The sequence below is a fragment of the Raphanus sativus genome, chromosome 6 (genome assembly GCF_000801105.2).
Source record: "Raphanus sativus cultivar WK10039 chromosome 6, ASM80110v3, whole genome shotgun sequence".
NCBI classification, from domain to species: domain Eukaryota; kingdom Viridiplantae; phylum Streptophyta; class Magnoliopsida; order Brassicales; family Brassicaceae; genus Raphanus; species Raphanus sativus.
Genome location: NC_079516.1, coordinates 3,887,171 through 3,957,320, shown reverse-complemented (window position 1 = coordinate 3,957,320; position 70,150 = coordinate 3,887,171). Strand labels below are relative to the sequence as shown.

General features: G+C 34.5%; 10 protein-coding genes, 1 long non-coding RNA gene and 1 other non-coding gene across 15 annotated transcripts; 7 read left to right on the top strand and 5 right to left on the bottom strand.

The window, feature by feature from the left end:
- The first annotated feature begins 2,050 nt into the window (after positions 1-2,050).
- LOC130496447 (uncharacterized) lies at positions 2,051-2,693 on the top strand. Its single transcript, XR_008935592.1, has 2 exons — positions 2,051-2,214; positions 2,448-2,693. It is a non-coding gene; the product is annotated as an uncharacterized LOC130496447 (long non-coding RNA).
- A 93-nt stretch (positions 2,694-2,786) lies between these two features.
- On the bottom strand, positions 2,787-3,147 carry LOC108811282 (SEED MATURATION PROTEIN 1-like). The gene has a single exon (XM_018583328.2). It carries the CDS (start codon positions 3,121-3,123, stop codon positions 2,854-2,856), a length of 270 nt encoding a protein of 89 aa, XP_018438830.1. The 5' UTR covers positions 3,124-3,147; the 3' UTR covers positions 2,787-2,853.
- Positions 3,148-3,163: 16 nt separating this feature from the next.
- Positions 3,164-4,115, top strand: LOC108811281 (auxin-responsive protein SAUR78-like). The gene has a single exon (XM_056988511.1). The coding sequence runs from the start codon at positions 3,486-3,488 to the stop codon at positions 3,906-3,908; it is 423 nt and encodes a 140-aa protein (XP_056844491.1). The 5' UTR covers positions 3,164-3,485; the 3' UTR covers positions 3,909-4,115.
- Positions 4,116-4,648: 533 nt separating this feature from the next.
- On the top strand, positions 4,649-7,500 carry LOC108811280 (protein NARROW LEAF 1-like). The gene is made up of 6 exons (XM_018583326.2): positions 4,649-4,829; positions 4,973-5,431; positions 5,522-5,671; positions 5,751-5,991; positions 6,071-6,574; positions 6,868-7,500. The coding sequence occupies exons 2-6, from the start codon at positions 5,033-5,035 to the stop codon at positions 7,266-7,268; spliced, it is 1,695 nt and encodes a 564-aa protein (XP_018438828.1). The 5' UTR covers positions 4,649-4,829; positions 4,973-5,032; the 3' UTR covers positions 7,269-7,500.
- Positions 7,501-19,402: 11,902 nt separating this feature from the next.
- On the top strand, positions 19,403-19,509 carry LOC130497194 (small nucleolar RNA R71). Its single transcript, XR_008936205.1, has one exon. It is a non-coding gene; the product is annotated as a small nucleolar RNA R71 (small nucleolar RNA).
- Positions 19,510-23,923: 4,414 nt separating this feature from the next.
- LOC108806135 (probable BOI-related E3 ubiquitin-protein ligase 3) lies at positions 23,924-25,373 on the top strand. Its single transcript, XM_018578167.2, has 3 exons — positions 23,924-24,129; positions 24,228-24,645; positions 24,737-25,373. Exons 1-3 carry the CDS (start codon positions 24,083-24,085, stop codon positions 25,253-25,255), a joined length of 984 nt encoding a protein of 327 aa, XP_018433669.1. The 5' UTR covers positions 23,924-24,082; the 3' UTR covers positions 25,256-25,373.
- Positions 25,374-31,418: 6,045 nt separating this feature from the next.
- Positions 31,419-33,046, bottom strand: LOC108810345 (transcription factor JUNGBRUNNEN 1-like). Its single transcript, XM_018582463.2, has 3 exons — positions 32,780-33,046; positions 32,300-32,613; positions 31,419-31,998 (listed from the first exon to the last, which is right to left on the bottom strand). Exons 1-3 carry the CDS (start codon positions 32,994-32,996, stop codon positions 31,600-31,602), a joined length of 930 nt encoding a protein of 309 aa, XP_018437965.1. The 5' UTR covers positions 32,997-33,046; the 3' UTR covers positions 31,419-31,599.
- A 6,423-nt stretch (positions 33,047-39,469) lies between these two features.
- Positions 39,470-43,141, bottom strand: LOC108810911 (scopoletin 8-hydroxylase). The gene is made up of 4 exons (XM_018582981.2): positions 42,700-43,141; positions 42,098-42,339; positions 39,930-40,254; positions 39,470-39,821 (listed from the first exon to the last, which is right to left on the bottom strand). Exons 1-4 carry the CDS (start codon positions 42,958-42,960, stop codon positions 39,576-39,578), a joined length of 1,074 nt encoding a protein of 357 aa, XP_018438483.1. The 5' UTR covers positions 42,961-43,141; the 3' UTR covers positions 39,470-39,575.
- A 6,069-nt stretch (positions 43,142-49,210) lies between these two features.
- Positions 49,211-50,603, bottom strand: LOC108810405 (two-component response regulator-like APRR1). 4 transcript variants are annotated; one of them, XM_018582518.2, is made up of 4 exons: positions 50,238-50,603; positions 50,003-50,137; positions 49,730-49,894; positions 49,211-49,617 (listed from the first exon to the last, which is right to left on the bottom strand). In XM_018582518.2, the coding sequence occupies exons 1-4, from the start codon at positions 50,577-50,579 to the stop codon at positions 49,507-49,509; spliced, it is 753 nt and encodes a 250-aa protein (XP_018438020.1). In that variant the 5' UTR covers positions 50,580-50,603; the 3' UTR covers positions 49,211-49,506. The 4 variants fall into 4 exon arrangements, with proteins under 4 accessions (XP_018438020.1, XP_018438018.1, XP_018438021.1 ...); XM_018582516.2 differs by having other exon boundaries at positions 49,212-49,620; XM_018582519.2 differs by having other exon boundaries at positions 49,212-49,617; positions 50,003-50,134.
- A 4,386-nt stretch (positions 50,604-54,989) lies between these two features.
- LOC108809345 (uncharacterized) lies at positions 54,990-55,861 on the top strand. The gene has a single exon (XM_018581492.2). It carries the CDS (start codon positions 55,079-55,081, stop codon positions 55,718-55,720), a length of 642 nt encoding a protein of 213 aa, XP_018436994.1. The 5' UTR covers positions 54,990-55,078; the 3' UTR covers positions 55,721-55,861.
- Positions 55,862-60,702: 4,841 nt separating this feature from the next.
- On the bottom strand, positions 60,703-63,312 carry LOC108807590 (uncharacterized). The gene is made up of 4 exons (XM_018579859.1): positions 63,305-63,312; positions 61,124-63,197; positions 60,941-61,057; positions 60,703-60,879 (listed from the first exon to the last, which is right to left on the bottom strand). Exons 1-4 carry the CDS (start codon positions 63,310-63,312, stop codon positions 60,703-60,705), a joined length of 2,376 nt encoding a protein of 791 aa, XP_018435361.1.
- Positions 63,313-68,180: 4,868 nt separating this feature from the next.
- On the top strand, positions 68,181-69,107 carry LOC108810113 (auxin-responsive protein SAUR72). The gene has a single exon (XM_018582245.2). The coding sequence runs from the start codon at positions 68,477-68,479 to the stop codon at positions 68,876-68,878; it is 402 nt and encodes a 133-aa protein (XP_018437747.2). The 5' UTR covers positions 68,181-68,476; the 3' UTR covers positions 68,879-69,107.
- The last annotated feature ends 1,043 nt before the right edge of the window (positions 69,108-70,150 follow it).

Genomic DNA, 70,150 nt, shown 5'->3' with positions numbered 1-70,150 from the left:
TGGATTGGAATAATACCAGATCCAGGACAAGTGCGTTCAGCTAGTTTCATGTCTAAGACAAGAAGCACAATTAAGGATTACAAACAGAAGACAACAATAGTAGATTAGAAGATTGTTATGGCACATAAGGTTGTGACTAAATTTTCAGAATTGCTTGATGTAGATGAAGACAGAATTATATATGCTTGCGTTTTGTAGCTTTCTTTGTTTGTTTTAAAACTTTTTGTAAGTATTATGTTAAACTATTTCAGTGTTAATGATTTAGATTTCAACTTTAAACGATATTTGATTTAGTCATTTGTATTTTAAATACATATTATTGATTAATAAATTTAATTGAAAAAATTAGATAAAATTATTAATAAATAGTTAGAATTAACATAAATTGGTCAGGAAATGGTCAGGAACATTGTGACCACTTTTTGACAACATTTCCGACGAATCTCCTGACCATTTATATGGTCAAGAATTAATGACCACTTTCTGACCAAAAGTCATTTCTGACGGAGTTTTTTTGACGACTATAAATGGTTAAAAATTGGACAAAACAGAGTGTTTCTGACCACTTCCAAACGAATATAGTGGTCAAAATTTGAAGTTTTTCTTGTAGTGATTGCATTATATGAAACAAATTATCAGAAATGCATTTAGTGTTTTCTATCTTTAAAAAGATATAATGCCCTAGGCCAATACTTCTTGTTTTCTCAAGTAAACACGGCACTGACTGAAAGGAGAGAACGTGATGGTTCTGATCAGCCTTGCGCCCTCTGATAGATTATCATGATGCTTGTATACAAATGTCTCTTTGCTCTTTTCAATACATCTCTGCACCTTATTATCTATTGACATTTCTGCATTATTTTGGGAGACAGTCACGAGTCCACGACAAATGGCCTAAAGTAGAGAAAGCTGACAAGAAAACTAGAATTAGTTAGGAATGTATAGATACCTAGTCTAGTATATCAAATGAAAATTAAGATGTTAGTATTGTTTTCACATTCCACTCAAAAACATAAAACAAACACCAAAACCCAAAACTAGTCCAGTAATTATAAGGACTCTATAAACCTACTTCTTGTTGCTTCGACGAGAGACTTATTATATGCGACTGGAGATAAACGTTATGAAATGATAATATGGTGGGATACACTATACATATATGACTAGGACAATGCACGTCCTTATCCTTTTTTTTTGATGATTACAATGTCCTTATCCTAATATGGCAACAATTCTCAAACTGTGCTAGTGTCACAATCATTCTATATATGTACAATCAAATGCAAAAGATATCAATATTTTAATTGCATTAAATCAGGCTGGTGGGAGCCCCTCTTGCATTTGCACGATGTTATAAATATGATTACTTTTTTTTGTTTGTTTTTTTTTTGTTTGTTATATGGAAAACCTAAATCTATACTCTCTCTGTTTTTTAAAGATCTATGTTCTAGGAAAAAAAATGTTTTAAAAAGATACATTTTTTACTTTTTCAATGTATTATTTAATGAAAATTTGTTAACTTCAAGAAAATTAATTGTGTTTATTAGATTTTTATTGGTTAAAGATTATGGAAAATTGTTATTCACAAAAATCAATGCATTTTTAATGTGAATTCTTAATATATGTGAAAAGTCTAGAATATGTATCTTTAAAAAACAGAGGGAGTATATAATAGTACATTGGCCTTTAGAACTTTAGTGAATGTGAATGGAACAAAAGAGGGGACATATATATTGGCTGCAGAGAAAAAGAGGGCAGCTTGAGCTGGTTTCTTAGCTGTTCGCTACAGTGAACCATACCAAATGCCACATTCAATAGTAAAAATACAAAAAAAAAGGAAGTGAGAAAAACGTACATGTTATTGCAACGGGAATGAAGATGTAATTAAGTTATTGCTGTTAACGTCGAGGTTGGAAGTATGTGTTCAGGATGAATAGTAGCAACACTTTGTTGTCTTTCCAGCAAAAAAAAAAAAGAGAAAAAAACACTATTGTCCTCTCATATCTCTCGACTCTCGCTGTACATGCAACATGAACTTTTTTGGTCTGCTTGTAAATCATTACATGGGCCTTAAAAATTTCCAGCCCGTTTAAAATATATCAAGGCCTTATCCAATTGAAGTAAGGAAAAGAGGAAACCCTAGCTATATATACAAGAGAGATCAGCTAACAGAGCCGCGTATCAGAGTTCGGCGAATTCACCATGAGAGCCAAGGTATGAAAACTTTACTCTGTAATCTATAGATTTTGTTATATTGTTCCACTTTGATCACACATACTGCGATCTAGCTCTCATTTCTATGGTTTCTTGCTAATCATAAAAGTCTGTTAGGAAGCTTAGAATCACAAACTCAAGTTGTTGATGCTGTCATTTCATGTCTTGTTCGAACGAAAACAAAACTAGTTGGATTGATATCATTGTTGTGATTTGATTAATTTCTCTCGCAGTGGAAGAAGAAGCGTATGAGGAGGTTGAAGAGGAAGCGCAGAAAGATGAGACAGAGATCTAAGTAGAGTCTGTTGTCATCGTATTGCCTTATCTATAAATCTCTGTGTTTCCCTTTCTTGTTTCTTGAACCAGTTATGTTTTTAATTTTTTACGTTTAAGTTGCAAACAATCTTCTGTAGAACATGTCTTGCTCACTCGTTTTAATATCTACTACAAGCAGAGATTTATCTTAATAATTTTCTGGATATGTTAATGTTTATTACTAGTTTACTGATTAGAATAACGGTGTTATGTTTACTACAAGTTTATTGATTGAAATAGTGGTTTAAGAGTATTGATGAATGAACAAAGCGTACTTTATTTTAGAAAAGTAACATACAAAGTATGCATATATAGAGCTGAAGCTTAACGAAGACTATCATCTGTTCTTGTTCCGGGAACGTCTTTCGCTTTGTCACGGTGCATCTGTGTCTGATCTCCAGTGATTTCAGACGCTGCCTGATCCTTTCCCTTTTCGACACCTTGAGCGCTTGCAAACAGCTCTACAGGCTCAGACTCTGCGATCTTCCCTCCTTCCAAAGGTGTCCCATGTTTGTATCTCACTCGTATCGCCTCGTCTTCAGATTGCTTAGTTTGAGCGGTTGCATACTTTATGTCGTCCTTGTTCTTTGCCATCTCTCTAGGGTTTAATGTACCACGACTCTACATGGGACGTATATAAACAGAGTGAAGTTTAACGTGTCACTCTCTAGACTCTTCTGTGGTGCTTAGTTCTCATTCTTGGGGGTTCTCTTTTGTTGACACGTTCACACTAGTTGCAATGTCGTCAAATAGACACGCATATGTCTTTGTATCTAAGTTTTGTGTTGTGAGAAAAATCTACATATTATGGATTAGATTAGTTGCAAAAAAGCCTTATTATATAACTTGAACTGCTAAGTAATGAGACGTATCACCTAATACCTTCTAGCTCCTCTTTTAATACCCTTTTCAAGTATCTTCTTCAAACTGCAAGAGAGAGAGTAGAATTTGACTCAATGATGAAGAAGATGAGACTGATGATGCTGTTAAGGAGATGCAAGAGCGTGTCCACGCAACTAGGTCGTTCATATTCCTACACAAGCCTCAGATCCCAATCAGCAAGAAGAGATCCACACGACCAACTCCATGACGTCGACCAAAGCAGCCCTACACCGTCTTTGTACCAGACAGTGTTTGTCGGACGTACCAAGAAACCTTACTTGATCAGTAAGCAACACCTGAAGCACCCTCTACTCAACGCTCTTGTGGAAAAGCAACAGAGGTACGAAGAAGATGAAAATGAAGATGGAAGCTGTGTGATTACGGTGAAATGTGAAGTCGTTTTGTTCGACCATCTTCTGTGGATGCTAGAAAACGGAGACCAGGGGCACATACTGGAGTCTTTAGATGACTTTGCTCATCTCTATCTCTCTCCTTGATTAGGTTTCACTTGTTTTTTTTCCTTCCGTTACAAGTTACAATTGTTTATGCCTTTTAAACTCTAGAGCCTTATGTTACTTTACTTGGAAGTGCATGGTTTGTCAATATGTTATTGAGTGCTGATGGTTAACAAGACATCCTACCAAAGTTCTGCTTTTTTTATTTAGAAATTAAAACAATCGATAATAATTGTTCCATTTCTCCTTGTTTAAGAGATTGGTGTTTTTGTATTTTAAATATTGAAGTTTTGAATTTTAATGTATTTTTGAAAAAAAAAAAAAAATTAAAATCTAAAAATATGAATGAAAAATTATGAAAACCAGATCAAACTAAAACAACAAAACTAAAAAGTTTTAGATGAAAATATGTTTAAATTTTATTAACAAGTGTGCAATTCTTTAAACATCAATTTTTCAAAACTGAAAGCAAAACTAAAAAATTGTAGATAAATTATGTATTTAATTTTTGCTAATAAGTGTACAATTTCTTAAACATCATTAGGAGAAAGTACAAGGCAAATTAATGGGCCTAAGTGAAGCCTATATACCGGAGAATACTGTATTTGATCAAACAAAAAAAGTTTGGCAAATCAGAATCAGACAAGATAATGTTTCTGACATGAACCCACTAAGACACACTAACACATCATTAATTAACCGACCAAAAGCACTTTGTTACTACAAAAAGCTGTAAACTTTATGATACTTTAGTACTTTACCCACTAATCTCTTTTTGAGATTAAACTGAAGTTTTGAATCATTTTCTAATCTAGAAAAAAAAAAGATAAAGGTTGCAACTTTACTCTCTTTCCTTCCATTGGCTAAAGTATTGAACTAAACCAAACAAGTTTCAACAAACTGGTGTTGATTCAGTGGACTTATGGCCACAGCTCGTTGACTAAAAGGTTTATGAATCATCAGGTAATCTAATCCAAACTCTTTGATCTGATCAGCATCTGACACTCTTAGTGAGTTCTCTGCATCAATAGCCTTCAAAGTTCAAAACTTTATGTTTCTCTGTTCTTCTCTCTACATCCTTTAGCTTTGTCTTATAACTTGTGTAGATGTGATTATCAATCAAAACAATAAGAAAAGGGAGAGACTTTGTGATTTCTTGAGCAACAATGCGTCAGGCAGGATCAGCAGGTCATCAACACTGTGATTTCACGGCGGCGTCTTACTTCTCATGGCCGACATCAAGCAGGCTGAGCAACGCTGCGGAGGAGAGGGCTAACTACTTCTCGAACCTGCAGAAGGAGGAGGATGATGAGGAACAAGAGGAGGTTTCTCCTGAACCAGCATCTGCAGAGCCTAAAGGGCAACGAGCAACCACTTTGCTTGAGCTCATGACCATAAGAGCCTTCCACAGCAAGATCTTGCGCTGTTACAGCCTTGGAACCGCTATTGGTTTCCGGATCCGGAGAGGGGTTCTCACGGATATACCTGCTATCATTGTGTTTGTGTCTAGGAAAGTTCATAAACAGTGGCTTAGCCCTCTTCAGTGTCTTCCTACTGCTCTTGAGGTAACGTTTGAACTCTGAAGTTTGTTTGTCATTAGAAGGGAAGCTGTGATTGTGAATGATTGGTTTGGTTTGGTCTGGGGGTTGAATTAGGGAGCTGGAGGGATATGGTGTGATGTGGATGTGGTGGAGTTTTCTTATTTTGGAGAGCCTGATCATCAGCCTACACCTAAACAAACATTCACCACTGATATTGTTGATCATCTCCAAGGATCTGATCCCTTCATTGGATCAGGCTCTCAGGTTATAATAATCCTTCATTGTAATCTGGTGTTATGGAAATGATCACAAACCCTGATAGCTTTGTTAATCTCTTAATCAGGTGGCAAGCCAGGAGACTTGTGGGACTCTGGGGGCAATAGTGAGGAGTCAGACAGGAGGTAGACAAGTTGGGTTTGTGACTAACCGTCATGTTGCTGTTAACTTGGACTACCCAAGCCAGAAGATGTTTCATCCTCTCCCTCCTGCACTTGGCCCTGGGGTCTACCTTGGAGCCGTTGAGAGAGCCACTTCCTTCATCACTGATGATCTCTGGTTTGGCATTTTCGCTGGCACCAATCCAGGTTTTAAAAAAAAACATCAAGTCTATGAGGTTAAAACATCAACAACTGTTGGCAATAACTTTTAAATGTATTTTTGCAGAGACGTTTGTGAGAGCAGATGGAGCATTCATCCCTTTTGCAGACGACTACGACCTGTCACGTGTCACAACGTCTGTCAAAGGTGGAGTAGGAGAGATTGGAGAGGTCAAAGCAATTGAGCTGCAGTCTCCGGTTGGGAGTTTAGTAGGGAAACAGGTGGTGAAAGTTGGGAGAAGCTCTGGTTTGACTACAGGAACTGTTCTGGCTTATGCTTTGGAGTATAATGACGAGAGAGGAGTCTGCTTCCTCACTGACTTCCTTGTTGTTGGTGAGAACCATCGCAGTCCTTTTGATCTTGAAGGAGATAGCGGAAGCTTGATAGTGATGAAAGGAGAGGAGGAGAATGCAAGGCCTATTGGGATCATATGGGGAGGTACTGGTAGCAGAGGGAGGCTGAAACTTAAAGTGGGTGAGTCTCCAGAGAGCTGGACTACTGGTGTTGATCTAGGAAGACTTCTTACTCATCTCCAGCTTGATCTAATCACTACTGATGAAGGGTTGAAAGGTAATATTCCTCAAATAAAAACCGTTTTAGAATTTCAGTGCAAAACTTATTAATTTTTATTCGATAATATTTCATATTTTCCAATTTAATTTTATATTGGTTGAAATATGGTTTGATATAGGTAATAATGTTTTTATTTAGAAAATATAATGGTTTTTTAATATGTATGCACAAATCTAAAACAACAATTAAAAATGAAACGAAAAGAGTAGTAATTAGTGTTTTTGTTATCTTACTTCTTCAGCATATAGAAGTAACATGACTTGTGTTTGTGTTTGTGTTGTTGTATTCAGCGGCGGTGAAAGAACAACGAGCGGCCTCAACAACGGGAATGAGCTCAATGGTTGCAGACTCATCACCTCCATACGTGAATCTCAAGAAAGAGAAGAGAAGCCCTGAAGAGAAGTTAGAGGCGTCGTTAGGGCCTCTCCAGGTGCAACACATTGATCTTGAAGAGAGGATAGAAACAAAAGGAGGTCCTCCGAGTGTGGAGCACCAGTTCATGCCGAGCTTCAGCGGTCAGTGTTCAGTGTCTTCTTGGCCCGAGACTGCTAGAGAGGATATTGTTGCCGGTCTTGCAAATGGTGGATGCGATGGGGATTTATGTGTAGGACTGCGTTTAGGGGAAGGGGACAATGGAGGTAAACGCAGACGCACTGAGATGACCAAGGATAGAATGAGACCCGCTGAATAGAGACAAAAGGTCAATAACTTTTGTCGCCTTGATGATTGATTTGTCTTCCTATTTGCCCACACTTTCATTGGAAATGTCATTCGGACTAGAACATAGCCAACTTTAGCTTCAGTTTGATTGTCTTTTTTTTCCTTCTGTTTGTCTATTATCCCATTTGTCAGTGTTCATCATTGTATCATTGATGTCATAATTAACTTTTGAAGTTGAAAATGAACATTGGGCCATTATGTAAGAGAGTGTTTTTGAAGTTGGAAATGAGTCCAGTAGACGAGAGGCTTCACGAAGAGGACCTTAGTGTCTCCAGCTTTCACCTCGCTCGCAACTCTAGCCATTTCAACAGCAACTGCAAAAGAGTGGATTGATTCTCCATTGCTTTATTAAGCCAGTTGAGTTTTAAAAAAAGCATATTGTAAGTAAAAGGCTTTTGGCTTTGTTACATACTAAACTCTCTGCGTCATCATCAACCTCAGCTGTTGGAGACTTGAGGTCGTCGCTCTTGTAAACAACCTTCCCATATTTGTTGAACATCTCGTAACTATCTTCACTTACATTCTACAAAATGAAGTGGTATTAGTTTTATTGTCACTCCTCTCCCAAAGTGTTAACAGATTCAAACAAACTCAACACAAACTACTTCCTACAACAAACACAAGTACATATGAACGGGCTAATCTCAAAACTCTTATTGGACTATATTTTTGGATCACTGATTTAGTTTGATTTAATCTATTATTAGGTGTTGCTTTTATTCAATATTTAATATTAATTTTTGGATTTTCAATATTTAAATTTTAAATTATACTGTAAAATTATTTTATTATATATTTTAGTTTATAATTATTTTATTTTTTTATTTGATCACGAGCCATTTCATTTAAATCGTAATTTAGATGATGTGATTTAGTGTTTACATATTAAAACGCACTAGAGCTTGGCCGCACGGGTATTTATTTTAATTTTATAAGTAAAATTTTATTTTATATAAATTATGTAATATAAGTTTATAGTTTACAGATCTTATATAATTGTTAAATATAAAACTTTTAGACATAATAATTATGTATACTACATTGAGTAATTGTATATTTTTAGCAGACAATTATATCACCATAAATTTATTATATTCATTTTTAGTGAAATTTTATTTGTATGAAAATAAGCTACCAATAATATATAAATGGAATAATTTGTGATATATTTATATATTATATAAATGATTATTTTATGTAATTTTTAATTTTAGTTGTTACTAATAAATAATGAAAATATAATTATATAGTTTGAAAATGATATTGTATTCTAAATTTAGTAAACGGGTACCTAAATCGGTTGAGGCGGCTTCTACAAATTATTTTACTAGTAAATTTTTAATTTTATATACCATTAAATAAATTAATATAAATTATTTCCATTATTTTACTATATCATTAAAAGATATTTTATAATAATTTATAATAATTTGTATATAATTATTTATTAATTAGTGAAATTTATATTTAAGAAAAATTGAAACATAGTAAATTGGGAAAATGGTGATTATATAATAGATTTATTACCAAATCTGTTAAAAATTATTAGATCATATATTTATAACCTGAGACTTGCCATAATATATTTATTAAATTTAAGATTTATTTTAGGTAATTGTACATTAAATTAAAAAATAATTAATACTTTAAGATATGATTAGTTATTATTTCAGTGGCAATGAAACGTAAATAAATTAAAATTTTAAAGGTTAATTTATAAATATATTTCTATTTTAATAAGATAGATATGATAAATGAACTGAGATCCAAGCTCAATATAAATTGAGCTGAATTGAGTTGAGTTATTTCATTTTGACATCCTAATTATGAAATCAAATATTACATTAGTATAACAACATATTTTATTTAAACATAGTATTATAATTACTTTTCATACATATAGACTACAATATGATTTAAAATTGATCAACAAGTGGAAAAGACACATACACTAATCATAATTTGATTAATTCGTAAATTCTTTTATAGTCCATGAATACGGAGAGTGTGTTATTGTAGTCAAGAAAAAATAATCAAGGTTTGCAAAATTGTAAGGTCGTGTCATGGACTTGTTTTCTTATTTACAGTGTAAGACTTTAGTTGTGCCTGAATTCAAATGAGCCTGTTTCGAAAAACCATGAACAGCCCAAAACCATAAATTGAGGCTTTCTTATTTTATTTCGTTCGATTCTAATAAATATTTTTCAAATCTGATCGGATGAACCGATATTTATTTGGGTTAGGGTTCAACCGTGTTAAATATTGTTCAATAATCTAGTTTAATATATTTTAATAAATAAATTAATAGTAATATTAGTAAATATGATACAACTGATATTAAAATATATAAAAAATATTCTGGTTTTGTACATTTTTAATTTATACATATCTAATGTCGATTAATAAAAAAATCAGTTTCGAACATTTACAGAAATTTTTAAAAATACTAATTTTGAAAATTAAAGTCACTAATTTTTAGATAATATTATTATATTTAGACTTTTGATTATTATTTTTTTAATAGTAAAATCCCTTAGCTATTTTTAATTAATGAAAAAATTATTAACTAAAAATTTACTGGTTGTAAAGGTAATTATGACAAGCAGTGTTAAAAAAGGATTTAATTTACTAAATAAAGTTAGTTTGAGGATTTTCTCATTAAACACTTAATTTTGGAATTTTTATTCAAAACAAACTTAGTTGAGGGGTTTTAGTATTAAAAATTCTAAGAATTTTTATCTTTTTAACTAATTTGAGATTTAGTCGAATTACATGTCTAAATCATAATAGACCAGTTATTAAGTCTAACACGGCTATGTAACTAGTTTCATGAACTAATCTTAACCCTCGAATCGGTTCGACTTTAAAAGTATAAACGAATCAAGCTAGCTTCATTGGTTGAACTCAAGGCTAGCTAGTTGCGATATGGAATTATTGAAAAGATAAGACTTGAAAATGGAGTGGACCACTAAAAAGCATACTTACTAGAGTTCCCAAATTGGCATAAATCATTAATCATCATCATATATACATAACACACAAAAAAATGTCGCATTCTATGATGCGTACATAACGCAGAGTGCCAAAAAACCTTAAATGTCACAGTCTCACATAGGTCATAATCCCACGGAATCAATCGATATAATTTATGTGAGCTAGTATGCTAGGCAGACACACACATGTCTCTGCCTGCATATATCAATAAATTTATAATAATTATATGGAGCAAACAAGTTTGGTTGGGGAAGTGTGATGAATTCGACAAGTTAGTGTAATTATAGAGGAAGAGAAGAGAGGGACAATCCAAAATAATACAGACTCATATCTACCTTCCTGTCAACGTTTCTATTATTATTAGGCATCTCACCTTTTTGTACCATTTATCTTATGACGCATTATATTTCTGACAATTCGTTTTTTGTTATATCACATCTATTCACACTAAACACATATTTTCAAATTTATTTGACATTAAAAATTCATGGAGAAATGTGGTGCAATAGAATTGGAGAAGAAGAAGGACCATTCATTTTCTGCCGAATGTCAATGTTAAATTTATCTAGGCATTTTAATCTATTTTTATAACATGGATTCATATTGTATGTATTCAGAAAATAAAAGAAAAGAGGAAGACATATAAGTTTCACTCGTTTCTGTCATTGTGCTTAGTGGGTGGGTGAGGTGATGATTCCCTTATCTTCACTCAAAGATTTTATTATTTTCATCAGCAGCATATGCTAATCAACCTTAGCAGCTAATTAGCACGTTAATAAATTAATACATGACAAGTTTAGTCAAATTTGATTCATATCTAGCATGGAAAAGTGAGATTAGTTGTGGCATCCGATTCCAAAATGAAACGTTAACGTGGGAATATAGGTCATCAAGATTAGGTGATGAAACCATGAGTGATAATAGAGGGCTAATCTATTCCTTTATTTTATTACATGATTAATTTTCATTATATGAACGAGTCTCGATAATTACGGCCCGTCTCGATCTACAAATTGCCTTGGATCCACGTAACGTGTGTAAAGACTTGAAAATTCATACGACATCTTTGCTGTTCTACTCAATTATCATCACTTTATCAGATAGGTTAGGTGGGTCCACATGGGTGTGCATGAAATCGAGTGCAACGGTCAATAGAAATCGTGGAATATAAAATTGTTGCGAGGAGTAGAAATTAAGGTCATAGTGTATTGTGTTTCTAATACAAGTAAGATGTTGACAATGGGCTCGATTCACCTATATATCCACCTCTCGTCCTCACCAAAACACCCCACTAAAATAACTTAAAATATATATCAGCTTGCTTTTAATTCTTACAACAATATATTTTTGACAAAAACGTCAAATATATAATGCGGTGGTGGTTGCCAAGTAAATGTTTGAGATATGTAATAGCGGAAACCTATAATCTTGAATAATGGATTCATTTTTCTCTTGTTGGGGAGATAGAAAATATTTTTGTAATATTTTCTTGATTGGAGTAATAAGAAAGTAGAAACACTATTATTGAGGTTCATGGATTATAATGACACATTGCTCCACCTTTTCCAGTACATGTGATGCCATTTTGAGCCGTATCCAATTCCTTGCTCAACCAACTTTTCCGATGCATTGCTTTCACGTATTTTGTGTTTATCGATATCTACTGAATACGTGCCATACACATATTACATATATTAGACGTGCATATTGTTTACTTTTATATATTGACAAGTACATAACTTTTATAACTCTTATGTATGGCATAGATGATGGCGTGATGCCTATCGAGAATATATGACAGAAGACCTTATGAATACTACAAAAGATATTATGCATACGGGGATGCTGAAATCGAGATTCCTTTGGAGAAAAGAACAATAAAGTTTGTTCCATATACAAATTTAGATGTGCGATTATGCGTTGGTGTGACATTGAGATTCTCATTATGATGAGGGGTTGAGATGATGTGTGGAAAATAATAGATCAACAACTCTTTTAAATTCAACTAAAGAAAAAAACTACTTTTATCAACTCAATGGAGTCATATGCCTTTGCCCTCAAAAGCAGGCCCGCTAAAACCACTTACCTACATATGTATATTCTATTCTTCAATAAAATTTTATAATCTTGCGAATCTAGATTAATTATTATTACTATTTGACTAGTGCTATTTATGTAATGATTTACTCACACGTTGAATCAAACGTTGAAATATGCAAAGAGTTGCATTTGTATATATGTATCTCAATCCTCTTAACAATGAAATTAATTAGGTTTAAGAAGATATAAACTTGAACCTTACGTAAACAAAAAATGAGATCTTGATACCATTATAATTTAAAAACTAAACTAGTTCAAATGTGAGACTTATTCAGTTAATCTTCTTTTATCATCCGATATTAGTGCAAAATTTGTAGTTTAGTCCCATGTGAATGCGACTCTTTAGATAAGTAATATTCAAGAACAAGCCTCGATTTTTGTTATTCGGCAACCTGCATTTTCTTTAATATTTTTTTATTATTGAGTTGTCAGTGATAAAAAAATTAGTTGTACGGTGTCAGATTGGCCCAAACAATAATAAAATGCCTGATACGACTAAATGGAATAGTGGTAGAGATAATGTTCTGAAAAGCAGAAGGCATGCCCATCTTAATGCGGTTGCTATGCTAACCTCGTGATTCTATGCCTCTCTTCATGCTCTACCAATTAGCATTCCCAAGATAACTTAATTTATGTGCCGGTGGCTTTATATGAATGAAATAACTTAGTTTATATGCGGTAGTAATACTTAGTTGGAGATAGTTTATTTGGTGGTTGCTACTGAATTCATTTGATTGACAAAAATTAGGAGTCCACCGGCACATACATTTGATCGACAAAAAAAGAATGTAAACTCATATATGTATTTTGTGTTCATGAACATCTATGATCAACTACATATTTCATTTATATGAGTTTACATTCTTTTTTTTGTTAGTGCGGGTGGACTCCTAATTATTTAGTAATTCATCTAAATATATATGTTTTTTTTTGCCAGCAATATTATAGATTTATATTGACTCTGTTAATCAAACTGGGGGATCCGTATCTATATGGATAACATAAGACGGTTGCTTTCTTGCACTGCGTGCAAGACTATCCGCCTTCTTATTTCTTGTCCTGGATACATAGATAACCTCCGAAAAACTAAAACTACTCTTCAACATCCAAATATATATGTTGGAAGCTTAAATGCATAATATAATCTGCACGATATTATAGCACATGATGCAGAGTGGGGGGGTGGGGGGGGGGGGGGGGCGGGACAACTACTAAATAAAAACGTAAACCTAGTTAAATAATTCAACTATATGAGAGACGATAATGCTGATAATTGATAAAACAGTTGACATGAGATGCAAGCCTTACTATTATAATTAATGTATGTTACGTATTTTCATCAGTATAGTTCTATGGTCGAATCATCTTATTATTAATTATCAATTTTAAAATTAACTACTCTAATTTCATCGAGTTATGTTTGGAAGGATAAGATTAGAATATAACAATCAGATTATCATTGGAATTAAAAATGAAGTGATATAACCTAAACCATTTCCCAATTAATTATCCACCCATGCGAGGTGTATGACAACAAAAATATTTCCTTCTTGATAAAAAGATTAATAAAAGAAATATCAAAAAGTTGTTTACAGAAGAAGTTAAAACTTAAATAGAAAATGAAACCAATCAAAATATCTTAAGAGGGATGGTGAGTATAATCCAAATAAGCTGGGTTAGTTTACCGCTTATCACACTGAGAAACGAATCACTGACCGTCTAGTCTATTAAAAAGACTAGTAACTGAGGGACGGGCCTTTCTCTCTCTAGAATCGCTTTTCTCTATCTTTTCTCTAACAGTTTTTACCGTTGATGTTAAGAGTTTTGAGGCTCCTAAGTCAAATGATAGTATAGTGGAAGTAAGTTGTCGAACCAAATCTGAGGGACTCAAATGCAGAGAGAATGCAAGTATCTGCTTAATCTAAGTGCAGCCAATGATTGGATGAATTCTATCAATCCTAACAATGAAACAAAACAGTAAATGAGATGACTTTTAAACTATTTCTAAAGGAGAACTCATGGGTATAGGGATTTCAGACTTTGGGTGATCAAGTTTCGAACTAAGGAATGTAAATGATGAATCAGACTATCAACCTTAAGCCTAGACACAATTCTAAGCAAGCTCTATGTCTAGATGAATGCTCATTTGCTAACATGTCTCAAACATCAAATGTCTTTGGTTGAATAACATGCAAGCAATCATTACTAACAAGTCTATTAGCTATCTTAGCATCTTTAACAACAAATCTCTTTGGCAAAGTACACTAAAAGCCTAGAAGAGTTAACTCAGGCATTTCATCAAACACCTGTCGGGTGAGAAATGCCTAGAGATCACCCTTTGAGTGGCCTACTCAAATGATGCATTAAGATCACTCTACTATGCAAGGAACAAGTATGATCTATACCTAAAACATCCTAGAACTAGCCTAATCACCCTTAATCACCATAACCCATGAATTCAGAAGGTGATTACTCACTAATCCCCATGATTCCTCTTAAACCCATGATGGATTTCAGATGAATCATATAGAGAAATAGAAGAGAAATCACAAGAATACAAGAACAATCAAAGCCAAAAGAAAACTTTTCTTCAGAGAGTTTTGTGTTCTTCAATAGATCAAAGATAAAAGATAATCTGCCAATGGTGGCTACAAAGAGTACTTAAACATTAGGTTTTTCAGTGCAAAAACGTGCACAATAAATTGCAAAAAGGTCCTTGAAAATAATAAAAATCGTGCACTGATAACGCGGAGCGACCTCGGCCAGTCGCTCCGAGAGGTCGCTCTGGGGTTGGGAGCGACTTCGGGTGGTCGCTCTGCGGGGTCGCTCCAGGGTGATTTACGGATGTCCGAAGCGATAAAGAGGCGAGCGACTTCATGGCGTCGCTCTGAGACTGGGCCTTAAGGTCGCTCCGGCTGGAGCGATGTCGCCTAGTCGCTCCGAGGTGGTCGCTCTGACCTTGTTTCTTCGTGTCTCCGAGTGATGAGAACGCGAGCGACTTGGAGTTATCGCTCTGGGAAGGTCGCTCTGAGAGGTGGGGCACAGCGACTCCGTAGGGTCGCTCCGGGTAGGTCGCTCCGATGCTTTGCTCGTCCAATGATCACCTTTTTCACCTCTTTTGAGCTCCAAACACATCCAAATGTCTCCAATAACTTCACTTGGCACTCCAGTACCTAATAGAGACTTATGCATGCAAAATGCAACCTAAACATGTCTAAATCCTAATCTATATGATGCAAATGCTTATGAATGAATAGCTAAAACAATGCAAATATGCAAGACATTAACTCCCCCACACTAGTCCTTTACTTGTCCACAAGTAAACTTTCAAGAACCAAGGAGAAGAAGTTTGAAGGAAGGGACTCATAACCAAAAGAAACTCTTCTTAGTTCTCAACCTAACAACCTTGCATAATCATACCAAATAGCAAGAGCAAAGATTTTATCCATCTCTAACTTCTCTAGGCCTATCTCAGCTCCTTTGATCTCTACACTCATTAATCATGCATCTACAAACCACAAATCCACATCTCTCTAACATTTATGAAGCAAACTCAATAGACATCTCGCAAATGGTCAACTGGTCCAAGTCATTTGGTTTGGTAAGACAAAGGCTTTAATGCAAGTGAAATCAGAGGTTCTAAATGATCTTTTATGGTGGTTTACTCTCAAAACAAAGTAGCTTTGACATTACACATAATATATCTAAGAAAGGGATCAACTCATGCATACAATGCTCAATCTCCATTGTTCTACCCTTTCCCAAACACACAAGATAGTCAATTATTCCTCAATGTCAAATCCAACTCACATCTCTCACCAAAAGATCCCAAGAACATTCTTCACATCAGACTCTTTCTTTTTGAAATCAATAAAAGATTTTTCACATTTTTAAAACAAATCTCAGCTCCTAACAATTTTGCTAGCCCCCTTTTTATTCCTTTTTTTTTTTTTTCTCTTTTTTTTCTTTTTTTTCTTCTTTTTTTTTTATTTGGGGGCCAAGACTTTACACAATAAGAGCTAGATACTTCTCAACTTATCCCATAAAGACTAATCATTTAAGCACAAAGAGTCAAACCTTTCATATTCCCAAATCACAATCACAACACTCACCCCCTTCCTATAGCTAGACAATAGAGTGACTAATCTAGCAAGAATGGAGACTAAGCATTGTCGTTCCCAATACTCTCAACATTATGCACATGTAAAGCTTTCCAAAGAGGCCTCACTCAACAAATAATGATGGTTTAAAAATGAGGTATGGGTTTTGGGAGTGGAGTACCACTTGAGTTTGTCAAAAAGATTGGTAAAACAGATGGGACAACTCAAGTGTGTATATCCATGACTTAGTACACAAAGGACCATATGCAAGAGACATTAAAACAGGAGCTTGCTTCAAAGAGAGAGTATCAACAGTCAAATGAGTTTCAAGAGGAGCATTCAAGGCACGAAGTTTACAAGCTTTCCAAAGGGTGCTCAAGCTACTTGTCATGATTACAAAGGTCAACAAATTCAGTACTTAGCATGAGCTCTTTACAAGGTTGAAATCCCCCTAATGCATGAATGCAACCTATATGCTTCTAGACTCAATCCTAAAAAAAAATGCAAATGATGCAACTAAATGATTCTTTTTGTGTTTTTCAATTTTTTTTATTTTTTGGATTTTTCTATGCAAATAAGAATGTAATATGCAATGCATGAGACTCAAAATCATGAAAACAAACATGATCAAATACTTGGTACCTCCCCCACACTTAAATCACACAGTCTCTGTGTGAGTGAGGTACCCAATGGAAATGTAAAATGCAAAGAAAAAACTGGGAGAAAGGAGGTTTCCAGTTACCTGAGACGGGAGCGAGGTGGAAGGGCCGCTGCGGCAGGTCGCTCCCAGCTGGAGCGACCTCATGACATCGCTGCGGAGACCTCGCTCCACGGTCAGTTTCGCTCCGGAGGACACGAGCGACTTCTAGGGGTCGCTGTGGGCAAGTCGCTCCCAGCTGGAGCGACTTCTCTTCCTCGCTCCATGACCTCGCCCTGATGTCCGATTTTCTGCTCTACACCTGCACACAACTTCATTTTCCCATTGTTTTATGCAGTATGATGAAAATGTAAATACTAATGCAATATATACAAGGATACTCATGGGACTTCCTCCCAAGTGAGCTTGTTTTAAGTCTCTAGCTTGACTTTGCCTCCTTTGGATCAGGCTGGACTAGGTGCAGAAAGTGGAGTTGACACCCCATCTTCCTCAGGTGGTAGCTCATCAAAGTGATCATCAGCAGGAGGAGGATTCATCTCTTCAATGGTGAAGGCTTGTCCAAATACAGTGGGGTTCCTCATCTTCTCCTTGATGTCAAAGTGGAGGATGTTCTCCTTGCCCAAATGGAGGTCAATCTTCCCTTCTTTCACATTCACGATAGCTCCTGCTGTAGCTAAGAATGGCCTTCCAAGAATCAATGGGTCTTGAGCCTCCTCACCCATTTCAAGCGCCACAAAATCTGTAGGTATCTCATACCTTCCAATCTTCACAGGGAGGTTCTCTAGGATGCCCACAGGGTACTTCACTGAACGATCAGCCAACACCAGAGAGAGTCTACACTTCTTGTATTGAGTGAAGCCAAGCTTCTTTGCCACAGACAAAGGCATCAAGCTGACACTAGCTCCCAAATCGCAGAGACATTTCTCAAATACCATAGGTCCAAGAGCACAAGGGAGTGTGAAGCATCCTGGATCCTCTAGCTTCTCTGGAGCATCAAGCCTCTGAATGATGGCATTGCACTCATGACTCAGAACCATCATTCCCTCCATCTCCTTCTTCTTAGCAGCTACAACATCTTTCAGGAGTTTGCTGTATTGAGGAATCAGCATGAAAGCATCAATGATGGGCATTGTAACCTGAGCTTCACTCATCTGCTTCTCAAACAAAGCCTTGTACTTCTGTAGCAGCTGCTTCTTGAATCTACCAGGGAATGGAAGCTTTGGTTCATAGGGAGGGGGGACAGGAGAGCTCTCACTTGCTGGAGCAGCAGATTCACCATCTTTTGTTGTTTTCTTCTCTTCTCCAACCTTTCCTTTACCCTTGGCTTTCACAATCTTCTCCAAGATCTCAGCATCTGTCTTCTCATCAACAATGACCACTTCATCATCTAGGTTGATGGCCACCTCCTCACCTTGTTTCTCAGCATCCTTGGTGAGGGTTACAGGAGTCAACTGCTTACCACTCCTAAGTGTGACAGCTTTTGCTTCCTTGGGGTTTTGATCTGACTTTCCAGGTAGAGATCCTTGCTGGCGGTTCTGGTGGGAGCTCATGGAAGCAAACTGATTCTCCAAATTCTTGACAGAAGAAGCAAGGTGGGAGAATTTGTTGTTGAGCTCATTGTAGCTCCCATCAATCTTGGAGTGAAGGTTCTTCAGCTCATAGCCCACATGCTTCTCACTTCTAGTCTGAGACTCCAAGATCTGTTTCAGTAAGGCATCAGTGCTGCTCTGTTGAGGGGCAGAGGAGCTAGGAGAAGAGTTTTGCTGAGGCTGATAGTTGCTCTGCTGGTTGTTTCGAGGCTGATAACCACTCTGCTGGTTGTTTGAATAGGGCTTCTGTTGGTAGTTGTTGTACTGAAAGTTGGGTTCCTTCTTGTACCAGCTACCATTACTATTGATGAAACATAATTCTTCTTGCCCTTCCAAACCCTCAACCTCATTGACAGTAGGAGGTATCTCCTGGCTTGGGTTGCCAACAAAGTTCACCTGCGCTTGTGTGGCCTTATCAGCAATGAGTTTGTCAATCTTCTCCTGAAGAGCCTTTATCTCATTCCTTGTTTGATTGTCATCACCTCGGCTGCTTCTGTCATGGTCTCCACTGTAGACTGCATCACTCTTAACCATGTTGTCAACCAGAGCCTCTGCCTCTTTCTCAGTTCTCCCCAAAAAGAACCCATTGCTAGCTGTATCCAGTCTGGCTCTGTACATAGGAAGAGCACCTCTGTAGAATGTGCTCAGCAAGCTCTCCTTAGAGAATCCATGGTGTGGGCACTGAGCTTGGTAACCATTGAATCTCTCCCAAGCTTCACTGAATCCTTCCAAGTTCTTCTGTTGGAAGCTGGAGATCTCATTCCTCAACTTAGCAGTTCTTGAGGTAGAGAAGAACTTCTCCAAGAATGCCCTTTTGCAGTCTTCCCAAGTGGTGATGGAGTCACTTGGTAGAGACTTCTCCCATTGACGTGCCTTATCCCCCAAAGAGAAAGGGAATAGCTTGAGCTTTAAGACATCCTCGGACACACCATTAGTCTTTGACATACCACAGTAGCTGTCAAACTTATCCAAGTGATCAAATGGGTCCTCCACAGCCAGACCATGATACTTGTTGTTCTCTATGCAGTTTAGCAGTCCTGACTTGATCTCAAAGTTGTTAGCAGCCACAGCTGGTGCTCGGATTCCAAGTCTAGGACCATGGGTGTTGGGGCAGTCATAAGTGCCAATGGGGCGAGCTGGTCGCTGTTGGGGCCCTTGTGGAGCATTGTTTACTCCATTGGGGTTCAGAGGATTTTGTGGATCAGCCATCTCAGCTTCCTGTGTCTGCAGTAAAGCTTGTTGCTCTTCTTCTCTTCTTTTTCTAGCACACTCTCTCTCTAAAGCTCTGATGTCTGCGGCTCTTGGAACAAGGTTTGATGTACCCTTGCTCCTCAAGTTCATACACCTGAAAATCACAAAGAGTGAAGAAGAGAATCAGTAACTTACAAAAATAAAAATGACTTAGTCTCAAGCAAATGACTAAATCTCAATGTTCAAATCAAACTCAGAATTTGGCAACGGCGCCAATTTGATGTTAAGAGTTTTGAGGCTCCTAAGTCAAATGATAGTATAGTGGAAGTAAGTTGTCGAACCAAATCTGAGGGACTCAAATGCAGAGAGAATGCAAGTATCTGCTTAATCTAAGTGCAGCCAATGATTGGATGAATTCTATCAATCCTAACAATGAAACAAAACAGTAAATGAGATGACTTTTAAACTATTTCTAAAGGAGAACTCATGGGTATAGGGATTTCAGACTTTGGGTGATCAAGTTTCGAACTAAGGAATGTAAATGATGAATCAGACTATCAACCTTAAGCCTAGACACAATTCTAAGCAAGCTCTATGTCTAGATGAATGCTCATTTGCTAACATGTCTCAAACATCAAATGTCTTTGGTTGAATAACATGCAAGCAATCATTACTAACAAGTCTATTAGCTATCTTAGCATCTTTAACAGCAAATCTCTTTGGCAAAGTACACTAAAAGCCTAGAAGAGTTAACTCAGGCATTTCATCAAACACCTGTCGGGTGAGAAATGCCTAGAGATCACCCTTTGAGTGGCCTACTCAAATGATGCATTAAGATCACTCTACTATGCAAGGAACAAGTATGATCTATACCTAAAACATCCTAGAACTAGCCTAATCACCCTTAATCACCCTAACCCATGAATTCAGAAGGTGATTACTCACTAATCCCCATGATTCCTCTTAAACCCATGATGGATTTCAGATGAATCATATAGAGAAATAGAAGAGAAATCACAAGAACACAAGAACAATCAAAGCCAAAAGAGAACTTTTCTTCAGAGAGTTTTGTGTTCTTCAATAGATCAAAGATAAAAGATAATCTGCCAATGGTGGCTACAAAGAGTACTTAAACATTAGGTTTTTCAGTGCAAAAACGTGCACAATAAATTGCAAAAAGGTCCTTGAAAATAATAAAAATCGTGCACTGATAACGCGGAGCGACCTCGGCCAGTCGCTCCGAGAGGTCGCTCTGGGGTTGGGAGCGACTTCGGGTGGTCGCTCTGCGGGGTCGCTCCAGGGTGATTTACGGATGTCCGAAGCGATAAAGAGGCGAGTGACTTCATGGCGTCGCTCTGAGACTGGGCCTTAAGGTCGCTCCGGCTGGAGCGATGTCGCCTAGTCGCTCCGAGGTGGTCGCTCTGACCTTGTTTCTTCGTGTCTCCGAGTGATGAGAACGCGAGCGACTTGGAGTTATCGCTCTGGGAAGGTCGCTCTGAGAGGTGGGGCACAGCGACTCCGTAGGGTCGCTCCGGGTAGGTCGCTCCGATGCTTTGCTCGTCCAATGATCACCTTTTTCACCTCTTTTGAGCTCCAAACACATCCAAATGTCTCCAATAACTTCACTTGGCACTCCAGTACCTAATAGAGACTTATGCATGCAAAATGCAACCTAAACATGTCTAAATCCTAATCTATATGATGCAAATGCTTATGAATGAATAGCTAAAACAATGCAAATATGCAAGACATCACCGTCGATCTCAGTTTCCGGCCGGCGGTTTCGGCTCTTCTAGCCGCTGCCGGTTCGGCCATCGTAGCTATTTACAAACCCCTCTTTCTGTTTTTTTCTTTTAACGGCCATGCACCTCTCTCTTGGGTGGTGGGCCGCCTTTCGATTTCCGGGGAACGGTGGACTATGCACTGGTTACCGCCGGCTTATGACTCTGGGGCCATGCCATTTCGACGTCGGTATTGGTCGCCGGCTCTTGGTTCTCATGGATGTGATTGCGCTGCGTGGAAGGTGTTCTGTTTCGGTGTTTATTGGCCGAATTCGGAGAAGACATCGGTGGTTACCGATTCAAGCTCTCTAAAGTTCGGGCCGGTGGTGATTGACCCTGATACCTATACATCTAATACAGTTGTTAGAGGTGGTTTAGGTGATCGTGGGTTCTTGTTCCCGGTGTTTTTCGGTGTGGGTGGTTAAGTTAGTATCAGCGTTGATCTCTATTTGGGACAGAATTGGTGACTCATGTGTCCGGTGAAGCGACGGTTTTCGGCCCCGGCGGTGAGCTTTTGCCGTTCGTGACGACGAATCCTTCAGCGGTCTCCACGCGTCTCTTCGTTGGCGTGGTTTTAACACGTGGGGATGACGTGTTGTGGGGATCGATGTTTGATTTTGGTCTCGGTTTTTCCTTGGTGGACTTAGAGCTCTTTCATTTTGTGGGCTTTCGGTTAGAGAGTGTATATAGACCGGTTTATGGGCTCTTTTGTTTGTACTAATAGTTTGGGCCTACAGTTTGGGCTCCTGTTGTAAGTTTTTTCGGGTCTGGTCTGGTTTGGACTTGTGTCTCAGTAATAAATCTCTTAGACGGTAAAAAAAAAAAAGCATAATCCAAACCAAGAATAAGAAAACCAATTAGTTTTCCCCTTAATGTGGCAATGTATACTGGTCGTAACATGGAAGAGAAAATTTGGTGACACGTGACATTATTCTATCTAAACAGACGTGGCAAAGTAACAGACAAAACATATAATTAAATAAATTAAAGGAAATAAAACAAAATTAGAAAAAGACGTAAAGAAGCAGCGGTGGGTACACCGTACCTTTCTCAACGGCTGCTTTTAATTTTCTTTTTGTTTATCGATTTTTCTCTTTAAGCTAAAATTACAATATAACTGAGAATAATGCCAAGCTGGCACCTCACACGTGCCCATGCGACCCTAATATCCCGGCAACTCTATCACACGTGGACCACGGGTCCCACAATTTCACATATGTTTTGACACGTGGCAGTGTAAGTGACCGTCTGTTGTATCTAGTACTCTGCCTCATTTACGGATTCGCCCCGTTGGAATCTAACGGACTTGTCAAAGTCTGTCCCAACGGATAAGGCACTCTTCAAGTTTTTTTGTTGGCATCTTCCGTTTTAAATATTCTTTTTTTGTTCAGAGCATTGGCGTTTCAAATTCATGCATGCATAGCAGTTATTCTGTAAATTTATTAATATAGAATGAGTAATTTCCCAATCTCAAACATCAAATTATTGGCATGATTTGTTTTTGTTTTGGGATAAATGATACTTGGATGTTTCAAAAATAAAATCGAGATCTGTTTAAACACACAATGATCGTTTGTTTGAAAACGATACGAATAATTTAAGATGGTCACAAGACGCACAACTCTTGTCACATGAGCCACCTCTTTTGATGTACCACAATTTTGGCGTTTATACATTATACACACATTGGCATTTACGTACGAATACATACACTAACATACAATGAATCTTCCACGGTTTCTTACACCAAACACTTCTGTTACCAATATAGATTTTACTTGTTGTCAGTTTTGACCAGTAAATATTAAAGATGAAGAATTAAAAACGATTAGTTTCAAAAAAATAAAAAACGACAAGAGTTAGGCGAAACAAGAAAGAAACAACAAGTTCAAAGTAAAAAAAATCAAAGAAAACAACCAGTTTTTCAGTAAAAATTAAATAAAAATAGGAGGACGTAAAAGTGGTAGATACAGAATTTACAGAGGTCGTTGTCAAAGCTTTTTTTTTTCTAATTAAGAAACTTCTTTAATGGGTCACTGGTCAGCCGGATAACCGAAGAATCCTCATGCTTAATGTTTTCTTTTCACCTTTAATAATAAACAATACTATCTAGAAAACAACAAAACCACAATTAGAAAATACATAAATAAATAAAAAAACACATCACATCTTCCTCTCTGTTCTCTATAAATTAGCAGACAAGGGTGGTGTTGGTTTCTGCTTAGATATTTGTTTTTTAGTTTTCCCCTCTCTGCGAAACCATATTATTAAAACCCTTCACAACCTCCCATTACTTGTTCCACCACCATCTTTCACGTTTCTAAAGGCTCCCTTCTGAATCGCCCATTTTATAGAGGTTTGAACCAGTTTCGATGGCAGTTGAAGCACACCATCTTAACCCTTTATTTTCTTCTAACAGGTATATATGTGTTCTTCTCGTTCTCTTCTCTTTGTTCTTTTCTCTGTTTCCTTTTTCAACCAAACCTAACGTTATACACGGCTTATTTTCTTTTACAGAGAAATGATGCAACCCGTTGAAGCAAACAGTTTATTCTATAACAACAACCAGATCCGATACAACACTCTTCCAGCGACTGCGATGCCATTTAACCCTACCATGGAATGTCAAACTTCTACGTTTAATCCCATTTACAACATCTCACCTGTTGACGGTTTGGTTCATCAGTCCATGAAGCCAACGATCCATTCCGTTGATAGCTCAGTTACATTCAACAGTGACAATAATAATGGCAACAACGTTAATTATCTTCCTCCTGTGTCGTCTTTGAGAAAACGCCCCAGAGAAGAATCGGTTGTTGAAAACCCTATGCCAAGCCAGAAACGTTGCACTGATCCTCTCATGTTCCTAGGACAAGACTTGTCTTCTAACATCCAACATCACAACTTAGATATCGATCGCTTGATCTCTAATCATGTAAGTGTTGTTATTAAACATTTTTATTAACATAATTTTTTTTTTGCTGGTTCATATCGACTGATGATGTTTGACAATATTTTTTTATCAGGTAGAGATAATGAGAATGGGGATTGAAGAGAAGAGAAAACAGCAAGGTAGGAAGATAATGGAAGCGATTGAACAAGGGTTGATGAAGACACTTAGAGCCAAAGACGAAGAGATAAATCACATAGGCAAACTAAACCTCTTTCTTGAAGAGAAGGTTAAGTCTCTTAGTGTAGAGAATCAGTTATGGCGTGACATGGCACAGTCTAACGAAGCCACTGTAAACTCCCTAAGGTCCAATCTCCAACAAGTCCTCGCCGCTGTGGAACGTAACCGGTGGGAGGAGCCTACGACTGCTGATGACGCGCAGTCTTGTTGCGGAAGCAACGACAAGGGTGACAGTACTACGATGATGCGCACGGTTTCAAGTACGATGTGTAGAAGCTGTGGGAAAGGAGAAGCGAGTGTGTTACTGTTACCATGCAGACACATGTGCTTATGCAGTGTGTGTGGTTCTTCGATTAACACATGTCCAATCTGTAAATCTCCAAAGAACGCTAGTCTCCATGTTAATCTTTCCTAACAATACTCGGTAAATTGTAAATGTCCTAAAATAGTAAATAGTTGAAAACAGTATCAAAAATCCTGGTTTCTAAAACTGTACCAATAGTGTTGATGATGGAACACGAATCTTTGACATATGTGTCAGTATCTTTAATGTAGAAGGGGGGTTCACGAGGGTCATCCTGTTGCTGAAAATCGTGGGGTTAGGTTTATACCCACTTTCCAATGTCATATTGCACCAAAAAAAGTGGCAAGTTTCGTGGTTCAACTACTAGTCTTTCTCCATATATCAACGTCACTTTTCGCGAGATGGGTTTTCACTAGCATATACTTTTGTTGAAACGTTACAAGACTTTGTGTTTTTTCTAGAAATTTTATTATTATTCGATGCAGAAAAGTAAAGTAAGTGGTCGAAATCGTGGGTTATGCGTGACAGACCAGTGAACTAAAAAGCAAAAATTAAAATTAAAAGCTATTTCAACTTTTCCTCAATACTCGAGAGAACTGATGATAAAAAGAAGACGGAAGGAATGGGTCAAGTGCAAGTTAGACAGTAGTATATTTTAAGCGTATGTTAGAAAATAAACAAAGTTTGACTAGCCGTTACGATATCGCATTAAACTGACGTGGAAGACGCGCGCAAATGTCGCTGTGACAAAGAGTGGGTCCAATGTTGAGTAGTTTCCAACTTATCCTGTTTATATTAATACTATTTCTCATTAATATAGTATTTCTGGAGGGCAGAAAATAAATAAACGGGAATTGTAAAATCATAAAAGGTAAAGAGAGAGTTCCACCAAAATATCGATTATCTAATGATTTTAATTAGTAGTTTTATTCTTAGTTTAGTAAATATTCCATCTCTATCATGTATGTGACAAAAGCATATTTTATTTTTGGACCAAAAATATTCGGAATACTCGTGAAAAGGAAAAAAAGTCGTATATATCAATCTTTTAGAGGTATATATTCGTACGGGGATGAAATTTTCTTTTTAACAACACGGGGTGAAAACTTTTAAGATAAGTTTAAAATTAAAGAGTTTTGGATTATAACGTAATTTAGCGTACTAAAAAGGGCACATGAACTGATAGATTAGCTTATGGAAAGAAGAAAAAAGAATTTAAGAATCGATGTGCGTGAATAACAAGCTTGTGTTGTCCCTTTCATATCAAATAAACGCATTTGAATAATAAAAAACTGTATATATTTAAGTATTTGACTGCCTCCATTACACCCAACATAATCACCACGTCCTCTTCGTATTTAAATACCCTATTTGTTTGTCATATACTATTGAAATGTCAATAATGTGTTGTAGTCAATAATTCAATGCTGTGTTTACATGCTATCATGCAATCTACCACGGCATCATTAAGTGAACTATTACATATCGATTTTGAATTCGAAGGGAGTTTGACTGAGACTAATATAATGTTAGATTTTAACGTTGATGAGTTTTTTTATGGTTCATAATTCATACGCACGCAAGTGTTCAGATGTAAAACTAGAGCGAGGCTTCGAGGAACCACGTACTCTTTTTAGTTATTTGAAGCATGTGAAATGTAGTTGGTTCACGTTCTCTTTCCACGCCACTTTTTAAATATTTTCTTGTTATTTTCAATTTTTGAATGCAGAGTTTTCTTATACAGAAAAACGACAAACAAATACTGAAACATTTATGTCAATAGAAATAGATCGTATAAAATTCACCTCTAGAATAGCACTTTCATTGATTACGTCGTATATATAGTACATATAATTCTAGCACGACTCTGAAACTTGTTTGTGGAATGGTCCCGGGCTGAATCATCAACATTCACGTTATTATTGCCGTCTCTTCACGCTGTTTTTGTATTTTTGTGACATTATTAACTTGTCTGCTATTAACACGATACAGACGTTTGCGATTTTGATCATCAAGTCACGTCAAACAATTACTCCTCAATATTTTTTGTTTCTTATTTTTAAAATTCTAAACGAAGTAGAACGGGTAGTTAGTTTTTTTTTGACAAACAACGAGTAGTTAGTTTATTTATCCTTTTTTTGTTCAAAAAAAGTTTATTTATCTTTCTTGTAAAACAACCAATTAACCAAAGATCACATAAAAAAATTCCGATAGTGGCCATAAGGGCTATGTATTGCGACACATACGCACTACGCAACCAACCATGAGGAACAAATATATTTAATGCTAATAGATTATGTAATACTAGTACGGTACTGTGTATAACATAAAGCTTGCGAATCGGTAACTGAAAGGACACTGTCGGTAGAAAAAATAAGTTATTTTATTTAGGTAACAAATCTTAAAAGTGGAGTCCACAAGGAAAAAAAAAAGACAAAACTCCGCATTTAAAAACTTTTTGAAACATTAAAAACATTACACAAACACATCAACATCCCACCGCCGGGCCCACGCTTTATTTTCCTATTATTTGATTTTATTAATTAAAATTTAAATTTGGGCCGCTCTGAGCCCACGCTCGGGACCGTTTCTCTTTATTTCCCCTTCTCCAACACGTGAATCTGATTCCACACTTGGAACTTTCCTGGACTTCCATTTAGATATCAAACAAAATATTTGTATTTTGTCAATCAGTTAATATATAATTTGTGTGTATAATACAGTTAAAAAAAAGTATGCATCCACTTGACATGCTTAAAATTTCGTGCAAAAGTATTATACAGTCACGAAGTTATTGATTCTTTTTAATAGTTATTGGATGTGTTTGGAACCGACTTTTACATTTTCTTTTACATCGGCATGGAAGAGGCTTAACTTCTAGGTTGTGTGTTATGTGTGTCGTCACCTTTACCATCTGATACAGTACCATTGGATAATGGATTAATTTTTTCTCTTCTTTTCTTTTCCTTCTCAAATGAACTTTCACAAAAGTCAATAGAATACAATAATTCTGGTGACACATTACACACTCCAAATAATATAGTAGACATGAATAGTATTAAAGAAAATTAGTTAGATTTCCGAGTGGGGTCTCAACATAAAGTTTTTTCATATTTTGGAATTTCTCATTCTACTAGGTCTTTTTCTTAATGGAAATGACATAGGTCATCTTTAACTTTCAATGTACTCAGTAGTTAGATGAAGGAATATGATTCACCTTTTTATATTATAAGCAGTAGTAATGTATTCCACTACTTGGTTTTGAATATTATCTATGAAAAAGAAGAAGAAATTTCCACGGCAAAGACGGCATTAGAAAAACAAATTAATGTCATCATCATTTCGAAATTTATTGATTTGTGGGTCGGCTTTCATTTGTTCTGTAGCCTAACCTCGAACAATCAACGTCCCTACTTTCTTAGTTATACAATACTCCCTCTGTTTTTAAAAAATGTATGTTCTAGAAAATTTTTTTGTTTCAAAAAGATATATTTTTCATATTTTCAATGTAATTTTTGTCAACTAATTATGAATAATTGTGAATCTCAAAAACATTAATTGCATTTCTTAAAATCTTATTGGTTTAGAAATATAGGAAATATAAAATAACAAAAAACTATGCACTAATAAGTAAGTTTTAATATGTTTTATTAAAAAGTGTGAAAATCTCAAAACATCTATTATTTAAAAACAGAGGGAGTATATACTTATATTACAGAAATCAAATATGCTTTTAGACAAAAACTTTGGATGAGACCTCATATTCATAAATGGTGTACCATGTCAACCATGGACCAACGATGATTTCGATGGCCTCCTTTCTTTATCTTTTCTTCTTTCTTACAAATCTTTGGCAAATATTCTACTTTTCATACTAAAATGGAACCCAACTTTCGGCTTCTATCTAAGTCGTCCATACTCTGTGACGCAGTTCATAAATTAGTTGGTTGTTATTAAAGATGTTGACTGTTTATTTCACTTGAAATTGTTGCATTTATCATGTATATGTGATTGTGCTTTTTATAAGTATCAATCAAATCCTAACCAGAGGGGTGTTATCAAACCAAACCTTATTTCACATAAGCCCAAGAGCTAGTGAACTAAAAGTAATCAAATTTTATAAGAATAACTTTAGTAAGATTTTAAATGTGACACAAAACTAAAGATTTAGTAAAACACAGAAATAGGAAAAGTGATGAGAGAGATAAAAAGGGGCACATAGTCCTTGTTTCTAAACTTTATATTGTTCCCTACTTTGTAATGTGGGAGTTTATTGACAAGTATAGAATATATAAATCGTATCAAATTGTTAAAGCCACATTATATTATAATGTCTTAATGTGTTATCTTCGTCAGGTCTTGGATCTATCAAACAATATCAATTATATACATTGTAGTGACAGATCTAACTGTGCTTTTGATTGGACAACAAAAAGATGAAGTTTTTTTTTTTTTTTTTTTGATCAAATAAAAAAAGAAGATGAAGTTATAAAAGAGGTGTGAGAGGATATCAAGGATTTAAAGTAAAAAGGAGTAGCCTATACCAGTATTGCCTGCCCACTTGCTCTACCAGTATTGCAATATCATCATCTCTCTAATAGTACAAAAAATCAAAACACCATGGGGTTAGATGAAATATATAACTAGAAGTTTATGTTTCTATCCAAGACAAAAACCATTATATGGTTAAGACATGACACTGATATGTTTGATAGGAACAAGGCATGAACATTTACGGGCAAAGACTGTACTTTCGTGTGGATGAATAAAGGTGAAAAAATAGTTTGGTTGTTGTCCACATTAGGAACCAACCACTCAAAAAAAAATCTAACCATTAATATCATGCATAGTTCTCTAGTGGGGGCAAGTGGAAAGTATCACAACTCACACAGAATATGAAATTTCAATGTCGATCTACAGAAAATGGAGCTTAGAATTCAAACAATTATTATGTTCCTTTTCGCAAGCATGTGAATTTCGAAACAAGAGTAAAGCAATGCAATGATGGTATGACGAAGAATAAATTCACAAGATAGATAATTAGAGTAAAGCTAAAGAAAAAGTGATGGAAAAAACAAGATGTGCGTCGGCTACTTTGCCAAAGGGAGAAAATAGTAAAAAGACAGACTTGAGGTCGAAGGTGAGTCCACACTAAATTAAAAGATAACATGATATCATACATATCCTATACACATGGAATATTCTTTTATTGTTTATTAAAACAAAATCACGAAGATCATTGATTATGATGATTTATGCGATTAAGATTCCAATAAGAGTTTAGTTTATATATTATATGATAATGATGATGGTGATTAATAGTGGCGCAAGTAAGGAAGATGAATGGTGTGAAGTGATGGATGAATGGTGTCCTTAGTGTCCAGCAGGCCATGACAACAACAAAACACGATTGCTTAATTGAATCAAGAAAGCAAATATGGACCCCATCCACCACAAAAACGGACCATAAAGATTGAGTCCCTACAAAATCAAGATGCCTAAGTTGGATGATTGTGACACACTTATTTCATCTGTAGGATCCAATCAATAGTGTGTATCATCATTATTATATTAACATTTTACAGGTGAGTGGAAAACTAGTGCTTCGAACTTAGAAGGCAATGTGATAAACTTGCAATTTTAATAACATGACGGATAGATTTTTTAAAATCCAAAGTTTCACATATCTCTGTACCTTCCAATAAGTGGAGGCGATGACATGTTCCAAGTCTTTTTGTTTGTAAGATAAAAAAAAGAAGAATTTTTTTTTTCTTTTTTGAACATTGAGAAGAAAGTTTACTTGGGCTGTTTAGAATATGGGAAATCAAAATACTAACAATAAGTCTAATATAAACAATAATTAAACATCCATATGGCTCGTTTCAAGCCCACTAAATAAAGTGCATCGAGCATGCATGAATACTGTACATCGTAAGCTGAGATAGAAACTTATGGTCTACCTGCAAAATCTTACTCAAACAGCCCAAGAGAAAAACCCAAAAAGGATATCATTATCGAAAGAATCTCATCAAATTAAGTTTTGAAACGGAGAATATAAACCCAAAAGGCCAAAACTGAACCGAGCTAGATAACTCTAGATTAAAAAGTAACTTTATATAAGGGAGATAGAGTCATTCAGAGTAAGATCAATTATGGATCGTTTATAGTTTGTCTTCAAAATATTTATTGTTTTTTTTGTCTTCAAAAGATTTATTGATACCAAGAATAGAATAGGAAAATGTAGGTCAGATTATATAGGAGAAACGGAGAATATTATTATAAGGATCAATATGGGTATATATAATCATGTAAGTTCATATACACAATACGATACATTTAATATGTATATAACAGAAAACTGATGATCACTGATCAGTGTATCGTCCCTTGCAACATCCAACAAAAGATCCAAGTACTATACTAGTAATCAACTTATCAGGTTAATTTCAAGACACCTAACTAAGAGAAGAAGGGCCGAAAGCAAATTCCACAACCGATCGTAGCTCGTCCCAGTTCTCGTAGGTTATATTGTCAATGTTGTCGTTTGAGAAATGTGGAACTGTATTATCGACTTGAGTAGTAGTACTAGTGGTGTCCATGGGAAGTATCTGGTTTTGATCATGATGCGTTTGGTGAAGCTGGAAAACGTTCCTCTCATAACTCTCTTTGCGTTCGATAACGTTGATATTATTGGTACTACTACTACTCTCATTGTCACCGAAACTGATATAAGCTTCTTGATACTTAGATTGTTGCGGCTTCATGCGTTTCCCACCTGCTAACTCTCTCCAGTCCGGAGTGTATTTTCTACTAGACACATTTCTCTTGAATATCCGGCACAACGTCCACACTTCCTGCAATCGTATATCATATGAATCAATTAGAACCCACCCTGAGATTTATGTGACTTGTACATATATATGTTTTAGATAGTTTGGGCGCCGAATAATTTCTATATATTAAGCATTTAAAATTTGAGGGCTAAAGACAAATGTTTCATCCGGCTATCCCAGGACCAGCCATGAAATCATGAGCATTATTCTTTTTAATAAAGGGAAGACATTCCACACCGAATAAAGATTTGTATAACAAAACGTGTAGCCAACCATAATATCTTTGATTATGAACTCATGATTGAGTAGGTTACAAACTTACAGCATGTAGCAAGGAGGAAGGAGTAGGGTTAAGGAGAGTGGAGCCACCAGGGATGGTGTCATTGGCTGTTGGGAGGCGAAACTCGTGCATCATCCAATCTGTCTTGCTTCCTTTCCCGGCGCTTCCAAGATAATAAACGAGTGTCTTCTTTAGACCGATCACGGCTTTGCTGGAACCATCGGAATAGACAGGCTTATCGATTCCTGTGGCTTTCCAAAAACCGGAACCAGTCACTCGGTTCGGTCTTATGCTGTTTCTGTACTTCCTTCCTCTCCTGCAGAAGAAGTAGCTCTCCTTCTCCGTATTCCTCGAGCCTTCAAATAAACAAACATCTAATCAGCAGCTTATAACTACAATTTTATGTGTTAAATTTTATTACAAAAAATGCATGAAGGTTTTCCTTTTTTTTTTTTTTGTAATGAGAATAAACTCTAAAAATATACTTGGTATATACATGCAAGAGTGAGTGAGAAAACTTACGAGGAAGATCCCATGGATCGAATTTATAGATATCAATTTGGCTGATGATCTCATCGATCTTGCTTGATTTCTTGAGGAGTACCTTCTTAGAGAGATAAAAGCCTACAAGCTCTTCATCTGTCGGATGAAACCTGAACCCTGGAAGTTTTAAAACTTGTTTGCCTTCTTCTTCTTGTTCTTCCCTTCTTGTGTCCCATGATCCCATCGCCTCCTCCATGCCTTTAGTTTACTGTTTTATTGTTTGGCTTTAGGACTCTTACATTAGAATCTTCTTGAGATTGTATAAAGAGAACATGTGTCGTGTGTGTGCATTTATATGAAAAAGATCGACATGGTCAAGTCCTGCCTGTTGACTTATTAATCCCTCTTTAATCAATTACTAGATCATGACCCGCTCGATCGAGCGGGAGTCATTTTTTTTTTATCTTTGTTTTTACTAAATGTTATACATGATCGTCAATGTGTATTAATATAAAATTTTGATAAATAACAATGTGTACTAATGTGTTTAAGTAAGCAATGTGTTTAATTACTAAATTTGATTTTTAAATTTTATGATAACGTAAAGTAGATTTTTTTCTGTATTATTTAAAATATATAGTGCTATATATTTTGTATTTTCAACATTTATCATACAAACTTACATTGGGGTATTATTTATATGAAAATATGTGTAACATAATATATTTATATATTATATAAATATATGCACACCCGCACGGGTTTTATTTTTAAAATGTATTCTATATTGTTTAGTTTTATGTAGTATCGAATTTGTATAATTCAATTTTGTGTTTAAAGAACAATATCAAAACTGTCTTTCGTATGTAAAAATAACATTTTGCAAGCACGAGTTGTGTCTTTTTATTGTAACACAAAATTTTATATAAAACTTATGTTTTTTTGTACATTACGAAATTTAATTTTTTAAAATAATTATTACGTAATTTCAAAGTGAATTTTATCTCTGAGGTCTAATATATTTTGTGTGTAATGGTTCAAAGCATTTTCGATATATATTATATTTCAGTTTGGTTTGTTTTTAGTATTATTGTATAAGTATAATACTATACAATATTACTATATTCTATACAATATATGAAGCTATGTGTTATTTGTTTTAGAAAGTAGATTATGCCCAACGTAGTTATAAGAATAGTCATATCTTTATGTATGTGTCTATGACTTATCTACCTAATGTTATTCGTACTAATAAAATTAATATGGCCAATGAAAATATACTGATCAATTTAAAATGAATTGTATAGGGTAATTATATAACGATTAATATTTTTTAGTATTCTTAGTATATATCTTATTTAAATCGACATGTAATAAATGTATAAATCATATATGGAATATGGACAAAAAAAAGAATTGTATTTAAGGAAATACATCAATGCAAAATTAGATTATGGTACGTATTATATATAAAGAATGAGACATTTAATTTAAATATATGAGGTCCACCTTTAAAAATCCACCTAGAAAAAGTTGCAATGTTCCTGTTTTAATAAGATAGATCGGACCCAGTAAAAGTCTTTTGGGCATGAGATTTTAGAATTAGTCTTTTCGCCTCAGTGACTAATATGACGCTTTCACCCTTCTTTCACTGGAGAGGCCAACTAATGCCAAGGAGAGGACTGACTTTTGATCACACTGATTTAATTGTTTTGTGTTCTCTCTTCCAACATTATCTGACGGGATTCAACTGTTTCAAACATTATATTCCTTCTAGGCTCATCATTATTGTTTGCATATTAAATTCTCGGCCAAGAAGAAATTATCTATCTATCATCATGACTTTAAGGCATAATTTCTACTTCGTGCTCGTAAAGGTAAAGATTTGTATGCTTTTTGATCCGAAACTTTTAACTTGGACAGATGAACAAAAGAAAAAGATAAACATGAGGATTTAGTTCTTATAATTTTCTATTCTGTAATTTCTACGAAATTGACAATGACCAAGCCACCTAATGAAGACCGAATATTACCACTCAGCTCCATTCTCACTTCTCCAAAAGATTTAACTGGTTATTGTAGTTCAACTTATTTTTTTTTAAAGAAATTTAGTTGAATCAAAAAGACCTTTGTACAAACTAATATGCAACTGTAATCTAGAGTAGTTTGAATGTTTTAGAAAAAACCAGAGATAAAACAGTTCGCCTCAAACTTCTATCGGTAAAGGGTCTGGGTAAAAAACACTGGGAAGAAGGATTACCACCTGGTTTGGAACAAGAGCTCTAAACACTTAGAGGAAAATTTTGATATAGTTCTTAATTGTACAGTTTCTTTACAAACAGTTAGCACTTGATGTACAAAGTTTTGATTGAATAAAATTTTATACTCATTCAAAAAAAAAAAAACCAGAGATAAAATAAACTTCTATTTTCTAGCTCGAATCAAGTCGCCATTGCTTGCGTCAAGTGCTTCCCACCTTTCCTGATTGTAGTTCAACTTAATTTTACACATGAACCAATTGTTAAATCTCTTCTTAACACGAAAAGTAACTATTTGGCCTAATTTAACAAAATAGTCAATTATTATTTATATTTCAATATTTAGAGCATTTCTATGGATTTTTTTTTTGCTTTTAATATTACAAATTAGAATGATTAAGTTTAGTGTTAAAAAAAAGAATGATTAAGTTTCCTCCAAAAAAAACCTTGTTGGCTATTTTCCCACTATGATAAAACAAAATTCTTGGAATCCACATTTGAACAAATAACAACTATATTGTGTTTGAATTGGTCAAATTTATTCTTTAATAAAAAATACTATTTTCAAAGTTTGCTATATCCTATTTTTTTCATGTTTTGATTTTTCACGTGTATCTCAACAGTTAACTATTCTAAAATAACCACTAAACAAAGTCTTTTTGATTAACACTTAACAAAGTCTTAACTATAAACAAACAAACAAACAGTAAAACAAAATAAAAGCTAAAAAAAAATCAAAAAGTTCTGATGTAAAAACAATAAGTTTTAACCAAAATAATAAATGATAACATTCGATGATAGGTTAGATGATTTGTTTTTTCTTGTCACATGCGTTGGTGGTGATAACTGATAGATGTAAGTTAACTATTAGCAAACCGCGAGGCTACTAAAATCTTTCGATTGGAGAAGTATGCTTAATCAAAGCTGTGGAAATATTGTCAAGTAAATACTTAAAAAGTGGTGGGATAACACTGTAATGCTATTTCTCCTGTTGTAAATAATGCTCCCATAATTATTATTTTCTAAAACATAAATTTCCAACGCACTGAAGAGTTTCCCGTTAATACTCTGCTCATTGACAAAACTCATTAGAGAAAAAGCTATTCAAGATAATATTGGTTCTGACTCTTTTGTCCAAAACTGTCCAACATCTTAAGAAATGCTTTTACCTTTAGTTACTTTTTTTTGAAAGAATATTAAATTCATTCAACCAAAAAGATTGTTTACAACTAGGTTTGAATTTGGATCGGATATTCAGATTTTTGAAGGTATTTGTGATTTACTTCCTATGTTATGGATGTTTATTTTTTTGATTTGCGTTGTTTCTGAAAATTAAAGATATTCAGAAAAACAGATGTCCGAAAATAAATAGATATTTACGGATATTTACGAATACTTACGGATATCTCATTTGTTTTGACTAATACAAATAATCTTAAAAATTCGATACAAATTTATTTTGTAAAATATTCTTTTGCATGATATATAAGATAAAGATTAAAAGAAGTAGTGAATCTACATATTTTGTAAAAAAAAATAAACTTAGTCAACAATTATAATAACACAAAACTTAAAAAAAAAATTATAATTGTCATATTTTATTTTCCTTTTATGTAATATTTTTATATAAGTAATAATATGAATAGAATCTGTCAAATTATATATTAGAATAATAATTATATAATTTTATACATTTAAAACTTTAAATATAATAAAGATATACATGTATTTATATATTACCGGATCAGATCGGATATATGCTTTTCAAAATTTTAATATTCGTGATTTGTTTCGATTTTAACGGATATTGATATTTCGTATTTGTTTTGCTTCGAAAGCTTATGGATATCCGATTTTTTTCCGGATTAAATCGAAATAATCAAACGAATAACGAATCAAATCAAATTTAGCGGATAAATGTTCAGCCCTATTTACAACAACTGTTGCTGTTTTTTTTAAAGTGAAATGAAAACCAAAATAGCTTTACATCACATTTGAAATTATCGATATAGAAAAACCATGTTTCCTGACCTTTACTTTTATTGGGGTGTATAAAGAGTTAAACTTATGTACTAAAGTAAGTTTGATGTAAAGGAGAAGTAGGGAACCATAAAAACAGCAGCCAGTATCTTAGTATGATAATTGTTACATAAAGATACTAGAGAAACTTTGATAAAAGAAAGATACTAGAACACCATTCAAAATTGGAATGAACTATAATTTTCCTATTTATTTGTTTGTTTAAATTTGTAGAGTCAATTCGTTGCGGCTGGTCAAGTCAAGAATAATTCACCCTGAGTCATCAATGGTTGACCCCAAGTTGTTCATATTGGACATCTTCTCCATCTACTATAAACCGTATTAAATTTGTCAGTTATTATTGGGCAACTGATCTATCTTTAAAAGATGTTTATAACGAAAATAATATTATCGTTGTAAAGTAAACCAGAACACCTACATATTGGCTTGGCTCATTCTCATATATGCTCCACAATTTAAGAAGCATTAAAAAATTTGTAACTACAAGAAGAATACGTGCGATGGAACGCCAAACATGGGAGACAAAAAACAAGGGAAATAAATATATGCGAGTGCGACGAATCGATGATGTAAGAATGTGATGATCAAATCTAGTATAGAGAAAATTCTTTATTTGGAGGAAGACACGAGGTAACTGGTATATATCATAGTGGCTCGTTGATTTAATCCGATCGTGGATTGACTTTGAAAAGACAAAATTACATTATACTTTTGTCGTGAATGCGAACAAAATACCACATTTAAAGTTTATACAAATAATATCTAGTATATAAAAATTTGTCTAATTTTGATTAGTATGAAACATTTTGGGAAGGAGCCCAAAACTAAATCCATGCAGACTTTGTCTACAAGTCCAAAGTGGACAAGCAGTAAAGGTTAGATGGATTAATCCTAATGGTGTAACAAAGGTTAGGTGAATAGTCACGTTGGTGATTACAGCGGTACAAGAAGTGTGTCAGGTTTCACTGGAGATTGGAAACCAATAGTTCATGTGGTACTTGGTTTGAGAAGAAGTTTATTGTAAATGCAAACAAAATTTCACATTAGAAGTTTAGACAAATAATGTCTAGTATATAAAAAAATGTTCAACTCTGATTAGTACGAGATCTTTTGGGAAGGAGCCCAAAACCAAATCCATACGGGTTTTGCCTATAGACCCAAAATGAACAATATCGTATTAATCGGACAATGCGAATTCTCGCTGCAGTGGTTTTGGATGGACGATCAAGACAAGCTCCTCCGTTACCCTTTGTAACGAAGCGGACTCTAGGCCTCATGTCAATTCAGCTCTCGTCGCTGAAGCCCTGGCAATCAAACACGCTCTCCGCTCTGCAGCAGCACAAGACATCACCAATCTCAACAACTTTCAAGTCCTATATTGTTTCGTGTAAAGAGTAAAATTTTCAAAATTCTTGTAGCAGAATAATTATATAATTTGTGATAAGCTAATATGATACAAATACAGTAGATGTTGCTCGTGCATAAAAACGTTATGAACATACATAACTAGGGCCTGCCCTGAAAATTTAATTTCAACTAAATTTTTTTATAGATTCGGGGGTCTAATTTTTTTTTTTTTTTGAAGACTTATGTTTATATAAAAAAATTCACAAAAAAAAATTAGAGACCTGTTAGCGGTCCAGGGCTGATCTGTATATATAACATTAGTGTAAGATATGCGTGTAAGAAAGCTAATATTTTAAAGTAGGTTTAGTTTATTTAAACAATTTTTTAATCATAGGTTTATTTGAATCCATTTTAAACGAGTTTTAATTGAGCTTAAGTGAAAAAAAAAAGATCATACTCTTTAAGATATTTTAGCAAAAAAAAAACGAAGGAAAATGTCAAAAGATACTTTATAGAAGGAAGCAATGGCACGAGCTTTGAAAATCTGAAAATGTCCAACGTCACAATATTTGAAGTACGTTAATTAAACACACACGTTTCACCAACACGTCACAACTAGAAATGTTTAGAATTCTCACGCTTATGTCATATCGACTTTCTTCAAAATTGTCGCATTTTAAAACGGTATGGTAGTTTTCGATCTAATTGTCGTTTCCTTCTTTTATAGTCAACGAAAAAATGTACGACCTGAACACGATGGATACGACTAAAGACTCTAAACTGAAAATTTAGTATGCCATGAAAACGAGATAATAAATGGAAACAATAAATTCAATTTTTGTTCAAAAAAACAATAAATTCAATTTATTAGGAGATAAACGATAAGAAAAGTCTCGATCTATAAATTGGAAACCGTTGCAGAAATTGGCAAAAGGAAAATCATTACACTGAAAATCATTAGTTCCCTCAGACTCGAGCACTTTGAAATATCTATGGGTTTAGAAAACTCAAACCATTCAGCCTCATATGCGTGTAAATTTCATAAAGTTGCATCACGTCACGTACGTTTTATGGAGTGCACAGAAAGAAGACTTTTCCCATTATTGGGATTGAATAAACATAAAAAGGAAACAAGCGTCGCGAATTGTGGTTAATTTGACACATAGAAACTGATAAAAGTGATAATAGTATCAATCGGCACGAGCAAAGTCGAGAGATTTCTTGCCATCGTGTGGTTGGCCGAAGAAGTTGTTCATGTAGTCTTGAAATAACACCTCTTTGTAACGAGCAACCCCGTCACGTTCCACCACTTCCGGCAACGGACCAATCTTCTCGGAGGGATTAGGTGCTGTGAAAATAGGCACAGAGACTCTAGATCCAATGTTTGTGGTTCGAACCCTATGCTCCGCACTTTTGTACTTCCCATTGCTTAGAATCTGTTGATAAAATTTTATATAGTGCCATACTAGAGTATTCTAAGTAGATACGAATCTAATCTTATATATAAATAAATATAGTTTAAAGGTGTTTTAACAATGTGAAACCTGCAAGGTATCGCCAACATTGATGACTAAGGCTCCATTAAGAGGAGGGATCTCGGCCCAGTCACCGTTGTCTAGTCTAACGTAGAGACCACCAATGCCATCTTGTAATAAAACTGTCAGCATTCCCATGTCGGAGTGACGACCGACGCCTATAGTGAGCTCGGGGCTGGGACATGTTGGGTAGTAGTTCATGTTGACCATCTTTGTCCCCATCAAACAGTTCATTCTCTCTTCCTCTAGTGTCACTCCTACATCCTCCATCAAAACTTCAACTACTCTTTTCACCATTGTCATGGATGATTTTAGGAAATCAAGTGCCACCTCTCTGTCACACATATACACATTGGCAATGATTGAATTGATTAATATCTCTCAGAATATAGTTTAAGAGTTATTCTTGGATTCACCCCCTAGGGTGAACCTTTAGGTTCACCAACCAATAGTATTGTGTTATTTTAGATTTAATATCTTTTATAAAAGGAAATAAAGTAAATGCAAGTTATATTATGTTTTTTAAATATAGAAAAAATAGTAATTGATAAAAAACGAATTTTAAAAAATAAATTTAATAACTTTTAAACAGTAAAAAAAATACTAAACCCTAAACCCTAAATCATAAACCCTAAACCTTTGGGTAAATCCTAAACCCTTGGATAAATTTTAATCTCTAAATTATAAACAGACACTAAATCTTAAAACACTAAACTCTAAACCATAAACCCTAAATCCTAAACCCTAAACCCTTGGATAAACCCTAAACCGTTGGATAAATTTTAATTTCTAAATTATAAACACTAGACACTAAATGTTAAAACACTAAACCATTAATACTAAACCCTAAACCCTAAACCCTAAACCCTAAATCCCTAAACCCTTGTGTAAATTCTAAACCCTTGGATAAATCATAAATTCTTGGACTTATAACTTGTAGTTCATCTGAAGGTTTAGAGTTTAATGTTTAAAATTTAGGGGTTAGAGTTTTGTATTTTGTTGACAGTGTTAAAAATATTTTATTTTTTTTACAACTACTATTTATTTTTACTTATTTTTATCCTTTTTATTTTAAAAACATAATATAACTTAGTAATTATTTTATTTCCTTTTATAAAAGATACTAAATCTAAAATAAGACAATGCTATTGGTTGGTGAACCTTTAGGTTCACCCTAGGGGGTGAACCTAAGAAAAAGTCATAGTTTAATGAGTTATTCTTGGGTTCACCCCATAGGGTGAACCTCTAGGTTCACCAACCAATAGGATTTAGTTATTTTAAATTTGACATCATTTAAAAAAGGAAACAAAATATTGTCAAATTATATTACGTTTTAAAAATAAAAAATAAAGTAAAAATAAATAAAATAATACTAAAATAAATAAAATAATACTAAAATAAGTATTTTTCAAAAAATAAATTAATACCACAAAAAAACACTAATCTCTAAATGTTAAACCCTAAATCCTTTAGTAAACCTTTGGATAAATTATAAAACTTTGATTTAAAAAACTATTTATAACACAATCAACAAAAAACTATACCCTAAATCCTAACCCTAAATCCTTGGGTAAACCCTAAACCCTTGGATAAATCCGAAATTCTTGGATAAATCTTAAAATTTAAGATTTATCCAAAAGTCTAAGATTTAATGTTTGTTGGGAGCGTTAAAAATATTTTTTGAAAATATTTTTTTTAGATTAAAAAGTTTTTTTTGTGATTAGTATAATTTTTATTTAATTTTTATCTTAAAAATATAATATAATTCGATAATATTTTGTTTCCTTTTTTAAAAGATACTCAATCTTAAATGACACAATCCTATTGGTTGGTGAACCTAGAAGTTCACCCTAGAGAGTGAACCCAAGAATAAGTCGTTTAATTGCTATTTTTAGTTCAAACTTGTATAACACAAAATTGATGTATTTATAACAATTGGAACATAAAAACGCCACAACAAAGTTTCTATATCCATTTTCGGGAGTATTTTTTTTTTTTTTGTAACACTAAAAAAAAAAAAAAAAAAAAAAAAATACTCCCGAAAATGGATATAGAAACTTTGTTGTGGCGTTAGCATTTTCGGGAGTATTTATGCACTTGCTTATAATCATATTTAAATAGATTAAATAGAAATCACACTATTTTATTAAAATGCGTATAGTTCTTTTCATTTATACCTGCATTGTTGAGGCCAGTGTTGAAGAGCCTCATGGTCATTGGTGTAAAGCATGCTCACATAATCTTTCCACTCAATGGCCTTCTCTTTCTCTGGCACGAAGCTCGTCCCGTACTTAACTAGCTTGCTTGGACTCACTTCTTTTAGGTAAACCGCTTTATTCTCAGGAGGTTGTTCGAAAAACTCATGTGCTGACGTCTTCAGCAATTCAAGCAGCTCCTCTGAAACACCGTGGTTCACCACCTGCCATTAGAAACTTGTTCCTCAAAATATAATCTGATCTCTTACTGAACATGCAAGTAATAACCAGAGCTGAACCGAACATAACCAAATGAAACATTAGCTCTCAATCCCAAAATTTCCAAAGTTAATATATATATATATATATATATATATAACCCCTCAAATTGTTAAAGAGATTAAAGTTCTTACTAAATTATGTAAGGCCTCAAAATTTCATCACCGGCACTGGTAGTAACCGGGTCAAATTTGCATATTCACACGCAACATATGAATTATTTCTTTAGTTTTGGTTAATTATATTGCAGATAAAGAAAAGCTATTTACATCAACCTAAAATACTATGCGTCTACCATTGGTTACCTGGAAGAAGCCAAGCGTCTCAGCAGCTTCGACGATTTGTTTCGCCACCTCCTTGTGGCCCGGACCGTCTAGCTGAGAAAGATCTATTGCCTGGACAGCTTCACACGTTTGGCCGTTTGGGGTCGCTATTCTCTCAGAAAGCGGTTGGACAAAAGGCTGTGGAACACAAGACATGCCAGAGTCTATCAGACCCTTCACGCCATTACCTTCTTTTACCACGAAGTTGAACAATGTGTCTCGGTCCTCGTAATTGACAGCCATTGTGTCTATATTCTTCTTTCGAAAATGAATGTTGAGAGATCCTAACAAGGAGACGGTGTATATATACTTACTAAATGTATGGAGAGCATTACTTCTTCTTTTTCGGTCTGAACGAGACGATCAGTACTTGAGGTCACGCTTTAAATGTAGTTCATATTAGATACAGTGTGGGATCACGCTATAATCACTTGGTACTCCCCCAGAACTGATAGTTGATTTGACTAATCACAGGCGTGTATAATGCCAATTTTTAGTAATGCTTATAAAATCGTGCTTGATACTACTAACTACTAGTCTACTACCATGAGCCACGCCTCTCTCTTCAGCTTAACATCTTCACAATCAAGTAGCTTATCTATTATGGGCCTAAAACTAAAAGCCCATGAACCTCAACAGTTTCAATTAAATTAGAAGCCCAGCAAGGCGGATGCCTATGTTCTCAAATTCAAATTCTAGTTACGGGGGTGGCTGTGAGTGCTTTAGATTGTCAAAATCAATTGAACTTTTCTTTCATTAAAAATATATACAGCAAAAAAATCTCTAGAAATTTAAAAAATGGTTGGAGAAAGCCTTTTTTCAGAGCAAATAATTAATGCTTTAGAAAGTTACAGCAGGTTGGATAGTGAGAGACTGTGAAGGAAAGACTTTGATTCACAGTAGGAGAGCTTTCAATGGGGTGTCTTCTCTTCTGGAAGCTAAACGGCTTGCCTTCATATGGGCTATTGAGAGTATGATTTCTCATAAAGTGGAGAGAGTGACTTTTGAGATAGAAGCTTCAGAATTGGTGGGAGTTATAAATAGACCAAAGGCGTGGCCAGCTTATAGGGCGCATGGTGAGGCGTTAAGAGATCTGCTGAGTACCTTTAAGGAGTGGCAGGTGGCTCTGGTAACAAGAGAAGCTAACAAAGGATCATTTCTGATTGCTCGGAGTGTTACAAAGTATTTGAGGTTGCAGTCATATGTGGCATAGGGAGGTCCTTTATGGCTTAATGATTTGCTTGTGAGTGAAGTTATCGGGTCCTGACGGAACTATAGGGACGGTTCTCGCTTATTTGGGATGGAGTTTTGGTTTTATAAGAAGCGTGTGTCTCAGGCCTCGCTGTCTTTCAATTTGGTTCTGTTTTTCTCTTTGTTCTTGTCTGGCTCTGTTGTGAGCCGTTGTGTTCCTCTGTTTCACAAACGTTCTTGCTTATTTGAGTTAAAAAAAAATACAATTTTAAAGCCAAAAATATAAAGCTACATTTGATTATCACTGTCTTGAGTTACTCTTTTCTTTTCCTTTTTTTATAGAGCTCTTTATTTAATATATCGGTTGATTTTAATCACATTATTTTCTCGCTGCTAACAATCACAAATTAGAATATAACGGATTATTTCAGGTGAACAAAAAATGGTATATATACTATATAATTGTATCAATGAATTATGCATTAATGGTGATGAATTATATTTTAAGAAAAAAATTATGAATTTTATTGCAATATGTTTCTATAGTCCGGAGCACTATACCCGATATCCGAAGCAGCATCCAAACCCGAACCAAAATAGTAAAATATCCGAACGAGTATTGAATTAGAAAAGATTAGATATTGAACACGGACAGGTAATATCCGAATCCAATGGATATCTAAAAATAACCGAATATATTCATACTTCACCCTATAGTTATAGTTTATCTTACATTTCTAGTTTACTTTCTCATTTTATTCAAAATATTTATATGGATACTACAAATAGTTTAAGATTAGATAGCATAGACATATAATTATAGATTGCTATTCACTTGAAATATATGTCAAGCTTCTTATTTCGTGCATTAGCAAAAATTGTATTCAAAATTTCAAAATAACCAATTAAGTTAAATGTATATTTTTAATACAAAAAAATTTGAACAACCAAAATTTTGATTTTTTTCTTTCAAAATCTAAATATCTGAACCCGACCCAAAATAACCGAATCTAAACCAAAAATACTCAAATTCGACCCAAAATATAGAAATATCCGAACGAATTTTATACCCCTAAACCGAAATAGTAAAATACCCGAATGGGTATTGAATTAGAAAAGATTGGATATTGAACCCAGACGGGTAATATTCCAAACCCGATGGATATCTGAAGATAACCAAATATATGCATGCTTAACCTTATATTTGTAGTTTATCTTATATTTCTAGTTTACTTTCTCATTTTATTCAAAATATGTATATTGATACTACACATAGTTTAAGATTAGATAATATATACATATTGTTATGGATTGTTATTCACTTGAAATATATGTCAAGCTTCTTGTTTCAAGCATTAGCAAAAATTGTATTCAAAATTTCAAAACAATAACCAAATTATTATCTTTTTAGTTTTAAATTTTATCACCATATCTATTAATTATTTAATCTATTAAAATTAAAGAACCAATTAAGTTAAATGTATATTTTTAATACAAAAAATTGAGCAACGAAAATTTTGATTTTTTCTTTCAAAATCTAAATATCTGAACCCGACCCGAAGTTACTGAATATGAACTAAAAATATTCGAACACGGCCCGAAATATAGAAATACCCGAACGGATTCTATATCCATGTACTAAAATACCTGAAAATCCAAAATTTCCGATCCGAACCTGAACGGATATCCGAACGCCCACTCTACCCTATGTTTCTATGTACTTAAAAAATGTTAAAGCTAGATATATGTTGAACTAAATTGTGCAGTATCACCTTTAATTGTTTCAAGGTGTTTTTAAAAGTGTAAAAGAAATTAGTGGAAAAAAGGAGATAGGAGAGGGATGTCTTGTCAAGAAGAGAAAATTGTGATGGAAACAAGTGAAACCTCGCATTTGGGTAACAAAGATCGCTATTGTTACACAGTTGCATGCAATAAGATGCCTAAAGACGTCTTTAATTTGATTAGCTTCCCACTTTCTGATTTGAACTTCGTTAATCGATGTCATGATTGGATATTTAAGTGACTTTTAAATCATATAAACGGAGATTAGGTCAGTTTTTTCCAGCTCAGTGGGAAAGGTCAACCCATCAAGTCTAGTAACTGATAATTTTCTATAAAGATTCTGTCGGACCCTGTCTTGTGGCCATCGTTGCATGATCTTATTTCCAAAATCCCACGAACTATGCTCAGTTTATCTACTTATTTTATTTGTTGGAACATTTTCAATTGCTGCATGATTAGAAAACACGTGGCTCTATTGATCTCATTGTAGATTGGTAAATTCCTTATTGGATGCAACACCACTTTAATAAGCTGCATAATCCTATGTTATATGATTCCCATAATCAAACTCCTCGTCTCATAATAGAATAATCAAGCAACAAAATGACCAACTTCTTACCAAAAGAGCTGCACATTCTCTTGTAGTTTATTTAGCTGCAAAAATGTATCAAATAGAAAATTTGGTCATGAAATGCACCAAAAGGACATAAATGGTTGACTTGTATCTAATTTATTTTTAAAGCCATATAGGAATAAATTTGTCCTGATTTGCTATCACTTTCCAAAATATAATTGGAATGTTAAAATTGCATAAAACATAAATAATATAGCTGAGACCAGGATTTGAAATTAGACATATTAGCCCTTTCTTCCATTGAAAGGGTAAGCTGTTGATTGTAGCTTTCGTTTTCAGCATGCATAGAGAGCGACCTTCACTGCTGCAACGGTAATACAGGCTTTATGAAATTTGGAAAATCCAACATCGAATCTTTGTAACATTTTTAGCGAAGTGGACAATAAAGCATTTGTATTTATTATTTTCAACGCATCGCAACATGTGAAAGCGCAGTTCCTCCAAAATACATTATACTACATGCAAATTATAATTTATTAAACATTCTTTTCAAATTAAGTGCTTAATTAACCAGCGTGAATACTTGAATAATTGTCTTATATTAAAAATAATGTTTCATATCACTTGTTAAAAAGAAAAAAATTTCAACTCCTACTGCCTTTTTCTGTTCAAGTTGACCAGTAATATATAAGAGACAAAAAAATAGTTTGAGATAGTGGGAGTTCACCGAAATTATTGAAAATATGGGTAAACACTAATTATCTTTCTTGATGTATGAAAGAAAACTGACAAAGGGAGGATAACAATTAATGATGAGTTGATGCGATCTTTCTATCATGGTTTTGACTTAAGCATCTGCGATAGTTTGAGTCATATGTGTGTACATAAGTCAACAAACAGAGTCAACTCACATCAGTAAATTTAACATTTAACCAAAAACAAAAAAACTCACTTCAGTAACATCATATATTCTATGATACATAAAAATTGTAAGACTTTTTGTTTGAATCCGTTTTGAGAACTGATTCGTATGAACTCTTATTAAGGCGTAAAATAAGAATAAGAAAGAGTAGATTGAGGTGAATATAGTTTTCTTAATTTTTCTTTTTTTTTTACAATAATTGATTGTGTAGTTGGATAATTACAAATTCTATAAGACATTTATGTTGGTTTTAAAATATGATATTAATATGAATAAAAAGACGTTAATATATTCTCTATCTGTTATACTCCCTCCGTTTTTAAAAGATCTATGTTCTAGAGAAAATTTTTGTTTCAATTTTTTTTTTAATATTTCAATGCAATATTTGTCAATTAATAATAAAAATTTGTGAAATTCAAAAATACTAATTGCATTTTGTGAAGTCTTATTGGTTTAAAAATATAAGAAATATAAAATTATAGAAAACTATGCATTTATAGATAAGTTTTAATATGTTTTATTAAAAAATGTGAAAATTATATAACATAGATCTTTTAGAAACAGAGGGAGTATTATGTTTCGGAAAGCATCAACAAAAGTAAAACATATATAATGATCTCTTAAATAAAATTATTTTAATTATTATGATTTTTAAAAGTAAACTGCAAGTTGATAGATAAGTATGATTTACACCATCTTCTGACCCATTTTTATAATAGAAATCTCCAAAATAGAAAAAAAAGAAAAAAATAAAGATGAAGCTTTTGATCCAATGTATTCCTCTTAAAAAAATCAAGTGCATTAAAAAAGTCAGCTTTTCACTCTTTCTGTCTTTATGGTTTGTTTGTTTTTATTTTTATTACGAGATCACTTGATAAAGCTTACATTAAAAATGCTCTTATGGTTTTCTTGCTTGCTTAAACCTTAATAATACATGTTAATTTTGTATCACTATAAACATAATATTAATAAGTAAGATGTAAACTGAACAAAAAAAAGATGTAAACTGAACAAATTAAAATATACATATATATTCACGAAGGATTAGCTAAACTAGAAAGGATTTGATGCATTTGTGCAAGAGATCCCTAGTTCAAATACGTTTGATAATCTGTGAAAGGATTAAGTAACCAACCTACGTCTCCGGTCCTAGGAGGATTAGTCAGGTGTAACCGTGTAAGGTCGAGACTACTTCGTCCTAGTTTACAAAATGTAAAAATGTATGTGTATATATATATATCAGTTTGCCCAAAAAAAAAATATATATATCAGTTCTGTGGTTAGGTAACTAGCACTAGAATTTAGAAGTGTGTTGAGAAGAAAAATGGAAAATTAAAAGATTTGATGAGAAGGGCTTCAGCCTTCAACTTCACATATATTCGTCAAACAGAAAATAAAGGGGACAAGCTCAGAGAATATATTTTACAGACTTTTGAAGCCTTATTATATATGTTTGTTTCAAGAATTATATGTCTTAAAAAGGTGATTGGAACTTGGTTCCGTATATCATGTCCTCTCTCTCTCTCTCTCTCTCTCTATATATATATATATATATGTTTACACTATATTTATACACCCTATCAACCAACTTTAATTTGTAGACAGGATTCCCTAGCTCCCCACCTATCGTTGCAAGAATTTGGTGTACAACTTATCATGTTCCTGTGTTTTGTTGTTACTACCAATTAATCGGCATTATTCTTTTATATCCATTCACATATATAAGCATGGAAAAGAAAGAAAAGAAGGCCACAAGTTATATTAAGTCATTCGTCTTATGATCCCTTAAAAATACATCATATATTCCTTAATAACATTGGTTCCATATGAATCCACTAATTAATTATTTTTTTGTCGCCTCACCAATTTATTCGAATCGTAAATAAATAATTTCAGAAAATCTTTTTAACTCCTCCCTTAAAGAATCATCTCTTTCTTTTTTTGGGTTTTGAATAAAGCTTTAATTTATTGAAAGTTTTTTTCAAAGACAGTAATACAAATAACACGAATAATTTGCTCTTGTATTCATTATTGGGTGAAATTATTCTCACGTCATGGATGTGATGATCAAGTGACAATCAAAGGATATGATGATCAATTGAAGTTCTTTTATTTACATTCTAGGCAGAATCTTCATGTTCATTAACCCCATGAATAATTAAGTATATTATGATAACAGATATATAATAAAATAACTAACCTGCTTAGTTATAATTAAACTGAACTAATAGATCAAATTTTATGCCAAGCGACATTAATTAAATGATTCAGCAGTAAATTTTTTTTTGATTCAGCAGTAAATGAGCGAGGTAGTATAGGATCAGAAGCTCCATGTGTTTGGATGATGAGAATCTCCGGCAGTGTTTAATTCACAAGGAAACGAAATTAGATTGGACATTGCTTCTTGAAGCCATACATCGTCGTTTTCCACCTGCTATAAAATGGGATGCAATATAGTACATTAGTACTGGTTGATTAATTTTAAAACTGATTGTTGTATATAAAATTATACTGTTCTGGAATAATAATATGAATTTATATACCTGAATTAGATAGTCGTCTGATCCAGAAAACATATCTTCGTCTTTTTCAGAATGGTTGTTGTGATTCTTAGACATGTGAGATGGTTGCTCACATGTATCATTGTTTCTAGCAAATCGTCCTCGAACACGAACTCGCCGGTCAGCTAGGGTTTTACGACATACATACTGCATATATATATAGTATTTGTTAAAACTCCAACTCTTTCATAATTCATAACATTAAAAATGAAAAAAAAAATTACTAAATAAGAATGAGTGTATATACATACGTACCTTGATTGTCTTATTGAAGTTGCGCTGGTTCTTCTTCTTCAAGTACCTCATGATTCTGTCTTTACGTTCTTCAACCGAATAGCGTCCCACTTTTGTGTTCGGCTCAGCTTGCATCCCTCCTTCACTATTTCCCTGCTTCATACAGATATTTTATTTGATTTTGTTTTTGTTTCTTATGAATAATAATATCATTATAAGATAATCATATTTACTATGTGGATACGTGTATATTTACCAATGATTGCTCTCCAGTGGACGGATGAAACAAGGGCTTGATCTCCGGTGAATAGCCGTAGTACTCTTGATTCCCAACATGAAAATATTGTGTGCCATTCACATTCACACCTACATTCTGGTAGTAATTGTTGTACTCCGGCATAGAAACGTCAGAAACCCCAAAAACTTGCGGGAAAAACGTGGATTCTGGGTTAGAAGATGCGTTGAAGGAGCCATAGCCGTCGTCAAAGTAATTGGATAGAGCTGAGACGTCAGGACATGAAGAAGAGCCGTGAAACAGCGACGGAGTCTCACCGGAAAATGTGAAATCGGGGTGGAACTGAGGAAGAGATGATGCCATGATGAGAGGACGAGTTTTTGTTCGTTTAGGGTTGTTTGGAAGGAATTGAGAGTGTGTGCAAGTGTGTTTTATATATAGAGCTGAGTTCGTGTGGGATGCTACGAGTTGTTGGGTTCGGGCAGGCTGACCGTCTGACCGAAGACACCAGACTTACAGTTAATTAGTGAGACTCTGCTCTTTTCAAGTTGTCAATCCTCTTTTTATTCATTAATTTTCTCACCTTGACATCTTGATTATTACCAGCTCATTCTTCCTTTTTATGTTTAAACTGTTTCTATTTTCGTAATTTTCAATTTTATTACTAAATTCATCGACCTATCTTTCTCTCTTTTATATATCCGTTACTTTTTTTTTGAAAGATTTCTATATATGATATATCCGTTACTTGTTGATAACATATTCTTTATTAACTTCAACATCTTTACCGACAAAATGTTTTTTAACCGTAATGGTTTTGTTTTGTTTCTCATGCATGATATAAAAATTACGATGTACATTGCTCTAAATATTATATTTTTTTTTTCTCCGGATGCTTATTTGATTGGAAGGTGTGTTACAGATTGGTAATGATGCAACAACTATAAGTCTATAATATGAAAATTCAAACTAATATAGATTAAACCTACTGATACAGTAAATGAACGTGTAGAATGGTGATTCGTTTGATAATGGAGCACAGCTGAATATATTAGTTATCTAATTTAAGCCACACCAATTGTCCTCAGCTGCCAATGTTCTTGTCTCGTCTTTTTCTCATAAAACAGAAAAAGAAGAATTTATAAAATGAGAATAAATGTTTTCGCGTTATAGCAAATGGCCGTACACAGCACACGCTATGAAAACTACATAAAGAGAAACCCTACCCCTAGCCCCAGAATCTTAACACATGTTCAATTCCAATATTTTGCACCATTTTAAATTATTGTTTACTCAAGTACAAAACAGCCCCACGACTTATATTCATTAACAGTATAATTTCTTACAAAATTGACAATAAACTTAGATTTGTGACTTAACTCACCCTTTCTTTCCACGGTTCTGTTCATATACTCTGGTTACAAAAGTAGTGCTATTGCATGAAAACCATGCATGCTCTTATTTTCTGATTATGCAAGTTCTGATTTCTAAAAGTTTAGTATCATATCGATTCTATAATTAATTTGGGGGGGGGGGGGATCATGATTAGTCCCCGAAACCCAATTTTTCGCAGTTTAACATTGAAGGACCAGAATCATATAATCTTTTAAACCTTCAACAAACCCTACCTATCAATCTATCATGCACGAGTTCTTTAGTTTTAGAGGATAGGACAAAAGTTGAGACTGCCAAAAATCAAATAAGGCTACTGGAGATACATATGCATGAGATCATAAGCATTGTTATTAAATACGGAAGACCGCCTCCAAACATGTTCAGTGAGATGGGAGATTCGAAGAAAGATGATGGATGGGTCATGACATGACTGAATATGCATTCAAAGATTAAAGTTGAACAACTTCACAACAGTGGATTCTCCTTGCATGATCGTCTTAATTTCAAACTAGTCTCGTGGAATAGACAATGAAATATTTAATGAGAAAAAGAAGATCTCCCTAAATATTTCAAACTGCATCGTATAAGATGTCGGTTTTTTGTAACTTTATAAGAAGTCAGTTATATGCCATCTATTGTAGTAAAAAAATATGGATATTGATATTAACAAATTGCTTTGCATACATGTATAGATATAGGATATGACCTACGTCAAACTTATCTACTATCTTCCTATTTGTTGATTCGATTATATATGCCCTAGAAACACTCAACAATCCCAAGGAATAGTTAATTATCAATATCTAAAATTCTGCGTCGTGTTTTTCTTCAAAGGACCAATACCTTTTTATTAATTTATATATATATTGGTGTTTTTTTTTGCTCTTCATTCAAAGTTCAAACTCAAAAAGTTGTTCTTGGAAATCTTGCTTTCATGTGTTCTGTTAAGTTAAAGAGAAACTGATATCTTAGTTCAATCTTTGTTATCTGAAAAGATTCCTACCTTTAGCTATCATATATACACTGAAAAGAAGCATTCATTGTTCTACAAAGTAAAACAGATCTACACAGTAGATCTCTTTTTTTTTTGAACTAACATAGTAAAATGAATTATAAACCGTCCCAAAATTTCAGATCTACGTATTTTAATATTTTTTTGTCGAAACAAAAGATCGAACATTTTCAGGGAAACTCCCAAAGAAATATAAAAAATGAAAGAATTCAATGGAAAAAGAGAGAAAAAATAAAGCTCAAAGTAAATTTGTGCAAGTTGTGTTTGGCTATTGTTGCTGGTGCATGTTGCCTGAGAAGTGAATCTCATATATGTGGCTGTTCCCTTGAAGAACAAAAAAAAGAAGCATGAAAGTTGGTTTTCATTTTACATAAATTCAATCCACTTTTGAAGAGTATCCTTGTCAGAGCTAGTTGCATTTTCTATTGTTTATGCCGCCAGAAATAAAAATAATAAAATAAATAAAGAAAACTGGTATTTACTGTATGGATATGTTCTGATTTTGTACTACATATTACCAGGTACGAGTTGCCGCCCTAGCATTATCTTTCTTTATTCCTATAGAAAATAGAATACCAAGTTTCTGTTCATTTAGTTCTAAACGAAGTTGAACCTGAAAGAGAGAGAGAGATCAAGGAAGAAGAGGAAAGATGATTTGTTATTCGGTTCCTAATATAAAAATGTAATGTCAGGTTTGACTTTGAACCAGAATCATTCGCAAAATGATCATGAATAAATTCAATAACAGTACGTACTATGTAATATGAACAATTCACAGAAATGTAAGAAAAAATTTCGCTCCCGAGTCCTTAGTTAGTTTCATGTTCAAGTGGAAAATAACTTGTTTTTTTTTTCTTTAGAAACTTAAAGTTTGATAAAAGAGTGTTTATTTAATATTTTTTTTTGATAGAGATGTTTAAAGTGAAATAATAAGTTTTCTCACTGTTTTTCATTCAATCTTGAAATGAATAAAAGAAAAGGAAGAAGCAAAGTTCGATGTAAATTTTGAGAGAGCCTAGACATTGATGATAACTCTAGATAAGACAATGACTTGTCAAGAAAACAAGAAACTATCTAGAAGCGATCAATGATCTCGAGCAAAGCTTGAGTCAACGCCAAGTAAACCTCCGTATGGTAACGGAAACTTGAGGGAAAATCGATATTGTGTGACACGAGACTGGCGTTGCACGAGACGGGAGGAGCGACCAGCTCGTGCTGACGTCATACGCAGCCTTGTCATATATTCACCAGCTATCAAGTGAGCTAATTAGTACGTACTCTTTTCACGTTTTGGTAAATGTTAACTACTGTTTGTTTACGGTCTTATTAGCTCTAAATGATTTCATAACGTTCGGAGAGTATAAATGTTTTCATTCTCTTGTTCCATTGGGTGCATTAATTATGTCGGTTAGTGACGTGGTGAAAGCGGTGCGAGCGAAATGATAATCAAGCACAACAAAACGTGAGTGGTGTTTCTACTTTTTAAGACTATTTTTTTTATAAATTATATCAAAACTACAATATTGATCATATAAGTAAAGCTACATAAAACAAATTGTTACATAAACAATATATCAGGTACGTTATATGCTAAAAATGGTAAACAAAACAAATTACGATACATCTTTTAAGAAAACGTGTTACTAACAAAAATAAATTTCATACTTTTATTTTGCTTGTTTCCTAATCGTATTAATATAATAATAATACATTACGTATAGTACTACTACCTTCGAGATTACGATCATAACGGTAGTTAATCCGTGTGTTTCAAAAGTGGTTCACTTATGAATTGATGTTTATGTTTATGTTTTGTGGTTAAAAATAACAGCCGTGTGGAAGTCTCCTTGATCCAATAGTTTGATTAAGGGTTCAATTGTTTTTACACCCGGAGATCTAGGGTTCAAATCATAGAAAATATCAAATTATGCAAATTATGAAAAAATAGGTTAAAGAAAATCTTCAGCTTGGTGTAGGGCGTACCATCAAACATGGACTTATAGGACGGTTCAGAGTGTAGTCAGGCGTGTATTCTCACATGGTGGTAGAAACGTCAGTTGTATAATCGTCTTTGTAATATTCTTATCGTTGTAATAACATAATTAATCGATAATAATCGATCTGAACGTTAAAAAAAAAACCAACCGCTAGTATATCATGGGCCACTTTTCTGTATAAGCTTCGGGATTAGAAAAAGGGACTATGGGCCACTAATGACCCAGTGTTCGGTGGATCCATGGCCTACTAATCCATATTGCGAACCAAGCCGTGTTTTGGTTTATGACCGTTAGGGTCAGAGGATAAAGTAGTCATTTTGCATACATTTGAAAGAGAGAAAAACTCATAAGAGCCGTTACCAAAGAGATTCGCTTTATTAATCAGATCAGCATCTTTCCTCTGTACTCACCACAACTCTCAACGCTTCTCTCAATCTCAATTGCATTGTCACACTTCCATGGCCTTAGATCAAAGCACGAATCCACCGATCATGGAGTCAAAGACGAGACACCACCACCCTCTCCACCAGATCGCAGACACGCCAACGCACAAGCTACTCCTTAAACAGTGGCTGAAAGAAGAAGAGCTCATCCTCAGCCGCGTCTCCCACAAAGAATCTCAGATCGATTCCGTTCGACGAGAGATTACTCAGCTCTACATCTTCTTCTTCCTCTTCCACTCCATTTCCCTCCTCCTCCTCTTCCACGCCGCTTCCTCCATCTCTTCCTCTACTTCTTCATCATCAGCCTGTAAGAGATCATGGATCCCTTCTCTCTGCTCCCTCGTGTCTTCGCTCGGGATCATATGGGCCGTGAGGTACAAGTCTGAAGTCGAGTCGCATGCCGAGAAGTTGTTGGAGAGGGAGAGAGAAGACGCGAAGCTGTTGCGGAAGTGCGTAGAGGAGTTGAAGAAGAAAGGGGTTGAGTTTGATTTGCTCAAGGAAGTGGACGCTCTTCGTAGGGCGAAGAGCTTGAGGGTTGAGTCGAAGTTGGTGGCTGCTGCTGTGAGGAAATGGTCTGCGAGGGATTTCGTGACGCTCTTCTTCTTCTCTGTTTCCTGTTTGGTTCTTGCGATGGTTAGGCTCATCCTCTGCGATTAGATTCTCTCTTGCCTTTTTTTTTCTCTTTTGTTATACTTTGCAGTACTATTTCAGCAGAAAGTTTCTTGTTTCTGCAAGTTTTAATGCTTTTTTTTGGAGAATGATAAAGAGAATAAAAACATGTTTGATCCTTTTTGTTCAGTCTGCCTGAAGTTAACATTGTTCTTTTGTTTATGCCAACACACTTTTGCTATTTTTTTAATAAAGTAAAAAAACATAGAACAACTATATAAAAAGACTATGAGCTATTGTTCTTTTGTTTATTCTAACACAGTTTTGCTATGTTTCGACTTGATGAATCAAAATGACATAGATGGAAAATAAGAACTGACTTAGAACCAGAGAGGGATTAGATACAATGAAAAGGTCAAGACTTTCGTATAACAAAGTTTCATCAGATTATTACCCATAGATGCTTTCCCAGCTTCAAGGACTTCCCTTGCCTTATATTCATCCGAAAGAACTTCAGTAAGCTGCCTTGTACCTTGTGCACATTCAAAAAAATTAATATGCATATGCCTTGGGCATAAAGGTAGTTATGCAGCTTTGAACTTTCTTATTTGAGAAGAAGAGAAACTGGGGTTTTATGGTTAGGGATGACTTTCCCTCGTATTAATTACATGGGCTCGGCTCATTAAATATTGGGCTCGATCAAACTAGGAAACATGGCCCATTAAATATTGGGCTCGATCAAACTAGGAAACATTCGTAATAACTTTCATGGGCCTCTGGTCCTCTTGATGTTCAAGAAAGAGCAATTTTTTTTTATATCTTCTTTTTTGTAAGGTGTGATTCTATAAACGTGCCAAGCAGGATGCCAGGATCAGTAGCTTGAATAACGATTTTATCCACCCGCTGAGCATTGAATCTCACCTCTGCTCTGTTGGGGTTGCAAGCATTAACTAAGTGATAAGGAGATCATATATATATGATATTATTATTTATATTGACACAACTTTTCCCAAAGCGTATAAAACGGTTTTTAGCACATATCCTTTTAGCCTACGGAGTAAACGGCGTGCAAGGGGCAATTGTGATAGTGGAGAATAGGCCCCATATAACGTTCTTATTGAAATTATTACATTGTAGGACAGTTTTATGTTTTTTATTACACAAAAGAGCAGTTTATGTTACCAACACACTTTATCCTAACGGTTTCCTTTTTGCCAAATAACCTAGTTACATTGAAACTAAACAGCTATGTAACTAAACCAGCATTTTAGCGGGAATGAATACACACCACCCATCTTTCTTTCCAATCGACAGCCTATATTAAATCTGATATTTTTGACAAAAGTGATATTTGTTTCTCTCTCCACCATTCGGATTTACTTTATATTTTTTGTTCCAACGACCCAGATTATATTATATTGTAAAATTCTTTTTCTTCTTTCGATATTCACCTTTTTACTTGTTTGGATTTTTTTTTTAAGTCGCTTGTTTGGATTTGCAAAAAAATCAAACCTTAATCATTTTCTGTCTATCTCCATCAGATTACTGCTTCCATCTCCATCAGATTACCACCTGTCTTAAGTTATTGGTCTCTTAACACCAAAATTTTTGCTACCGGACTCACAATACCATAGTCGAACTGGACACAACAGGACAAACTGTGTGAGGCCTATCTGATTGCTGGTGAATTATATATCCACAGGGATGGTTTTTTGGATAGCGTCTTCACCGTTTTAAACAGCTTCTTTTGGTCTTTTTTGGATTATGTGCATGTTTAAACAATTCCATTTCTGAAAACATGTATTGATTGTTTTAGCAGACACTTTAATATTATATCAACCATGCTCCTGTCTTGTTTGGTATCTCTGTGTGTTTTTATGTGCACGTTACTCTAATACAAGTTATCTGACAAGTGACATCGTAAGAGAAATAGTGTACAACGATTGACACATGTGTACATCGTCTGCTAACTAACATGTCCACAAACCATAGCTAGAAGTCTACAGCGTTATGATAATATCTGTTTTTAAACGTTCATGTACATACATGTTGTATATGTATGTACAATTAGTGGTAATGTCCATGTACTTCAAAGCCTTCATTGTCTACCCATTTACCAATACATGTGTACTTTAATGAGTGATTTACATGTATATATTGGTACCAATGTCGAGATATACATTTCTCTCCATGAACATCAAAGCGTTCATGGTATGGACATTTGTATACTAAAGGGCCATGTACAATGTACATAATGTACATAGACACATACATAGAGTACATATGTACATGTATACATTAGTGGCAATGTCCAGATCTACATTTATGTCAAAGAACATCAGGGCATCCACTGTCTACCCATTTTAGTGTAGACTAGAGGACGATGTACACTGTACAAGGTGTGGACATTTGTATACTAAAAGCGATGTACAATGTACACAGTGTACATGGACACATACATAAAGTCCATGTGTACGTCAGTTGTTGTGTGAGGTGTCCACTGTAATCTACTACTCGCAAACAAGACCAAGGTTAACACATAATGTCTCGGTGTACATGCTGTGTACACGAATTTGTACATGTGTACACTTAAAGATGATTTACATGTATACCTTAGTGACAATGTCCATATATACATTTGTGTCCATGGACATCAAGGCGTTCATTGTCTACCCATTTAGTGTACATGTGTACACTACAGAACAATGTACATGGTGTGGACATTTGTATACTAAAGGGCGATGTACAACGGACAGAGTGTACCTGGACACATACATAGAGTACATCAGTTGTCCTGTAAGGTGTCCACTGTTATCTACTACACGCAAAGCAAGACCATGAGCCAGAATTACTGCATCACATAATGTGTTGATGTAAGTGTTGTGTACATGTGTACACTAAAGGTAAATATACATTTTGCCTACATGCATACACTTAAGGGCTGTGTACAATATGTACATTGACACATACACAGTTTCCATTGTCTATCCAGTTTAGTGTACATGTGTACACTAGAGGACGATGTACAAGGTTGGACATTCGTATACTCAGAGCGATGTACAATGTACACAATGTACATGGACACATACATAGAGTCCATGTGTATGTCAGTTGTTGTGTGAGGTGTCCAATGTAATCCAGCCACTCCGGGGGCTTTTTTTTTACATCCTCAACATCCGCCTTTTCTGTAAAAGATATGAATCGAAAATTAGATTTGAACCATTATCCTACAATATCTAAGCAAAAAAAATTGAATCATGAAATTCACGGCGGAGTTTTTTCTTTTCCATGTCTGATTCATCTACTCGACATCCTGCTAGGTAAAACAACACCGGATTTTTTTTTTATTTCTCGAAGTCGCCGTCGTTGCTCTCGTCTCTTTTGTCGCCGTTTAGGTTTCCTTTTTCCCTCAATTAAATTTTCCAAAAGTAAAACTATTTTTTTAAACCATAAAAATCAGATACAATCCCTTAAGATCTACAAAAAGTGATACTCACTGCCGTCCTTCTATTTTCCACACCGGCTACGCCTCCTCCACATTTTTTCTCAAAACAACTTATTGATATTCTCGTTCGCCAGAATTCGTCTTCTGGCTTCTTCTTTCTCGTTTTCTTAGTTTTTCTATTTTTTCCTCGGTAACAGTTACGAAAACACATAAGAAAAATTTTCAAGTACGTTTGTAGTTAAAAAAACAAGAGAAAAACAAATGGAAACTAATTAATTCTCACCTCGGGCCCACCACTAGTTTTCGAATTTCAAAAATGAAACCAATTAAAATTCATCTAACTAAATATGTTACGTTTTAAGAAGGTCAAATTGAGTCTTTTTACCTAAAAACTACCCAAGTAGCAGAAACTACCTGAAGATGTAATAAAAAACTGTAAACTACCCCTGAATGTAAATGACTCCTATATTTTATGTCGTTTATTAAAGGGTTTTTAGTGATTTAAACCTCGAACTATTTATGTTTCGTAAGACAAACCTCGAACTATAATTTTAGGTTTTTAAACCTCCAACTATTTATTTCTTAATGTCGTTAACCCTCCGTCAACAGAGTTATCTTTTCTCAACAGAACCCCGTTAAATCAAAACGGGGCGTTTCATTAAATCTCGAAAACGACATGAGTTGTTTAAAATTCGTTTTACCAGTAAAGAGAAACACGATTCATCCCCAATTCTAAGAAAAAATTAGGTTTTTCATCTTTCTCAAGAGCTAGGTGAGGTAAGTCGAAAATTAGGGTTCTTGTTGCTTATAAACCTAATTATTATATCCCATTCGTTTATTTATCAAAAAGGTTTAATTTTGAAAGTTCAATAAACTGTTCCCAATTTGGCTTTGCAGTGGAAAGAAGTAAAATTTCATTGAGGCAGGTGTGAAGAGATGGATAATCACATTGAGGGGGGGGTGGAATTCCTAGGAAGTGTGAATGTGGAGCTCCCATAATCATATTGGAGTCAAAGACAGCTCAATATCCAGGAAGAAGATTTTACAGATGTTGAGAAATATATGGTCCAAATCATGTGTTTAAGTGGCTTGATGAAGCACATAATGAAGAACTTGGAATATTGGGACGTCAACAAGCAATGATGACAAAAGATTTGGCTGAGATAAAAACGGAAATTGGTGAGCTGAAGAAAGATATTGGTGAGATCATTGAAGTGCTTGAGAGTCTTAGATCTAAGTTTTAAATTTTAAGTTGCAGAACCGTTATTGCTTGGTCATGTTAGCATGTTATGTATGTTAAGTTGAAGAACCGTTTATGTATGAAACATCGTTGTTGTTTGGTCATGTTAGCATGTTATGTACTCACTGATATCAGAATGTTATGTTGCTTGATTTTTAAAATGAAAATAGAAGAAATAGCATTACAAAAGAACCATCATCCTAAGCATAACAACAAAAGTCGAGTCAAAAGACAATAAGCCGAGTAAACAACATCATCAAAACAGCATAAGCCGGGTAATCATCCTAATAAAAACACTGAAAGAAAAATGCAACATGAAAATAAAAAGTGAAACAACAAAAGACTTCAGACTGTGGTCAGGTCTGTGGTCAGACTTGTACTCGGGTCTGTGCTCGGGTTTGTACTCGGGTCTGTGGTCGGCTGTTTTTTTGGTCTTCCTCGAGGCAATTTGGTTGGCTTAGAGACTGGATCAAATTTGCATTTGCGCTTGTTATGTCCGGTTTGTTGGCAATTGCTACATGTCTGCAAAAAAAAAAAGTCAGTTACATGGTTTTGAAACCACAACAGACAATAAGAGTCTTACCATAACAGCATTTGCATGAAAAGAAGGGAATTCTTGAGGCTGTTTAGGTGGTTTTGGGACGATTTCTTTTGGACATGTGCGTATGTTGTGTCCCTTTTCTCCACAGTTACTACAAGTCTGCATTAAAAAGCTCTGGTCAGAGGTTGAAAATTGATAAAATATGTATGGTAAGAAGTTGATTACCGTTGATGTTTTCTGAGAATTTTGAGAAGCTTCTTCACTTGGATCTCTGATCCTGTTATTGTTTTTTGGTCGTCCTGGCATGATTCTATCCGGAGGAGGCATAACAACAACATCACTATGCGTTTCCCAAAGCTCCATCCCATTCACGGGAAATAAAAGAGATGAGTAGCAAAGTTTCCACTTCGCCACTGAATACCAATCTGATATCACCGTCTGCGGAAGCTTGGTCTCCTTGTACTCAGCCCACATTGCAGACATGATATGACAACAAGGTATCCCACTAACTTCATACTCTCTGCAAGTACAAGATGTATTATCTCGAACATGAACCACAAACTTGTCCTTCCCATGATCGACCTCATATATTCCTCTTCCATTTGACAGCGGAGCACACCACTTTAAGCTCCTCTTACGTTTCTCCATAATCGCCAATGCCTTTGGTGTCACTAAGCTTGTGACACTTTCCATCTCCTTGATCTTAAGCAAGTTGCTAGTCATAATATGGCGTCTTATTTCCTCCAGCAATGCAATAATAGGCATTTCCCGAGCATCTTTCAGCACTGCATTATATGACTCACTGATATTGTTCTCCACTGCACCCGACTTGGTGGTGCCACAAAAGAACGCCCTAGACCAGTGAGAATCAGTGGTCTTCTTCACATCCTCATACGCTTCCAGCTTTATGTTCTTCATCTTCTCAAGCTGTCTCCAAAAAACAGTTTCATTGTACGCCCTAGCACACTTCCAAAACGTCTTATGCAGTGGCCCCATCTGTTTATACTTCTTTTGTAAATTAGCAAAGATGTGTCTAGCACACATTCTGTGCTCGGCATAAGGAAGGGTGTTTTTAATGGCATAGATTAATCCTTTCTGCTGATCTGAAGAGAGAGCGAGCCCATTACCATCCTCTAAACCCAAATCTTCTCGTAGTAACTTCATGAACCACTCCCAATTAACCTTATTTTCGACAGGTACAATAGCCCATGCTATGATATACATTGACTCATTAGGATCTCTTCCCACAGCAGTTAACAATTGCCCTTTCATTCTTCCTTTGAGAAAGGTCCCATCTAAGTGTATTATCCGCCTACAAGCACTCTTCCACCCTTGCTTCTGAGACTGAAAGCAAGTGTAGAACTTGTCAAAAACTCTATCTTTTGTTCCTAAAATCACAGTAGAACCCGGATTAGTCCTCCTCAACTCCTCCACATAATCATACATTCTTGTGAACTGCTCGGCATACTCATCCTCAATGATATGTTTCATAATCTGTCTTGCACTCTGACACTTGGTTTTTGTAACCCGAAGACCTCTTATACCCAACCTCTGCATGATTTGACCGGCTGACAACTTGGGATTGTGCCTGAACTCATTGAGAAAATCAGCAGCTATTTTTGGTGCAGTGTAGAGGTCGACAACTCCTATAGGATAGCAATCATGTTCTCCTTTATACGATCTCACCACCATTTTATCTGACTGGCTATTTATTGATGCAAAAAGTCTCCACTTGCAGCACTCTTGAGCACATATAGCCGCTATTCTCTTCTTTTCTGATTTCTGAAAATGAATGTTAACCTTCTCTCTCACAGCATACTTCTCAATTGTTCCCCTGCACTTTTCTTTTGAGACAAACTCTTGCCCTACAAAGAACTCTATCAAACTGCCATCATCATCATCTGAATCATCACTGTCAACATAATCATTCTGATAGAAATCAATGAGTGCATCATCCTCAGGTTCCTCTTCTACATCATCCCCAATAAGAACATCATCTAAATAAGGATCATCCTCCCTAACCACATACAAATTCAGACTCTCTATCTCTTGTGAACTCTGAATCATTTCTCTAACATCACTATCAGTAGACACATCCTTACGATTCTGACCCATTGTTCCAGATGGGAAGTAAGCAAACTTACACATATTCTCTGCATATCCAGCCCTCAACACCATCCGCTTCAACATTGCCAAAGTCGGTTCCTGACAATCCAGCCTAATGCATCGTGTAATTCCACCATTGTATGAACCATCACTGCTCCAATATCCTCCAAGGTGTAGTCGGAAGAAAACAGTTCTGTCAAGAGAAACCGAAAAAAAATTAAACCTCAATCTCCAAAATCAATAAACAAAACAAAAAAAAAAACTCAACAAAACTCAACAACAATAGAAATTAAAAATTACCTTGTCATCTTCAACCTTCAACAAATTTCAACTCTGTAGAATTATGAACATAAAAGTCGCTCTTTTTCACTGGAAAGTCGAGCCCTTCTCCACCCAATTACGAAACCCACACGAAATCTCTCTGATTCAACTACCCACCAGAAATCTCAGAATCATCAGCCCTTCATCGCAATTAGGGTTAGTGATTTGGGATTTTTTTTTTGGAGCTCTGTTCTTATGTCGTGAAAGTGATTTTAGAGTTTTGTAAAAGACTTCTTGCTGTTCTGGATAAACTCTGTGTCGTTTTTAAACAAGTCATGCCGTTTTCAAGTTTTAATAAAACGCCCCGTTTTGATTTAACAGGGTTCTGTTGAGAAAATATAACTCTGTTGACGGAGGGTTAACGACATTAAGAAATCAATAGTTAGAGGTTTAAAAACTTAAAATTATAGTTCGAGGTTTTTCTTACGAAACATAAATAGTTCGAGGTTTAAATCACTAAAAACCCTTTATTAAATTGCGAAGAATAGTCACGTTGGTTTGTACGGTATGGCACGTTATGAAGAAAAAAGAGGTTGGAGTGGGTAGGTTATCGTGTACGACTGTACTGTACGGACACTTTTATTCATTCTTTATATAATCCAGATTAGTTACCCCATAACTCTTTTCACGTGACTCCATTCCTCTCTTTATTACTACTAGGCAGCTAGTATATACTTTTTTTTTTTGAAACACAGTATATACTTCTATCTATCAAGTTTTGTTCAATGCTTTTAATTACGATTATATGCTTAGTAAGTTTGGCCGCTTATGTGTTCTTTTTCTTCTTTAAGCGAACAGAATCTGATCAAATTGGAATTAGCATCATCAAGTAATTACGTTTAACATTCACAGAGAGCTAAGTAAGTAGGAGTATATGAATAAATATCGAATCGGTGTCATACCATACATACTCAATTAATGGTAGCGCGTACCGCGTTACAGCTAACAAATCAGAGTGAAGCTTCAAGCTGTTGTCGTGTGGAGTAATGCCTCCTTAGTCCCTTGGAACCTATGCGGTTGGAAGAATATTCTCTCCTGTGTGTTTTTTTGCATAAACTAATATAATACGTTTGATTATCTTTCTTACTATTTTCTTAATCCATCCCCTCTCTTACTGAGCATCGGATGCTTGTTTCTTTGCATATATATTACATATTTTATATCTATCTGTTTACGTTTGAATACTTATTCATTTCACTTAATTGTTACCCAAAATATCAATGAGCAAGTACCATCAGAAAAAGAAAATAACAGAATAATTGCTCCCAATAATTGCCTCCTTTTTAAGAAAACAGGACAAAATAGTTGGTTTATATACATTGGATAGCTTTGAGTTTTTTATCGGATAAAGAAAAACCCACAGGATAATTTATTATGGACTTATTCTTGGGTTCACCCCTAGGTGAACCTTTAGGTTCACCAACCAATAGGATTCAAGTATTTTTTATTTAATATATTTTTAAAAAAGAAACAAAATCTTCTTAAATTATATTATGTTTTTAAAATAAATAGCTAAAAATAAACAAAAACAGTAATAATTGAAAAAAAAGATTTTTTTAATTTTTAAAACCATGATTCATCCAAAGGTTTAGGGTTTCCCAAGGGTTTAGGGTTTCCCAAGGGTTTAGGGTTTAGTATTTAGGGTTTAGGGTTTAGTATTTAGGGTTTAGGGTTTAGTATTTTGGGTTTAGAGTTTTTATTAAAAAAAAAATTTGCAACTACAACTATTTTTATTTATTTTTAGCTATTTATTTGAAAACATAATATAATTTAACAATATTTTATTTACTTTTTAAAAAGATATTAAATATAAAATACTTGAATCCTATTGGTTGGTGAATCTAAAGGTTCACCCTAGGGGGTGAACCCAAGAATAACTCTTTATTATGTGCTTGCATGATTCAAGCTGTATTTTCTAGATTGGTATCAGTTTGTACTTTTACTGAAGAAGGGTCTCTCAATCGAAACTATAACCAGTGATCATTTTGAACATGTAAATCGCATGAGGTTTGAGCATTTCAAACCTTCAAGAAACTGAATCAAATTTAATACGAAACATAGGAGTTCCACGGAAATTGAAGAATGAGTCGTAAAGGAATCAACTACCTGAGAGCTTGTTGTAATTTTGTAGACAGTCTTCACCCTACTTTCTTTGCTTTTATTGTCTCCTTTTTCTATTAGAATTTAATCTATATATCATCAAGTTCAAGATCTACTAATTGTGGTAAACTTAAAAATATGAGAATTCAAAGACGAATCATACAAGATGCATGGCAGTATATAATATTTATAAATTGAGTTTTGTTGTCTGCGTACCAGACTATTTTAATTTGATTAATCCACATGAGGCATAGTTACAATAAAGTTAGGGAGCTAAAGCGGTCTAAAAACCCCCAAGTTGGGTAAAAAGGGGACAAACACTTCTGACAAGCAGAGAAAGTTAGGTCACATCATAATCTTTACAGAATGTAGAATGACCCTATACAGCAATTATGCTTTACTTTTTCTATCTTTAACATACACACACATGGAATGGTGTTTCACAGATGGTTCGTGGAAGGATAAAGAACCTTTCTCGGGACAAGGCTGGTATAGTACCCTGGAAGGATACGAGGGACTAATGGGGGCGAGAAATGTTCGATCTAGTATGTCACCACTTCATTCGGAGGTGGAGGCACTGATTTGGGCAATGGAATGCATGAGAAATTTACGACAGTTTCAGGTTACGTTTGCAACGGATTGTTCTCAGTTGGTGAAGATGGTTTCGGAACCAGAGGAGTGGCCAGCGTTTGCAAGTTATCTGGAGGATATCAAGAGGTTACGAAGTAGTTTCCACAGCTCACAACTCATTCATGTACCACGAACGGCAAACTCAAGGGCGGATCGTTTAGCACGTAGTGCCAGGCAACAATCGTCTTTTGTCGTTCACATGGATGCAGAGCTACCAGTTTGGTGTACAGAGTCTATATGAGTCTGTATGTTTGATGACAAAAAAAAAAAAAACATACACACACATGGTGATGGTCCTTCGTAATATCCACACAGCATTACTATGAGAGGCTATATAGTACTGATAGCTCCACGCGCAAAACTATTTTTAAAACAATATAATATGAGAAATAGATATATGTGAAATTTATAAATCAGCATTCATATTAGATCGGCATACATCAATTATGAGAATCCCATCATAAAAGTATAGTTAATTTTATCATAATTATATAGGTCTGCTATTAAGATTTATCGTACCGTCTGTTGTAAAATACAATGTAACTCACTTCTCTACAGTTTGGATCAATCAAGACGTTATTGTATTGTATGTACTCTCTGCATTAGTTTATCACAATTATATCCCTGAATGGCTTGTGTTTATATTGTGAGAGTGACATATTTTGTGTTTACACTATGAAAACGTAGTTTGTTAGTTTTTTATTAGTTATCATCTGAAAATAGTAGACTACAGTGGATGATAAATTATATTTTGAGAAAAAAATTAGTACATTTTGGAAACTTTCAAGTAGCTAGATTTTGTTTTAATTTTCAATGATCCTTACGTAAGGGTCTGAATATGATCAATAGAAAACAAAATCAATAATGCAGTCGCTTAAGTCGTTGAGGGTGAGTATATGTAGCCTATTGTATAATCTGACTTTCAAACAATTCATAATATTACACAAATGGTTCATCCGTCACTTGGTCCAAATTCTAGAAGCCTTTATGGATTGTAAAGGCCTAAAGGTACGGTCATCATATTTTGTGTTCCAAATTTTCCATTCATAATAATTTGTTATTCACCCTTGGTTTCAGCACACTATTAAAAAAATTTGAGACGTCACGTTAGAATTGATTAAATGAATGACACTATATTGCTATGATAATTACATTATATTCTAACGACAACTTTAGAAACGAATACTCTCTCCGTTTCGCAAAGAGTGTCACTCATACACTTTTCATATATATTAAGAAACTCAATAAAATACATTTATATTTTTATTAATGTTATATATTTAACCAATAGTATTTTAGATAAATAAATTTATTTATAAGATCAATACATTTTGTAATTAATTTTGAACTAAAAAGTTGTATAAATTACATTGGTATTATAGAATAACATTTTTTATGAAACAAGAAAAATGAGCTAAAATGGCACTTAATATGAAACAGAAGGAGTAGTAAGTAATAGATCAAAAGAATGACAATCTACATAAAATACAATCTTTTTAAATAAGATTCTCACACCCTGATCTTTTTTTTTTAACTTTCATTTCCAATTACTTTCGAAAAGAGACAATGTTTTCTCACCCTGATCTATCATCAAGTAAAAGCCTTCTAAAAATAAAAACGGCTATCTGTTCTACGTTCATCTTCAAGTAAAAGTGTGGGTTGATTTAGTTAGTTGCTCAGGTACCTCGTTTATCAATAACCAAATATTAATAAAGACCCGGCCGTAGTGCTATTGTCTTTTATCGTATTGTTGGTTTATCTAATTTCTTTTTTTTCTGTTGTTTCAGACTCAACCGTAAAATTTATTTCATGTAAACTTTTTCTAACTACAAAATCTATCTTTATCATGTAATCGTTTGTTTATGTTTTGATTTGAAATCTTTTAGTAAAAAGGAAAAAAATATTAATAAAAGACCCAAATCTCCTTTTTTGTGTGTGGAAAATACATATACCAACTATTTAGAATACATAAATAATATCCTTCATATTAGTTATGTATTATTTTGATATCCCCAGTGTAGGATAATGCCCGGTTTTTGTATTAACTTAAAAAGTTAGTCGTATATGCTTAAAATCCAAACAATGTATAAAACAAAAATATCAAGAAATAATCAAATAAACCAATTCCCTTATTTTAAAAATAAAAGATGTTTTGTTTTAATAAATTGGGTGTATTTATATATTCTTTTTAAAAAGTCCTCGAAATTAACGAGTCAAGTGTACCTGGCAAGTACTCTCCCCTCCCGTACCTACTTTACTCTAACCCAAAATCCCAAAACTACCCTCGCCTCTATATAAAACCCGAAACCTTTCCCTCAATTGCAACAAAATCTTCTCATTCATTCCTTCATTCTCAATAATAAGTCTCATCACTCTACAAAACTTTCTCTCTCTCTATCTCTCTCAAACCACAACACAAAGATGAAGTATCTGATCCGCCGCCTCTCCCGCGTTGCCGACTCCGCTAACTACAACCTCCTCCGGTCAGATTCCCAGCGACCAAGCCGCCGTACCGAGTCTTTCCTCCGGTCTTCGATGGCTCGCCGCTCAAAGAAGCAAACGTCTTGCGTTCCGCAAGGACACGTTCCTGTCTACGTGGGAGACGAGATGGAGAGGTTCGTCGTGAGCGCGGAGCTACTTAACCACCCGGTTTTCATCGGTCTGTTGAACCGGTCTGCTCAGGAGTATGGTTACGAGCAGAAAGGAGTTCTGCAGATCCCTTGCCACGTTCTTGTCTTCGAGCGCGTCATGGAGTCTCTTCGTCTTGGATTAACCGTTCCGAGTGACCTTCAAGATCTAATCGGCGACGAGACGGTTTTTTAGACGAATCTTTGGTAGTTAGCGAGTAACTCATCTGCTTGTCTTTTTGTTCGGACACGAAGTATTACAAAGTAATAATTCGTGTGTGTTGATAATGTACAGAGATCGATATGTATTTCTTTTTTCTTTTTGAAGATTTGTTTGTTGCAATTTTCCTAATTTTTTCGCCGGTTTAATAACCGGTTTGACATTCTTGTGAAGATATATATGGAAATTGGTTCGGTTACTCTTAGATCATCGCATTGACGTATTTACCTTTTTGGCAATCTCGGTGAAACATCAAATCCCTATTTTTTTTTCTTTGCTCAATCAGTAAAAGAAAAAGATAGTGATATTTGGGTGTGGGGTTACAAGAATGTTTATCTATGTAGTTTTACCGTTTCTAAAAATTCGATAAGTGGAAGCTTTTTTTTTACATATCAGAATTTTAAATTCTTAGTTCGAAAAATGAAAAACGTTTGTAATATTTTTTATAATTTTAATAGTATATTTGTATAATGTTAAGAATTATTTTCTTCTATAGTGGTTATTTTAGCTTTATTTGTATCATTTAAATAAATGTATATTTTCCGAATTTTCTAAGTAAGGCATAGTGCCAATAGACTAGTACTATTGAAAATAATAATTCGATTTGCTAAAAGGTTATAAAATCATGTGGGTTGTTTTGCATATGTATTTTGAAGCCTAGTTCAATAAATATGCCTGTCACAAAAAAATACAAACCAATTATAAAATCAAAAATCCAAAATAGTCGTGTATAGCTCGAGTTGTTTAATGGTATGCATAGAGTAATTAAACAACGATTAAATCGTACCACATTAAACAACTCGAGCTATACGTGGTAACTATTTCGAACACTGAACCAATGAGCTCGCTGTAAAAACCAATATAATTCGTCTTCTAGTATAAACCAGTTAGCTGTAGTTGTAAAACCCAATATTAACTCTTCTTCTTGGAACACTAAATAGACCAGTGAGCTTGCTGTAAAAACCAATATTACCCACATATAGTCAAAATAAAAATGCAAATACGTCATCTCACTTTATTTGCATTCGAAGCAATATCACTCGCGCATATTTGTTACACACATCAAGGTTATGACCTTTTTCCAGCATATGTGTATATATGGTTTATACGTCCCAAGTGAACAACATGTGGAAATTTAACTGTCCCACATCTATGGATTCTCAATGATAATGTGTATCTATAATATTCCTAGTTTAATTTAAACTAATTATTATTAGTTGCGTAACCATCTGAGGAAGGGTGATATAT

Coding starts and splice junctions, on each gene's coding strand:
- LOC108811281 (XM_056988511.1), top strand. CDS start 3,486: ATGATGAAGAAGATGAGACTGATGATGCTGTTAAGGAGATGCAAGAGC.
- LOC108810345 (XM_018582463.2), bottom strand. CDS start 32,996: ATGGAGGAGGCGATGGGATCATGGGACACAAGAAGGGAAGAACAAGAA. Junction 32,614..32,779: donor CGATCCATGGGATCTTCCTC/GTAAGTTTTCTC, acceptor GTTTATTTGAAG/GCTCGAGGAATACGGAGAAG. Junction 31,999..32,299: donor CTTCCTCCTTGCTACATGCT/GTAAGTTTGTAA, acceptor ATACGATTGCAG/GAAGTGTGGACGTTGTGCCG.
- LOC108809345 (XM_018581492.2), top strand. CDS start 55,079: ATGGCCTTAGATCAAAGCACGAATCCACCGATCATGGAGTCAAAGACG.
- LOC108810911 (XM_018582981.2), bottom strand. CDS start 42,960: ATGGCTGTCAATTACGAGGACCGAGACACATTGTTCAACTTCGTGGTA. Junction 40,255..42,097: donor CACTGGCCTCAACAATGCAG/GTATAAATGAAA, acceptor TATGTGTGACAG/AGAGGTGGCACTTGATTTCC. Junction 39,822..39,929: donor ATGTTGGCGATACCTTGCAG/GTTTCACATTGT, acceptor TTTTATCAACAG/ATTCTAAGCAATGGGAAGTA.
- LOC108811280 (XM_018583326.2), top strand. CDS start 5,033: ATGCGTCAGGCAGGATCAGCAGGTCATCAACACTGTGATTTCACGGCG. Junction 5,432..5,521: donor GTCTTCCTACTGCTCTTGAG/GTAACGTTTGAA, acceptor GGGTTGAATTAG/GGAGCTGGAGGGATATGGTG. Junction 5,672..5,750: donor TCATTGGATCAGGCTCTCAG/GTTATAATAATC, acceptor TCTCTTAATCAG/GTGGCAAGCCAGGAGACTTG.
- LOC108811282 (XM_018583328.2), bottom strand. CDS start 3,123: ATGGCAAAGAACAAGGACGACATAAAGTATGCAACCGCTCAAACTAAG.
- LOC108806135 (XM_018578167.2), top strand. CDS start 24,083: ATGGCAGTTGAAGCACACCATCTTAACCCTTTATTTTCTTCTAACAG. Junction 24,130..24,227: donor CCTTTATTTTCTTCTAACAG/GTATATATGTGT, acceptor TTTCTTTTACAG/AGAAATGATGCAACCCGTTG. Junction 24,646..24,736: donor ATCGCTTGATCTCTAATCAT/GTAAGTGTTGTT, acceptor TTTTTTTATCAG/GTAGAGATAATGAGAATGGG.
- LOC108807590 (XM_018579859.1), bottom strand. Junction 61,058..61,123: donor ATTCTCAGAAAACATCAACG/GTAATCAACTTC, acceptor TTTTTAATGCAG/ACTTGTAGTAACTGTGGAGA. Junction 60,880..60,940: donor TTCATGCAAATGCTGTTATG/GTAAGACTCTTA, acceptor TTTTTTTTGCAG/ACATGTAGCAATTGCCAACA.
- LOC108810113 (XM_018582245.2), top strand. CDS start 68,477: ATGAAGTATCTGATCCGCCGCCTCTCCCGCGTTGCCGACTCCGCTAAC.
- LOC108810405 (XM_018582516.2), bottom strand. CDS start 50,579: ATGGCATCATCTCTTCCTCAGTTCCACCCCGATTTCACATTTTCCGGT. Junction 50,138..50,237: donor CCACTGGAGAGCAATCATTG/GTAAATATACAC, acceptor ATCTGTATGAAG/CAGGGAAATAGTGAAGGAGG. Junction 49,895..50,002: donor ACTTCAATAAGACAATCAAG/GTACGTATGTAT, acceptor ATATATATGCAG/TATGTATGTCGTAAAACCCT.